The 72,089-nt window shown below is 43.3% G+C and overlaps 1 protein-coding gene across 3 annotated transcripts; it reads left to right on the forward strand.

Moving 5' to 3' along the window:
• Positions 1–19,083: 19,083 nt before the first annotated feature.
• Positions 19,084–60,616, forward strand: LOC147894076 (tRNA (guanine(26)-N(2))-dimethyltransferase 1-like). Of its 3 annotated transcripts, XM_087384459.1 has the most exons (13): positions 19,084–19,469; positions 33,066–33,359; positions 34,116–34,203; positions 34,343–34,464; positions 34,705–34,844; positions 34,947–35,019; positions 35,944–36,032; positions 36,303–36,408; positions 36,587–36,799; positions 42,612–42,806; positions 42,938–43,015; positions 60,147–60,329; positions 60,397–60,616. In XM_087384459.1, the coding sequence occupies exons 1-13, from the start codon at positions 19,140–19,142 to the stop codon at positions 60,412–60,414; spliced, it is 1,929 nt and encodes a 642-aa protein (XP_087240585.1). In that variant the 5' UTR covers positions 19,084–19,139; the 3' UTR covers positions 60,415–60,616. The 3 variants fall into 3 exon arrangements, with proteins under 3 accessions (XP_087240585.1, XP_087240586.1, XP_087240587.1); XM_087384460.1 differs by lacking the exon at positions 60,397–60,616 and having other exon boundaries at positions 60,147–60,387; XM_087384461.1 differs by lacking the exons at positions 19,084–19,469; positions 33,066–33,359 and adding an exon at positions 33,726–33,864.
• The last annotated feature ends 11,473 nt before the right edge of the window (positions 60,617–72,089 follow it).

A 72,089-nucleotide genomic window follows, 5' to 3' on the forward strand; every position in this document is an offset into this window, starting at 1 on the left:
AGAGAACATTACAGAATTAAGGAAGAGAGAGTTTGAGTATGTAGGTAAAGCACCTACAAAATTGCATAAAAAGTATATAAGAGCTTTGATAAGAAATGACAATAATGTTTTTGCAAAAAACATTGGAGCTTGGTGGTCTTGATAAGCATCTCTTTTATTAAATAGCAGAGTCTGCATACCTGCCACCATCCAACAAGAAAACATGGTAAGAACTAGGTTAACTTTAATTGGGAAGACAGGTGTCATAAACACACCTCCCTTATTATCAAGGTCACAATAAAATAGTGGCTTAAACATAGAATTAAACAGCTAGATGTAGACTCTAAATGTGTTAAAAAAGGGGCCTAAAAAGAATTCAAAAAAAAGAAAAAAGGATTTAAAAAGTTGGTTTTAAAAAATTAATAAAAACAATTGGGGGGAAATCAAGTTAAATTTGGGAAAATATGGGGAAGGAAGAGGAAAAAATAGAGAAGAAAATTGGAGAAAATTGGTTAAAGATGCGCGCGCATGCACGAGAGAGAGAGAGAGAGAGAGAGAGAGAGAGAGAGAGAGCTTTAAGAAAGAAATTGGAAAAATTTAGGAGGAATCAAGATAAATTAGGGAGTGTTTATGAGATAGAAGCAAAAGGAATTAGAAAAAATAAGAAAAGGGAAAACTAGGAAATTAAGTGGATGCAAAAGAAAAAGGAGAATAGTAAGTGTGTGTGGAAAGAGAGAGAGAGAGACCATTTAGGTCAGCTTGTGCACATCCACATCCACACAATTGTTGGTATCCTTCACCACATAGTAGGCACATAGTACATTGGTACAGTCCCATGTCACACAATTTAACGAGACCCATGTTTGATCATGTGTGTCTTCTCTATGCATGCTCACCTTGAGCGTCTAGGGAGTGTTCTACAATCCATGATTCTTTTAACAAGCTCTATATATCTATGTGTGTGTGTTTAGACCAATATAAAAATTAATAGAAAGAAGAAGAACCAAATTTTTCATATATAAATTTCATATTACAAATACAAATATGTAATTATCCTAGCATTAATCATATGATAGATTGTTTTGCTACCATTTTTGTATTGGGTTACACTTACCTACCACCATCCCAAACAAGCAAAATGCTAGCACATTAAGCCTTGAGAGGGGAAGATATGTAATGCCTATACAGTCCGGCTTGTTATTGTCTTAACCAAAAATTTAAGCTAGACAACCAAATCTAGAAGTACTGTACTTGACCAATTTATGACAAGGATCCAACTTATAAGGTAACATTTTTTCTATGCCATGCAAAACAAAAGTATTTTACTACTTGCTGTCTTTTGGCTCAAGTGTTAAAAAGTTACCAAGTAGTCAATTATTTTTGTCAGCCCAATTACATCCTATATCAACTGCATATTTTGTGCATTTATACTCGCTAAATAGTTAGATGTATCTTTATATTAATTATCCCATCATGCAAAGAGGGATATACTACTATCAATAAATATACCATCCCAAAGACCAGAGCTACCTAGACACATAAAAATCAATGTGTATTAGTAAATATACTTACTACAATATGTATCTGTAAATGCATCCCTATATCCAACATCTCATTATGCAAAGAAGGATAGACTACCACATTATATATTAGTCAATATTCTAACTAAGACTTGTCCAAAGTGATATAGAAGGAGGAGATACTACAACCTCAAATATACAAGCCAAAAAACTAGGACTACTTGGACAAATGCCAATCAATTTATATACCAGCCAAGAAACTAGGATTCCATATACACATAGGAATTGATGTGCATTAGTAAATATATTACTATTAAATACACCCTAATATCAATCATCACATCATATAAAGAAGGATATACTACTATATCATGTATTAGTAGATATACCAGCCCTAAAATCATGAAGGAGAACACTAAAACCTGTCAAAAGTAATGTAGGCTGCCACACCCCAAAAACCAGCAAGGTAATGGGGGCAACATTTAATCATATACTACGTCATCATGTATCAATAAATAATATTCCCTTATATTAATCATCCATTCATGCAAAGAAGGATTTCCTAAATTACATCATGTATCAATAATAATACGAACTCAAAGACCCATCAAGGCAAACACTAAAACTTATCCAAATTGATACAAAGAAGCAGAGATTCCTACATCATGCACCCACTAGCCCAAAAACTAGGGCATCTTAGACACATACAAACCATTGTGTAATAGTAAATATACTACTTCATCTAGTATTGGTAAATACTCTCTTACATCAACCATACCATCATGCAAAGAAGGATATTCTACTTTTTCATGTATTAGTAAATATACAAGCCCATAAATTCATGAAGGCAAACATTGAATTCTATCTAAAGTGATACAAACTTGAAGGATATACTGTTGCCTAATGTATCAAAAAATATACTAGCCCAAAAACTTGTGCTACCTAGTTGCATACCAATCACTATGTATCAGTGAATATACCACTACATCATACATTAGTGACTAGACTTTTATATCAATGATCCCATCATGCAAAGAAGGACATTACATCATGTATTAGTGACTATACCAGCCCAAAAACCAAAGAGAAGTATATATTACTCCATCATGCAGTAATTATTCTAGCAAAGCAACCATCAAGGCACACACTAAAACATGTCCAAGGTGATACAGGCTGCCACCTGAAGGACAAATTGATGTATGGGTGTGTGCCTATGGGCTAGGAGTCCTATGCTAGGAGTGTGTGAGTAGAAGGTTCTAGTGTGATTGAGAGATTCATGGGCTTGATTGAGAAATTAGTGGAGTGATTTGTGGATCTAGATTTGTGCATATTCAGGATGCAAGCACGACGAAGGAGGCATGGGATACTTTGACAAAAATGTATAGCACAAATACACAAGCCAGGAAAATGCAGCTCAAGCAGGAGTTGCATAATGTGCAGAGAGAAAATATGAGCATCAATGACTACCACATGAAGGTGAAGAAGATTGCAGATGCACTTGGTTCTATTGGGTCGCTAGTGGAAGATGATGATTTAGTTTCTGTGACCTTGAATGGTCTAGGAAAGGATTATGCACAATTTCAGACATCCATTGCCGTCCGTGAGGATTTTCCTGATTTTGAGGAGTTGAATGCTCTTCTAATTTTTGAAGAGCAAAGAAATGGTGGTGCATCTTCTTTAGGAGGAAATTCAAAAGAAACTATCTTCTACTCAAATGCTGGAAGAGGTAGAGGCAGAGGTAGAGCAGGCTGATGTGGAGGTCGTGGCAAAAATTAGAATATGCAACAAATTCAAGAAAACTAGTCCTATGGAGGAGGATGTGGTAACTTTAGAGGCAGGGGGAGCCAAAGAGGTCGTGGTGGATGGCAAAGAGGCCAAAATGCAAACAGCAATGTTGAATGCTACTACTGTGGTAAATGGGTCATATGGCTAAAGACTGCTACAAAAAGCAGAATGACATCATGAATGGAAAATTGCAGCAAGGATATCATGCATCCTCTAATAGACAAGGTGATGATAGAAATGAGCATTTATTTATGGTGCAATACATGACCAATTCTGTGACAAGTGCAGAAGAAAGCAATGATGTGTGGTATGTTGACTCAGGTGCATCAAACCACATGACAGGTCATGTAGAATGGATGCGAGATGCAAATAAAATGGAAAGACCAGGATTTGTGGAGAGTGGTGATGATACTGCACATCGTATTGTGCAGATTGGTAAAATTCCCTTGTCTATGTAGGATGGGAAAAAGAAATACCTGTCTGATGTATTTCATGTCCCGAATGTCACCAAGAACCTGGTTTCTATTGGTCAAATGGTTGAGCAGGGCTTGCAGGTAACATTTAATCCTCATGCATGCTTTGTTGAGGATATGACAAATAAAGGTTGCTTAATAGCAAAAGGGAAGAAGAAGAGAAAGATGTTTACGTTGGATGCGGACATGCCTGAATTGAGTGCAGCAATGTTTGCACATGGGACCAGTGTAGTTGTAGATATTGATATCTGGCATAAATGCATTGGTCATGTTAATGTACAGCGACTCAAATTAATGCAGGCCCAAAATATTATTGTAGGATTGCCTAAATTCAAGGTTGCAGAAATGCATAAGGTATGTGAAGCCTATCAATTTGGAAAACAGGCAAGGAAACCTTTTCCTAGACATGTTCAAGAGAGTAAGAGGTTATTGGCATTAATCCACTCTAATGTGTGGACTACTAAAGCTACATCTATTGGAGGCTGTCATTATTTTGTCACTTTTATTGATGACTTCAACAGAAAAATTTGGGTGTATTTTATGAAAAAGAAAAGTGAAGTGTTTGGGCATTTTAAAGCTTTTAAAGCTATGGTTGAGAAAGAAACAGGCCTGTAAATAAAATGCCCAAGGTCAAATCGAGGGGGAGAGTACCTCTCAAATGAGTTTCCAAGGATCCTGTAGGAGCATGGCATAAAGTAGCAATATTCATGCAGTCATACCCCACAACAAAATGGACTTGCAGAATGAAAAAACAGGCATACTAGAGAGGTATCTCATGCCATGCTCAACGAAAAAGACCTGCCAAATTATTATTGGGCTGAAGCAGTTGCTACAATAGTCACGACTCCCACTACAACAATACATGGCATGATGCTAGAGGAGAGGTATACTGGTAGGAAACAAGATATTTCTTATTTGAAAGTTTTTGGTTGCATTGCCTATGTTCATGCGCCAGATGAGTTGAGATCCAAGTTGGATCCAAAAGCTGAGAAGTGCATCTTTATTGGTTATTCTCTGCAGTGGAAAGGGTATAGATGCTATAACCCTTCTTCTCGTAAGTTTACAGTGAGTAGAGATGTTGTTTTTTATGAGATGAGCAGCTTGTATAAACCAGTATATATGATTGATGATGTAGATGCACAAAATGGTAATGCTACATAGAATTCACAGCAGTAATCACAAAATATTAGTGGACCTGTAGTGTCCTCTAGCAGTGGTTCACATACTTCGCCGTGGATAGGCAGATTGAGATCACGAGAATCTACTCAAAGCAATGCAGATAGTGGTATGCAAGTATCACAAAAGGGAAAAGAGAAAGTAGATCAGCCCAAGGTTGATGTGAATGCAGGTCACTCTTATGTGGATGGTGAATCCAGTGGCTCAAAACAGAGCCTTGATGATGAGTTGGGTATTCCTTCTGTTGTTACACCTGGAGTAAGGAAGAGACGGGATGTTTTGAGAGCACCTGGTAGTGAGCCTATTTTGCGCAGGTCTACCAGAGTTAAGTATCCTGTGGATAGGCTAAAATATGATGGATTTACAGCCATTCACTATGCCTATATGGTCAAAGTGATACATAACCAAAACCCACTTCTTTTGAGAGCCATGCGAAAAGAAAAAAGGAAGAAAGCCGTGAATGAAGAAATGGATGCCTTGGAAGCAAATGCTACATGGGAATTGGTGCCTTTGCCTAAAGACAAGAATGCAATTGAATGCAAGTGGGTCTATAAGGTGAAGCACAGTGCAGATGGTTGTGTGAGCACATACAAGGCAAGATTAGTTGTCAAGGGGTATGCACAGACATATGGCATTGATTATGAAGAAACATTCAATCCGGTTGCAAGGATGGCAACCGTAAGAGTAGTCATTGCTATGGCTACATCAAAGGGATGGTCTTTACATCAAATGGATGTAAAGAATGCCTTCTTGCATGGTGATTTGCAAGAAGAGGTGTATATGGAGCAGCCACAAGGTTATGTGCATGCTATTCATCCTGAGTTTGCTTGCAGGTTGAAGAAAGCCTTGTATGGCTTGAAGCAGCACCCAGAGCATGGTCTAATAAGATAGGATAGTATCTTGTCACTATTGGCTTTCAGATTTCCATGGCAGATTTCTCACTTTATGTGAGAAAAGCAGAGAAAGGCATTATGCTGCTTGTCATTTATGTTGATGATTTGATCATCACAGGTGATAGTGATGAAGATATCCTTCATGTGAAAATGCTACTGAAGCAAAAGTTTGAGATGAAGGATTTGGGAGAGCTACGTTACTTCTTGGGCATTGAGGTGATTAGATCCACAAGTGGGATATGGCTCTTGCAGAGGTAGTATGGATTGGACATGCTGTCCAAATATGGGATGGCAGGCTAAAAGCCTATTTCAATTCCTTTGGAGCAGAATGTGAAGCTGAGCACAGATGCAGGTGAGCTTCTGGAAGACCCTACTATGTATAAACACGTAATAGGAAGTTTGATTTATATGACTATTACCAGGCCAGATTTGAGCTATGTTGTTGGGTTGGTAAGTCAATTTATGCAGGCTCCAAGGAAACCACATTTGGATGCGGCTAGACGCATACTGAGGTATGTGAAGTCCACACTGCAATATGGACTATTTTATGAGACTGGGGTTCAGATACAGTTGCATGGATACACTGATGTTGATTGGGCTAGTAGTATTTCTGATAGATGATCTACTAGTGGATATGTGTTCTCTTTTGGAAGTGTTGCAGTCACTTGGAGTAGCAAGAAACAACCTACGGCTGCCTTGTCGAGCACAGAGGCTGAGTACAAGGGTGTAGCAATGGTTGCATGTGAGGTAGTTGGTTGCGTAAGCTACTTTATGATATGCATCAGTCTACAGATGGGCCAGTTGTCATTTATTGTGACAACATGAGCAGTATACACTTGGCAAATAACCCAGTCTATCATGCTGGAACAAAGCACATTGAGGTGCATTATCACTATGTGCGAGAGAAGGTTCTAGTAGGTTTTATTGATCTGGTTTATGTCAGCACAGAGGATTAGGTAGCTAACATATTCATGAAGGCATTAGGTGCAGAGAAGCTGCGCAAGTTCAAAGACCTACTTAGTATGCAAGAATTGGGATTGAGCTTGAGGGGGAGTCTTGAGATATCGAGCTCCACTCATGATATGCCAGGGTAACCATTGTGCATTTATAGTCACCGACTTGTTAGCTGCAGATGCGGTTGGTACACTGCCCATGAATAATAGCTGGATGACAGCTATCTTTACGTACTCTAGTTAGTGGCTCAGTTAGTATGCCACCTAAGTTAGCTGAGTTTGGTTTGAGACCCACATATAGGGTTCATCTATTCCTTTTGTACTAAGAGAGAGAGTTCTTTTGGCTTTCACAACTAAGAAGAGGAAAATTGTTTTTAGCCTCCACCTTTGTGTGTATTCCCCCATTGTGTATGTGAGAAAGCTGCAAGTGAGTCTCCTTACTTCTCTCCCACTCTCTTCACAGGACTCATCTTGAGCTTGTCTTTGGAGCATAGGGAGGTGTTCCAAGTTTAGCTTCCTCATCAAATTCTTTGATCTAAAATTTGATAGAGGAGAACCCATCTCTTCACATTTAAACTCCATGAAAAGCATATTGACTCAGTTATGTGGCATCAAGTTATATCTTGATGAAGACATTGTAATTGTTATCTTACTCAGAAGCTTAACTGAGGAATATGGCACTATTGTCACTACTCTCACCAATATACCAAAGATTAGTTTGGTGGAAATTGAGGCATCCCTCTTGGAAGAGGAAAGGAAAATCAAATAGAGGAATGATTACAAAGAACATGGGGCATATTTGGCCAAAAGCAACTTCAAGGGCAAGAGCAAGATGAAATGCAACTTTTGTGGAAAACCTGGACATTTTGAGAAAGAGTGCTATGCAAATACGAGATGTTCAGCAAACCTTATAGAAGAAGCAGAGATAGAAGAAGAAGAAGAACTAGAGGATGCAGTAAGGAAAATTAGAAATTGAGGAACCAGAGGAACCAGAAGAAAATAGGAAATTAGGGAAAATTTAGAATTGAGAAAGGATAGGAAAATAAGGAAGAAAGGAAAAATTAAGGAAAAATAAGGGGGGGGGTGGTTTAGGGAAAATTTAGGGGAACATAGGAAAAAAGAATTTAGGAAATTTAGGAAAGTAGAAAAAATAGGAAAAATAAGGGGGGTTTGGGGGAAAATAGGGGAATATAAGGGGGGAATTGAAAGATAGAAAAGGTAGGAAAATAGGGAAAGGGGTTAGGAAAATTAGGGGAAAATTTTGGGGAAATAGGGGAAATAGGGAATGTAATGAGAGAGAGAGGACAGAGAGTGTAAATGTAAGGAAGGAGGAGGGGGGGGGGTTTGGGGAAGGGGGGGAAATGTAAAGTAAATGTTAAGGAAGAAATGAATAGGAAGTGTGTGTGTGTGTGTGTGTGTGTGTACCCGCCTTTGCCCCAGTAGAGTACATCACACTTGCAAATGTCAATAAGTAAAGATAAATGAAAAAAGGCATCAAATTCGTCAGAACATGAGTAAAGGATAGGGAGAATAAAGGTTAGGTAGACTTTGTAAGATGATGAAAAAGGTCGGTTGCTATGGCAACAAATAAAGGAGATGGTGGGAAAATTAGGGAGTTTTTTCTTCCAGACAAATGTGGAAGAGAAATCTCCAAGAAAAGGGGGGGAAAGGGAGATGTGAGTGTTTAAAAAGGTGCAAGAGAGTCCAATGAGATTTTGGTTGGTGTTGATAAAGGAGGTTAAGCTACAATTGAGGGAGATGATGTGAAGGGGGTAGATGGTAAGGGGGTCATTGTCATTAAGAGGTCTAGAGGCATCGAGGAAATTGGTGATGAGGGGATTATTGATGAAGAGGATGTTGTCGACATACCTAAAGATAAGGAGAAAGAGAGAGAGAAAGTCAAAAAGGCCAAGACGTGCTAACTTCTTTATGAACTTGAACTTAAAAGAAGTGAGATACAGGTGGCAGCAAAGAGGTGAACAAGAGAAGCCCATAGGGATGCCTTTAGATTGGGTCCAACAGAAAGAGCCAGCTTGGATAACACATGAATCAAGAAGAAGGTGGTTGTAGCTTAGAAATGTGTCAAATCTAAAAAGAGTTTTTACATTAGCCCTTTTTGTGAGGTGGAAACTACTAAACTTGAGATAGAAGCCTTTGTAGCCTACTTTTGAAGTAAGTTTGCAAAAATAGATGAGGGATTCCATAAGGCTAAAAGGGCCAAAGTGGGGAATGGCTTCGTAGCAGTTTGCTATGTCAGCAGAATATAAGGAGAGAATCTCTAGGGGTAAATTAACAAGGAATTGTAGGTTAGAATCAATGCCCCAAAGCATGTTTTTGGAAACATTGAGAAAGTTTTTATAAGTGGAATGTCGATTTTCTCCCTCTCGAGAGATGACGTTTTTTAGCTCTTTGAGCCCTAAGGCTAAGAGATCAATAAGTGAGGAGAAGATGCAATTATGGGCATTGATAAAGCAACAAAAGCTATGTTTATGTGCCTTGTAGGTGCACATGAGATAGGGTAAAGAGTTGAAAGAAAAGGGAAGATTGAGGGAATCAAGAGTAGTAGCAAGGGATGAAAGAGTAGTAGAAGGGGGGTTGGATGAGGGTAGGAATTCAGGGGAGTTTAATCTTTCAAGGGTTAGGTGTGTTCTAAAAATTTGCAAAGAATGATGGGGGTTTGGGAGGCCTTATCTAGACCGATGATGAAAACATGGCCAAGAAGCTAGTTAACTTCGTCAAGAAGAGTTTTATCTTCGAGAGGTGACTTTTGGATTTTAAGGAGGGGAAAGAAGGTACGGAAATCTTTCCAAAAAAGAAAGGAGAGGCTTTCTAAAAGGGGGTTAGGGTCCAAATTTAGGGAGAAATAGACATCGTGAAAGGTTTGGATGATTGCTTGAAGAGTGAGATATGGATCTAAGGGTGTGATAGGAATGTGATTGAGGCCATAACGAATGTGGGGGCGGAGAAAGGGATGACGAAAGAAGATAGGGTCAGAGGTACAAATATGAAGTTTGTTATCAAAGGATTTGAGAAAGGGTTTAAACCTTTTGAGAGAAGTGCAAAGACAAGATGAGGTGAAGTTTTCTGCTAAGAAAGTTAGTGTAGGCTTATAGAGAAGGAATCTAAGGGGAGGCGTATATTTCCAACTACAAGCAAAAGTGTCAAAGGATTGAATAGTGTTTGAAAGGGAATTACATGTGAAGAGAGTGGAAGAGAATGAAGGAGTCTCACTTGCAGCTTTCTCACATACACAATGGGGGAATATACACAAAGGTGGAGGCTGAAAACAGTTTTCCTCTTCTTAGTTATGAAAGCCAACCGCATCTATAGCTAACAAGTCAGTGACATAAATGCACAACGGTCACCCTGGCATATTACGAGTGGAGCTCGATATCTCAACACTCCCCTCGAGCTCAATCCCAATTCCTGCACACCAAGTAGGTCTTTGAACTTGCGCAGCTTCTCTGTACCCAATGCCTTCGTGAATATGTCAGCTACCTGATCCTATGTGCTAACATAAACTAGATCAATAAAACCTACTAGAACCTTCTCCTGCACATAGTGATAATGCACCTCAATGTGCTTTGTTCTAGCATGATAGACTGGGTTATTTGCCAAGTGTATACTGCTCATGTTGTCACAATAAATGATAACTAGCTCATTTGTAGACTAATGCATATCATAAAGTAGCTTACTAACCAAGCTACCTCACATGCAGCCTTTGCTGGACCCCTGTACTTAGCCTCTATCCTCGACAAGGCAACTATAGGCTATTTCTTGTTGCTCCAAGTGACTACAGCACTCCCAAAAGAGAACACATATCCACTAGTAGATCGTCTATTAGAAATACTACCAGCCTAATCAGCATCAGTGTATCCATGTAATTGTATCTGAAACCCAGTCTCATAAAATAGTCCATACTACAATGTGGACTTCACATACCTCAGTATGTGTCTAGCCGCATCCAAATGCGGTTTCCTTGGAGCCTGCATAAACTGACTTACCAACCCAATAGCATAGCTCAAATCTGGCCTGGTAATAGTCATATAAATCAAACTTCCTACTATGCATTTGTACATAGTAGGGTCTTCCAGAAGCTCACCTACATCTGTGCTCAACTTCACATTCTGCTCCAAAGGAACTAAAATAGGCTTACGACCTGCCATCCCATATTTGGACAATATGTCCAATCATACTGCCTCTGCAAGAGCCATATCCCACTTGTGGATCTAATCACCTCAATGCCCAAGAAGTAATGCAGCTCTCCCAAATCCTTCATCTCAAACTTCTGCTTCAATAGCATTTTCACATGAAGGATATCTTCATCACTATCACCTGTGATGATCAAATCATCAACATAAATGACAAGCAGCATAATGCCTCTCTCTGTTTTTCTCACATAAAGTGAGAAATCTACCTTGGAAATCTGAAAGCCAATAGTGACAAGATACTGTCCTATCTTGTCAGACCATGCTCTGGGTGCTTGCTTCAAGCCATACAAGGCTTTCTTCAACCTGCAAATAAACTCAGGATGAATAGCATGAACATAACCTGGTGGCTAATCCATATAGACCTCTTCTTGCAAATCACCACACTTTTCTTTTTCATAAAATACACCCAAACTTTTCTACTGTAGTCATCAATAAAAGTGACAAAATAATGACAGCCTCCAATAGATGCAACTTTAGTAGTCCACACATCAAAGTGGATTAATTCCAATGGCCTCTTACTCTCTTGAACATGTCTAGGAGATGGTTTCCTTGTCTATTTTCCAAATTGACAGGCTTCACATACCTTATGCATTTTTGCAACCTTGAACTTAGGCAATCCTGCAACAATATTTTGGTCCTGCATTAATTTAAGTCGCTATATGTTAACATGACCAATGCGTTTATGCCAGATATCAATATCTGCAACTACACCGATCCCATGTGCAAACATTGCTGCACTCAATTCAGGCATGTCCACATCCAACGTAAACATCCTGCCCTTCTTCTTCCCTTTTGCTATCAAGCGACCTTTATTTTTCATATCCTCAACAAAGCATCCATGAGGATTAAATCTAACCTGCAAGCCCTACTCAACCATTTGACCAATAGAAACTAGGTTCTTGGTGATATTCGGGACATGAAATACATCAGACATGTATTTCTTCTTCCCATCCTGCATAGACAAAGGAATTTTACCAATCTGCACAATAGGATGTGCAATATCATCACCAGTCTCCACAAATCCTAGTCTTTCCATTTTCCTTGCATCCTGCATCCATTCTGCATGACCTGTCAAGTGTTTTGACATACCTAAGTCAACATACCACACACCATTGCTTTCTCTGCACTTGTCATAGAATTGGTCATGTGCTGCACCATAAACAGATGCTCATTTTTGTCATCACCCTGTCTCCTAGAGGATGCATAATTGCCTTGCTGTAATTTTCCAGTCATGATGTCATTCTGCTTTTTATAGCAGTCTTTAACCATATGACCCATTTTACCACAGTAGTAGCATTCAACATTGCTGTTTGCATTTTGGCCTCTCTGCCATCCACCATGAACTCTTTGGCTCCCCCTACCTCTAAAGTTACCACGTCCTCCTCCATGGGACTGGTTTTCTTGAATTTGTTGCATATTATGATTTCTACCACGGCCTCCAAATCGGCCTACTCTACCTCTTCTAGCATTTGAGTAGAAGACAGCTTTTTTTGAAGTTCCTCCTGAAAAAGATGCACCACCATTTCTTTGCTCTTCAGAAATTAGAAGAGCAATTAACTCCTCAAAATCTAGAAAATTCTCACGGACGGCAATGGATGTTCAGAATTGTGCATAATCCTTTCCTAGACCATTCAAGGTCACAGAAACTAATTCGTTATCTTCCACTGGTGATCCAATGGAAGCAAGTGCATCTACAATCTTCTTCACCTTCATGTGGTAGTCATTGATGCTCATATTTTCTCTCTGCACATTATGCAACTCCTGCTTGAGCTGCATTTTCCTAGCTTGCATATTTGTGCTATACATTTTTGTCAAAGTATCCCACGCCTCCTTCGACCATCCTTTAAATGCCTGCAACTCCTGTTGATTGGGAACATTAGGAATAATTGGTTCTTGTTCAGTGCCAGTAATGAACTCCCAATAGCCTTTTCCCTTAAGGAAATTCATCATTCTAAACTTCCATGCTTGGAAGTTGTTCTTGTCAAGCTTTTCAGTGACTATCTATGAAAGAGCATCAGACGCCATTACAGAACACTGCAAATATATTATGTCACTATAAAAAACACAACTTCTCCCTCACAAGGGCAAATTTGCAAAACTAACGAAAGTGGTATTTGACCACATAGTCACTTCCTAGTGACGATTTTGCATCAATAGGCAATAAGAATGATTTTGTCACTCCCAATATCAATGTGCATAGGCATACGATGCAATTTCTGTGGTAACTTTTCACTGACCTGTAGAACAGTGGTCTCACAGCAAAAACAAGACGCTTTTGTGAGTGCCTGTGGAAAACTTCTACCACCAAAATGGGCCCCAAAATGGCCTCGAGCCGCACCGCGAAGGACGTCCCAATCTGAGACAATGCACTCTTGCAGTTTTCGGCTGTGCTACCTATAGAGATTTGCTCCCAAACTCAAAAAAGGAAAGCAATACTAGTCCTCTTACCAAGACACCACGAGCTTGGCTTGCTTTCTTGAGCTCCTTACCACAAACTGAGCTCTGATACCATGTGAAGAGAGTGGGAGAGAAGGAAGGAGTCTCACTTGTAGCTTTCTCACATACACAATGGGGGAATATACACAAAGGTGGAGGCTGAAAACAGTTTTCCTCTTCTTAGTTGTGAAAGCCAAAAGAACTCTCTCTTAGTACAAAAGAATAGGTGAACCCTATATGTGGGTCTCAAACCAAACTCAGCTAACTAAGGTGGCATACTAACCGAGCCACTAACTAGAGTACATAAAGATAGATGTCATCCAGCTATTATTCATGGGCGGTGTATCAACCGCATCTACAGCTAACAAGTTGGTGACATAAATGCACAACGGTCACCCTGGCATATCACGAGTGGAGCTCGATATCTCAACATTAAAATGTAAAAGTAGAGTATTTTTATAAAGGGACTTGGGAGGGATTTTAGTTAGAATTTTGTTAGCATACAGAACATGAAAATATTTCAGTTTGTTTTAAACAGGAGACAATTGTAAATGCAATTAACCATTGTTGAGAAGAGTAGCAGTGCGTACCTCGGGTGAACCAGAAGGGGCAATCTGCAAAATCGAAGAGCCAAAGTAGGTGCTTATCCGAATCGATGGAGTAGTGTAGATCATCATCATCAAGAGCTTTAACTTTGGGAACTGAAGTAGTGGAGGTCGGCAGGGAGTTTTTAACCAGGGAAGCTTGCGAAAGATTAATCTCAGGAGTAAGAAGGGAAGTCTTCTGAAGTTTGAGTGTATACTTGGGAGGGGAATTGTGTTTGCGTTTGAGTGAGGGGTTAGTTTTTGAAGACGAGGGAAGGGAGCGAATGCCAAGAGCAAGAGAAGGTCCAGGAAGGTTTTGGAAGGAGGAGGAGAAGGTAAAGTCAATGGAGGGTGCAAGGGATTTGTTAGTTTCAATAAGTATGACTCGGAAATGATAAAAGGTGATAAGGGAAAAAATGACTTCTTTTGGTAACTAAGAGGTCCAATTGAGAAAGGCAAAGAACTTAGCTGGAAGAGAGCCGAGAGGAAAGAAGATGTCCAAGTGATTAAGCATGTACCATAAAACATGGTCAAGCCACAAGATGGAGGACTTACAGGAGAGATTGGTCTTCTTGATAAGGCAGGTACATTTAATGTAAGGACGAAACACATTCTAGCAGTTTTTGACATAGTAATTGTCATCTTTGTTTGAGAAGCCAGAGTCCTGTTGGTTGGAGCCTTTGGAGCGGAAAAAGATCTCCTTAGTGAGACCACACTTGGAGTGATCAACCGGTTTTAAGATAGAAGGGGATGTGAGGAAGTAATTAGAATTCAAATGTTGCCGACCATGGTAGGCATCATTTTTGCATTGTTCGACCTTTTTGGAAGAGAGGTTGCAAAGGAAGGCTAAAGACTGGATGGTGAAAGGGGTAAGGAAGATAAGATTGTCAAGGCACCATATTTTGTGGTCGAGTAAAGGGGCTTTCATTTCGATGTGTCTGGAGGGGAGTAAAGGAACACATGAGGCGAAATTCGTTAGCTCTTTTCCTTCAAGGGGTTGAGGAGGCTAGGAGTGAGACTGGGATAGGGTTGCAAAAGAAGCTTTGTCCTCAAGGGAGAGGAGGTCAAGGTTGATGAAGGAATGAAAGGTACTATTGGGAGGGGCAAGGCCGACAAGGATGTGGAGTGGGAAAGCACCATTGAGAATGAGCATGTCATTGGCGAGGCCGGGGATAATGGAGTGATACTCATTAAAAGTAGTGGTATCACCGAGATTGATTGTGGAAAGATTATCAGCAACTTTTTGAATTCTTGCTAGAGCGCCATGAGTTTCAGAATGGGAGAATTTTAGAAGTTTAACCCAATCATTGAAGGAGAGGGTTTTGATGAGTAGAGGGGAGATTTTTGCCAAATCATTAAGATCACAAGTCCTGATAAACGAAAAGAACTCAAACACACTTGAAAGCATGAGACTATTGCCTGTGAAGCAGGAAAAGGAGCAGGCAGTGGGTTGTTGAGAGTCTTTGCCTAGAGCAAGACATCCCAAGAATGTTTCTGTAAAGGAGGGAATAAGAGAAAAAACCAAGTTAGAAAAGGAGTCAAAAAGCCAAAAAGCGGCCTTGATGACTTAAAGGAACTATGTGCAACCAACCAGACTTTACACTCTAGCCCTCTACACTCATTACTCTCCCCGCTACCTCTACGTTGCCACCACCTCCTCAGACTCTACTGCCTACAAAACCCCCCCTGCCCTTTCGTACTCTTGCCCCCTTACTCCCTCACCTGCTCCTTGTATTCCGCCCCCCCTACACCTCTCTGCTAATCTCCTCTACCTGCAACCTCTACGCGTTGCCTCACCTCTACTTGCATAGCCCCCTACTTCTCTTTACCGCAGCCTCTACTGTTGCATCTACTGACTCGCTGGTCAGAACCTCTTTTACTTTCCTTTGCCCATGCCCACTCTGCATTGTCCCTCTGTCTTCATACCTCTGTTGGCTCCCTACGCTGCCCTCTTGCTCGGACTCCCCTCTTGGCTGCAGACTTCTACTGCACCTCCTTGCTGATTCGTGCCCGCCAGCCCTTCCTTGCCTTATATCTCTATTGCTCCTCCTTGTTGTTCGCGCCCGCCATTCCCTATAAAGAAGCTTCCTCTCTAGCATCTCTACGTGTGGGTCCCGAGTCCCACACACATCTCTACTGCTCTCTAATCGGAATCTTTTCACACGCCCGCACTCATTGGTGATTGGATAGTGAACACTGTGCACGCACGACCTACGAGCTCTCTCCACCACCTCAAGCCCTCAATGGACTCACAGGTCCCCTCCTTGCTTTAATACTCTCACACTTTCTCTTCTCACATGCTATTCTTTAAACTCCTTTGAGTTCACATACCTTGTAAAGGTCCCCTCTTTACCTAAAATTTCCTTTAGCTTTTTAAGTTTTTATTTAACCTTTTTTAATTTCTTTTCCCCCCTTGTTATGCCCTTTTCCCCTCTTCTTTGCATTTTTTCATACTTATTTTTAAACCCTTTAAATCCTTTTATGTTTAAAGCATTCGCATAAATTTCTTTTATCTTTTTTGCTTCTAAATACTTTACACTAATAGTAAGTTTTATTAAAGTTTAATTTTTTATTACTTTTAAAATCTTATCACTTCTCTTCCTTTCCCTTCTTTTTCATCATTTCCTAAATTTTGTGATGCTTTTAAATTAGTGATAACCCTTATTAACCTTCTTTATCTATATAGCCTAAAGTTTCTTTTAAACAACCCCCCCTCCTCTTCCCCTCTCTCTCCCCCTTATCTCTCTCCCCTCTTTCTTTCCCTCCTCTCTTATTTTATTCATTCTCCTCTCTCATTCTAGCCCTTTGTTAGTCCTTCTTCTTTAGTTCCATTACTAAATTCCCACTACAAATTTTAGCGTTGTGTTTTTCTTTTTTCGCTCCACATAGCCTTTTTTCCATAGTTCCTCTTCATACTTCTAATCTGTTACACAAAATGTACTTTTTTAAGTTTGCAAAGGTTACTTCTTAAAACTTATCACCTTTTTTCTCCCTTCCCTTTCCTCCACTCAATAATGAAAAACTTTTTTCTCTTCTAGCCTAATCTCTTCTAAATCATTTCTCCAAAAAACTTCCTTCCTCCCCCTAGTTTATATATATTCATAACTCTCACTTTTTCTAACTTAATTTCTCTTTCATTCTGCTTACGTCTATTTTTTCATTGTACCCTCACTTTATCAACCCCTCGCATAATTTCTAGTAATCACACCATTACTCCATACAATTTTGCTTTCATAGTGTTTTCACTAGCTTTGTAAGTCAATGATTAGTGTTTATTTTTATTGTGACTCCGATAACAAGGAAGGGGTGTTTATGACACCTGTCTTCCCAACCAAGGTTTAACTGGTTCTCACCATGTTTTTCTTGTTGGATGGTGGCAGGTAGGCAGATTCCCCTCTTCAATAAAAGTGATGCTACCAATGACTACTCAAAGCATTACTACTCACTTTATCTCTTTTGGAAAAAATTGTTCTTCCTTTAATGATGTCTATTCCTTTTTTGTGGATATTTATTGCAAATTACTTCTATTAAAACTTTTCTCTTTTTTCACTCCAAATTTATCTACTTTTCACTATGAAAGGGGTGTTGTTAATGTCTACTAAACACACACACACATGTGCATGCTCAAGCACGCATGCATGTGCACACATAGACACACGTGTGCATGTGCACATACACACATGCATGCGCATGCCCAGGCGTGCACACATAGACACACACACACACACACACACACACACACACACACTCATAGGTACCCAATTGGAGGAACTCTTAGAAAGAATTAAAAATCTAACCAAAACGTTTTACATAAAAAGTTAAATGTAAGGGTACCATTTACATATACGTGCATTAGTCCAACTCTACATGTGACTTCATTGACCTTCATAGATATCACCTGCAAATTCTCCCTTGCCATCTCTATAGCTTGCTTTTGCATGTGCACGTATAATAATTTATGAGAGCATCTCCAAAACAAGGATCGGCCATTAGTTGTATAGTTTTAAAATGATAAACGGTGGTAGATGACTTGACTCTGTGACAGATAATATCCCAAATGATATAAAAGAAAGAGGAAGCTGCTTTGGTGAATGGCCGTAGACTTGCATACTCTTCTAACAACCAGGGCAACAAATTCATTGTGATAGCGCTTCCTTGTTGAGTAGCCAACGGACTGATCAATTACCTTCTCAAGCAATGACAACATGGCCCAAGTACACTCCTTGTGTACTTAGCACATTTCGGTGGAATAAGGGATGATAAGATAAGGTCGTTGAGTGAGTACTCTTTATGAGTGCATTATTGAATTTGTTGATTCTCCTCTACTATTATTTCGATCCCATAGCCCAATATTAGGGGTGAGAATTCTTGTGGCTTTCGAGCACTAGATTTTGACCAAACCGCAATAGTTGGTGGGGGGCAGGACATCTAAATTCCGTGGCTAGTGGACATAAAATTGTACACCCTTTTTCGGGCGAAAAAGTGATGCCAAGAAAGGAGTGTTGCCTCTAGGTTTCAACTTGACCTAAGGCGAAGTTCACACCACCTGGTGGCACAGGCTAAGTATTGAGGAGAGCCAATGAGACACAACAGTGGGCAGTTCACACCACCCGGCAGACATCTCCAACCTAGGCTGAGGTGTCTCTCCACCTCACGAGAAAGTCTCCGACATTTCCGTTTGGATTGGCAGCCCCACCCATGCCCTCTGGACTCTCTGACGAGCCAATCACGAGAAAAGAAGTGCATTTGTTGTCATCGCCAGAAATTCGGAGCCGTGGACATAGTCCGGCAAGGGCACGGTTACAAAGGGTTGGGCGAGGGCAAGGGCAGGTTGGAGACTTTATCGTGAGGTGGAGAGACACCTCAGCCTAGGTTGGATTGGCAGCCCCACCCATGCCCTCTGGGCTCTGTGACGAGCCAATCACGAGAAAAGAAGTGCATTTGTTGTCATCGCCAGAAATTCGGAGCCGTGGACATAGTCCGGTAAGGGCACGGTTACAAAGGGTTGGGCGAGGGCAAGGACCGGTGCGAACCGAGCCTAAAGGGATGAAGGCAGTCAATCCGATGAGAGAATAAACTTGACCAAAATTTGAAGATTCAAACTTTTCACAGTTGAGCATCGCTTGTTCATGTGGAGGTTGGGCAGAAATCGCGTTGTGGCTTCTCGTTCATGCCGAGCTTTTCTGAGTTTCCTCTGTCGTCGCCCTTCCCTCCCCTCTCAGTCTTCTCACCCGCCCCTTTCATGTTTTGCATCCACTTTTTTTAGCTCAAAAACTACCATGCAGGACAATGCCCAGCATTCAGCTTTGCCTGTTACCTTAACAACCCATCAGAAGTTTGGTGCGTCTGACTCTGCCTCCAGGCCAAAACCTGTCGATCCAGCTGAGTACAGCATCCTCAAAGAAGGGGACGCTGACATTTTGTTGCATGGCAATGATGTTTTCTATAACAAAGCTCAGGTATATCCCGACTTTCTGGCTTGTTGCAACTGTGAAACTGCGAGAAGTTTGAACCACGTGCGGGTATATGTAAGATATGATAATATATACATCCGTAAAGACTCTACGGTTTTCTGCTGGACAAGTACCATTTTGCCCGCTTCCCCTTGCCCAGGCTAACTTACCCCTTGACAAAGTCCCCAGAGATTGGTCTTCTGTCTAAATCTTCTAGTGTCGGAACCAACCAATATGTCATAAGAAGGACCTTATTTCACGAGTGTTGTCATTATGTTAAGACTATGGTGCAACTTCTGGGTTTGACGAAAACCTCATCCAAACACATAGTGCCTAAAATTTTCGAGGCTGAGAAAGAATAGATTGCAATCCAACACGTCAAAGCTGCGACTACTACACGTTGCGTTATTGTTTATTGTTTGGTTGCAAAGCTTCAGATGGCAAGAGGGCAGAGCGGGGGTGTATTTCTTGTCTGGTTTCAAAGCTCCTAATGTCGTGGAGGTCAATGTTTGGTCCCTGTTTGGTTTTCTAATGCGACTCCATGATGATGGAAGGAGGTTAGACGTCTTTGCTATATTAAAATATTAGGCTTCATTAAGAGCTCTTTAGTTATTCATGGAGCATTCCATGTGGCTGAAGGAGAGGCCAGATTTTCATTTGATTCCACAATGCTACCTGCCTAACGAGGTTCTTGAAACTCCGATTAAGAAGACATACATTTGTCTCTGTGAATCTGACTCTTGGGATCCCTAAAAATGATTGTGCCTGTTTAGTTGAAAGCTAGGCTGTGCTTGTATCATGCTTTCTTCAATATAATGAAGATACACAATTTTGTCTATCTCATATTTATTGAACTGCCAAATGATTGCATGGTTCTTACTTAAGTTTATGGGCATCCCTCAGCCTGTGGACATGTGGCTAACTCTAGGACAGCTACAGGGTTACCAGACCACCAGGAGGAAGCCATGTGACAAAAGCATGAGGTGGAGCCATGTGGATGGCGGCGGTGGGCTGCAACATCATCAACAGCAGATCATTCAAGCCCATGTGGCAGCCACGTGGGCTCCCACATTTGCAAAGGCCTGCAAACCATCCGGGCGCTGATGGATTCCGACCAAACTCCCATCCCATTGTTCAAAATATTTTTTGATGTTTGTCAATCATTGACGCTTGTAGTGACTTTCTTCATAGCTATGCCTGTGCCAGCACGTAGAGTACGCATTTGACTCGATGACTGCAAGGTGGATCTTTCAAATGAGATGGTCCTGAGTCTGCTCACCTGCAAATGGATACTGAAGAAAGTACAAGTAGCCACAGTATGGGCCCAAAGTCAACTAGCTGACTAGGACTAGGAGCAAAATGTCCTAACTAGCCTACAAGTCTTCCAGATGTTTACAAAGCAAGCGTAGACATTCTGGCAAGAATAGCCTAGCCAGCAGCTCTGAGACAGATCAGCAAACAGGTGCTGGCGTGTCATATGGCAGCCAGCTAAGCAGGAGCACAGATGAGGACAGATCAGCATGCCAACTACCACATCAGCAATTGGGCAACTCAGAAAGCAGGTGGGCCATTCCAAAGGTTCGCCACATCAACAGTTGCCCCTCTGACAGATCCATTGGCCCTGCCCCTAGTTGGATCAGTTCTAGAGGTGTTGACCCTATAAAAGGCCTTCCCACCCCTCATTCCTCTTGATCAGCGGCAGTTGCAGCCTCAGCCCTTTGGCCTCTAGCAGCCAGCTATCCACGGCAGCTCCCCTCTCAGCCCTTAGCCCTCAGCCTCTCCCCTCACCTCTCCAGCCTCAGCCCATCATGTGGGATCCCCTCCAGCTCCTCCAGCCAGTCATACAAATCACTAATCTGTGTGGCGCTGATCATGGGAGAATCAAAGGGAGAGAAACTCGCTGTCAACCAGCTTGTTTTCAGAGAACCAGCTTGTTTTCAGAGAAACTCGATGTCAACCATCTTGTTTTCAGAGAACCCAGCTCACTACCTAGGGATTCTTTGAAATAGGGCCAACAACCAGGGTGGGGGACTATACATCCAGCAAATACCTCGCTTTGTGAATACATAAAAGACACCTGCAGGCCAAGCCTTACAGAAACGCTCCTGCCTCTCAGATCTTGGTGTATCTTGATGTCCCACGCTCCCATATGGCGCACAACTTGTAGATGATGCCCTGCCAAATGGTGATGAGGGTAGCCGTGAGGTAGACCAGGTCATCACCAAGCTGCAGCGGATGATCTAGATCTTCCAAGCAGTGATGCCAGAGAGCGACTCCTAAACATTGCCCTCTAGTGAAGACATAGGACCTTGCCGAGAAGGGGGAGTTGCATCCCGTATCTTCATCGAGAAGACCCTTTGTCCCTAGATCTTGTAAGGTGTGGTGACCGTGTCAATGGAGAAGCCCCCCTTTGTCAGCTAGGCTGCCATACCCTTGGTAAAGTCCCGTTGCATCCTCTGCTTCCGTGGAACGAAGAACACTAGGTGCGGGCCGAGGAAAATGGGACTTTGCTCCACCAAGGCCTAGTGGTGAGATGGGGGAGCTCAATTGGAGAAGAAAGACTCCTCTCTCGTAGATGGTGACCTCTTGGATGTGTTCACCCCCTAGGGCCATCTAGTCATGAACCTGGCTCCTCGTAGGCATGAGGCCAACAATATGGCCCACTACTGATGTCATGTGCACGGATTGATATCTGACGTGTACTGGGTACACAAGACTAGCTTAGGTAGCCTGGGGAGGCTTAGGGCTAGGAAGGTTTGATTCTTGGTTTGAGTGGCAAGGGTACGAACCAATTAGAGGTCTTCGCTATTTTTGGCGCTTGGGGCTCGAGTCTATATAAGGGGCCTAGAGGTTCAGGTCTCAGTGAGCCGATGGGAGCAAGTCTCGTTCCCAGGTGCTAGGTCTGATCCTGGATTGAGTCGCGGATGCGCCTTGCATCATAGTGTAGCCCAAGGCCTAGCAGCAGATCCGAGGCTTCACAGCACCACCTGGTGGTATGGGATACCAGGCTGGTTAGGATCTGGTTGGGAGTTCGTGCTAGTAGCTCAGCTCGTGGCTCGAGGGGGACATCTCCTGATTCGGGATTGCATCCCGTAGATGTCATGGTTGGGTGGTGAATAGCCTCCTCAGTCTCTTCACGTTTGGTGTGTTCTTGTGTTTGCTTGCAGGTCAGAGGTTTCAGGAGTGCTGGGGTTGTGTTAGTTGGTATTAGAGCCAACTCCTGAGGTTGGAACTTCTGTTGCGATAATTTTGGACGATTTTTTCTCTAGGTATGCCCTAATTTCGAAATTCATGTTCATTACTCTGTCAGTGCTTGATTGGTTCATCGGTTAAGGAAAGTGGTTAAGATTAGGGAAAGAAGGTAGGAGCATGCAGAGCATGAGTGAATTCGAAGTTGAACTGAGGCGTTAGGTGAGAGAGAGAGCAAGGTGTAGCTTGGAGGGACAGAGAACAATTGCAAGGGAGAGAGATTGCAGGAGAGATGCGCTCGCAGGAGTGAAGTGATGGGCTGATCATTGGTAAGCAATGGGCTGAGGCGGAGCTTCAGTTGAACCCAGGTACGGTAGGCTGAGGAGTGACCACGAGGGTGCCAAGGGCTGTTCGCAGCCAAGGAGGGAGTCGAGGGGTGCGCCATAGCTTGGAGCAGGCCGTAGGCAAGGCTGTGTCAATTCGGGGGGGGCCTGGATGCTAAAAAAAGCACTACCCCTCCAAGTTAGGAGGGGGGCGCTTTCTTAGAGGCTGAGCCCTCTAAAAGCATCGCTCCCCACTCTAGACCTTCTCGCAGCAGCTGCTCCTCCCCTATGGGCAGATTTGTGCGCAAGCCTCTACCCCACCAAATCCCCTTCCCGATTTGACGCTCTGGTTCCGCCTGCTGCAGACCTCTATACGGGCCAGCAAGGAGCTCGGCTCCTGGATTGACAGCCTCCGCCAGCCCCTTCTCCTTTTGTCCAGCCAGCCTCTTTCTCTCATCCCCCTCTGTTTTGTCAGGTTTTCTCTCTGTTCCAGCCTCCCAGTTTCGAGACCACCTGTTTCTTCTCTTCTCTCAGCCTATTTTCTTCATCAGATTTGAATCAGTTATGGCTGATTCTGTAGACCCCGAGCTTGCGATGGGAGACCAGGATGTGAACTATCATGCGGAGGATGACCAGGGTCTCTACGATGATCTGATTACAAAGACAGCCTTTAGTGAATTCACCACTGCTCTTGATGAAAAGTTTGAGGAGGTTAACACGAATCAAATGGGGTTGACACAACAACTCCAAGGGATTCATACTACACTCACACTTTTGACTAGCATTGTTCAGGCGCTCACGCATGTGGATGCCATGGCTTCAGTGTTAGGTCTGAACATCACTCCAGATCCTTTTCCCGAAGATCAGAAGTCTTGTACCAAGGAGGTTGTTGACACTTGGTTGCACAAGTGGCAAGTACACTTCTAGTTTCACTCTTACCCGGATGACAAGAAAATACAGCTTGCAGCAGGGTTTATGTCAGGAAAGGCTTTATTGTGGTGGAAGGAACTTCGACCCAAGCCTGCAACATGGATAGACATGGATAGAATTCGAAGGGGTCTTCAGGATAGAGTTTCTGAAGGAGGATGAAGATTATGATATCGTAGGCAAGCTCAAAGCCCTCGATATGTCCAAGCTGAATCTGACTTTTGAGGTTTATCTTCAGAGTTTTCGAGATTTGCATACCAGAGCTACAAAGATGGATCTAGTGACCTTGTTAGGTTTCTTTGTGGATGGTTTGCCTGACTCGTACAAGTTACAGATCAAGAACAACAAGTGTACCACTTTGCAAGAGGTCATGAATTATGCGCGCATCTATGATGATACCATGGCTAGCGCAAAGGGAACCACAGTTGCCGACACGGGTGGGAAGAACAAGAGGAAGTTCTTCTTGTCTACCACTGGTATCGGGGAGTCGAAGTCTTTAGACAACGCCTCCAAGAAACATTCGACTCAGGTGAAGAATGGTCGTGCTCATTTCCTTCGTACCTTGAAGCTAAGAAAGAAGGATGTTGCTTCATATGCGAGGAGCAGGGCCACACTAGGAATGATTGTCCTAAGTGCAAGAACGAGAAGTAAGCGTCGGGACCGAAGCTCCATGTGGGTCTAGGTACCAAAGCTAAGGGGGCTAATCAAGTTTCGATGACAGGTATTTGTGTAAATGTCATTACCTGCCCACTTTCTTGTAATGGCACTCTTAATAATTCATTATTTGGTTCTTATGATCTTTTCTGAGTTTATGAAGAAGTTAGGGACCAAAGAGTTCACATTCTCTTTGACCCGGGCAGCTCTCACAATTTTGTTAATTACAAACTTGTGCAGAGGATGGGGTTGTCCACGATACCAAGCGATCACACCTACGAGGTGCAACTTTCAGTTGGGAAGCAGTTTTGGGATTGCAAGATTGAAGCGCTTTCTACCCGGATTCAAGACTGCACAGCTGCTCTTACGTGCTATGTCATGCACTTGGAGCATGTGGACTTGTTAATTGAAATAGAGTGGTTTAAAACCCACGATATTCGGATTGGATGGAAGGAACATACCCTTTCTTTTTTGGATAAGAACACCCAATTTTGTATTTAGTGTGATAATATTTCCTCTTCTCAGGGACCTATTGTATCTGCGATGCAGCTTTGGAATATATTAAACACTTCTCATTATGATGTGTATCAGTGTGTTTTGATTCTGCTTTCTTCATTTGTTGGCTCTGTTAATAACAAGAATGATTTAAGTGTGTTTGAACACCGTGAATTCAGAACGTTGTTGGATGCTTTCATGGATGTATTCCTTGCTCAATTGTCGGAAGGTTTACCTCCAGAACGGGCAGTAGACCATCGCATAGATTTAGTATCTGGTGCTCAACCTATTAGTGTTCCACCTTATAGGATGAGCCAGCTTGAGTAGGATGAGTTAGCTTCACAGCTCCAAGATTATCTGAATATGGGCTATATTCGCCTAAGTAAATCACCTTGGGGAGCACCTGTTCTCTTAAGAAAGAAGAAAGATAATTCGTGGAGAATGTGTATAGATTATAAACGATTGAATAAAGTGACAATTAAGAATCGATACCCTCTTCCTCGTTCTAATGATTTGATAGACCGTTTGGCCGAAGCGAAGTATTTCACTAAGATTGATTTGCGTACGGGTTATCACCAAATCCGTATTTATGCTAAACACATAGATAGAACCGCATTCCGAACTAGGTATGGCCACTATGAGTTTCTCGTATTACCTTTTGGTTTGACCAATGCTCTTGCCACCTTGCAGCAAATGATGAACGATTTGTTCCGAGATTTTCTAGGCAAATTCGTTGTTGTGTTCTTAGATGACATCTTGGACACCTCCGGATTGTCTTAGTTATTCTACGACAACATAAGCTCTATGCCAAGATGAGTAAATGTGACTTCGTCATGAAGGACATCATTTACTTAGGACAACAGATTTTTTCAGAAGGTATTAGCATTGATCTGAATCGTATCCAGAAGGTTTTGGAATAGCCTATTTCTCAGACTGTGAAACAACGTCGTTCTTTCCTAGGATTCACGGTATTTCTACGGAAGTCTGTGCGTGATTATTCACACATTACGGCACCCCTGACAAACATATTAAAAGGTCGTGGATGCAGGTCTACCCAGCCGATCTCTCGGAATGATGCATTGAACAAGGCTTTTGAAACCTTGAAGTTAACTATCAAGGAAGCACTCGTTCTTGCATTACCCGATCCTACCCGGTCTTATGTTTTAGAGGCCGATGCGAGTGATTTTGCGATTGGGGCAGCTTTATTCCAAGAGGGCAGACATGTAGCTTTTGAGAGTAAGAAGCTAGATGACACCCAATATCGTTGGCCCACACTAGAAAAAGAACTCTATGCAGTTGTGTATGCTCTAAAAGTTTGGAGACACTACTTGTATGGTTCGAAGTTTCTTGTATTGACCGATCACCAGTCAATCCAGTATGTGTGTGATGGGGGGTGGAAGGCTAGATGGGTAGAGTTAATGCAAGATTTTGATTTTGAAATACATTATCGAAAGGGTTCGCTGAATAGTGTGGCGGATGCCTTAAGTTGAGTCAAGTTTGTTAATGCTATGTCATTTACGAAAATATTCTCAGACCTATTTCAATCCTTGAGAGGGCTTTGCGCAATTGATAGTCATTTCAGTTCTTATTGGCAGAAAGGCCAGGATGGGAGCTCCATCGTTGACCAGGACTCAGGGATTGTGCCACCTACGGTACAGGCGGCGGGAGGTCAGTGGATGATTAGGAACGGCTTGCTGTTCCGGAATAGAAAGATATGTGTGCTAGATGTTTTGGATCTTCGATCCAAGATTCTCTGGGAGTGTCATGATGCTACTAGTGCTGGACATCCAGGTATACATCGGACTCTGTCTCTTGTGAAGCATACCTTTTATTGGCCTAAGATGCGTGCATTTATAGAAAACTATGTGGTAGGTTGCCGGGTATGTCAGGTTACTAAGGCATAATGCTTTAGAAGCGTGGGTTTATTACAGCCATTGCAAATCCCAGGTAATAAGTGGGAAAGTATTTCCATGGATTTTATTATGTGGTTGCCTAGAAGGCACAAGGGTCATGACTCCATTTGGGTCATAGTGGATCGTCTGAGAAAAATGGCTAGATCTTACCTACTAGAACAACCATCTCAGTTGTTCAGCTGGCTCATGAGTTTGTGGACCACTTGTTTAAGCTGTATGGTTTGCCCTCTGACATAGTTAGCGACAGGGACTCGAAGTTTACAAGTAACTTTTGGGACACTTGTTTTTGAGAAGTTAGAAACTACTCTAAGTATGAGTTCCTCAAATCATGCACAATCTGATGGCAGTATAGAGAAGGTTAACCAATTGGTTGAAGATATGCTTCAGGCATATGTTTCTAAGAGACAGTGTTCATGGGAAGATTATCTACCTATGATAGAATTTGCTTATAACTGTGCAAAGCATTCGAGTACTGGTTACAGCACTTTTATGCTTATGTACGGGTTTCAACCTAAGTCACCAATTATGGTTGGATTAAAGGGAATCCAAAATGATGCTGCAAAGACATTCTTGCAAGACATGCAAGAAATGTTGCAGTTTGCCAAGGAGTCTATTAGAAGTACCTAAGATCGGGACAGATTTTATGCTAATAGACATCGTTCACCTAGAGAGTTCTCTGAAGGAACGATGGTATATTTGCATATTCCCAAGGAATCCAAGAGCCTAAGTATTGGTTTGGTTCCGAAGTTATTCCCCAGATACTGTGGTCCGTTCAAGGTTATTAAAAGAATTGGACTAGTTGCATATAGACTAGAATTGCCTCCTGATGTTAAAGTACATCCAGTGTTTCATGTCAGCAGACTGAAAGAGTTATTGGGTGTGGATGATCAACTTGTTTCTCCTCAAGAAATAATAGAAGTAACAGATTTGACTTTTATTTCACACGAACTTGAGAGTATTCTTGAATTTCGTGAAAGATAGATTCGTAATAGAACTATCACGGAATACAAGATCAAGTGGAAGGATCGTGTTGAGGAGGATGCAACATGGGAGACATTACAGAACCTCCAGAAGACATTCTCGGGTTTTTTAGCGAACTCAAGAGTGAGTTCTTAGAGGAGGGGAAGTATGTCATGTGCACAGATTGGTATCTGACGTGTATTGGGTACACAAGACTAGCTCAGGTAGCCTGGGGAGGCTTAGGACTAGGCATGCTTGATTCTGGGGTTGAGTGGCAAGGATACGAATCGGTTAGAGGTCTTCGCTATTTTTGGCGCTTGGGGCCCGAGTCTATATAAGGGGCCCAGAAGTTAAGTTCTCAGTGAACCGATGGGAGCAAGTCTCGTTCCCAGGTGCTAGGTCTGATCTTGGATTGAGTCACGGACGCGCACCTGCATCATAGCGTAGCCCAAGGCCTAGCAGCGGATCCCAAGCTTCACAGCGCCACCTGGTGGTATGGGACACCAGGTTGGTTAGGATCTGGTTGGGAGTTTGTGCCAGTAGCTTAGCTCGTGGCTCGGGGGGGGCATCTCGTGATTCGAGATCGCATCCCGTAGATGTCATGGTTGGATGGTGAGCAGCTTGCTCAGTTTCTTCACGTTTGGTGTGTTCTTGTGTTTGCTTGCTGGTCAGAGGTTTCAGGAATGCTGGGGTTGTGTCAATTACTCTGTCTAGGAGGGACTGAATGGCATTCTTCACTTGTTTGCTAGATCAAAGATGAGGTCACCACCAAACAAATAGGATTTACTCTCTGAAGGACTAATCCGACCTAGCTCTTTCCTTTTTTCTTGTGTTGTTGGTTCAGAAGAAAGATGGATCCTATAGGATGTGTGTGAACTATAGAACCCTCAACAAGAGATTGTCAAGAACAGGTTTCCGATTCCACGCATTGATGATGTGTTGTATCTATGAAAAGGAGCCACCATTTTCAGCAGATTGACTTGAATAGTGGCTATCATTAGATCAGTTTTGGAGCTTCTCTTCATCAAAATGGACATGTTGTGGCTTATTAAAGTAGGAGATTGTGAGATGCTGAGAGACATATTGGGACTTATGAGAAACAGATGTTGGCAGTAATTCATGCTCTTACAATCTAGAAACACTATTTTCTAGGGGCTGATTTCACGGTCAAGACAGATCACTAAAGCCCTCGGAAAAGCATTTGAGATGGGCAAACTTTCTGGCCATATTCCATCTTTAGATTATGCATACCCTAGGAGCACAGAATAGAGTGGCGGATGCCCTTTCCGGAAGGGCCCAGGCAAATAATGTCACCATTGCACATCATAGAGATCTTGAAGAGATGAAAGAGCACTATTTATAGGACCTAGACTTTGGAAAGATCATGGAGAATATTCAGCAAGCTCAATCCACCAACTAGTATGCTCTCAAAGATAAATATGTCATGAAGGACGATCAGCGTTGGGTGGCTCATGACATGCGGATGAAAGTAATGGAGGAATCTCATGCACCACCTTATGCAGGTCATCGATTTATCTCCACCACAACTCAAGCTATTGAAAGGTACTTCTTTTAGCCAAGTATGCGGAAGGACATCTTAGGGCTCTTGATGCCACTTCTAGTGCCCCAAGCCCCATGGGAAAGCATAGCTATGGACTTCATCTTCGACATACCGAGATTAAATAATGGAAATGATGGAATTTGGACTATTATTGATACTGTTTAGAAGCTGAGGGGTTGTCACGCATTTGTACTCCCAAGAAATAAAGAGCAATCTTTTATATTGACTATGGTAAAAGACAATTGACTTCAGTTAACTAGAGCTAGAATCATTTTCCTTTGCGTTGCATTGGTTAAAGAACACTGTGGGGACGCCCAAAAGGGACTAGGAATTGTCCAAGAACTAGAATGCATGCATTTGGCTAACCTTCAATAGGTTAAAGTGTTGGACATTGTTTGTGCAAGGCACATGACTTCAGAGAGTGCTTCATTCCCCACTTTTTAAGGGGAAAAGAACAAGACAAGTGGCGTCCCATTTAATGAAGGGCCCACTTGAGCAAAAGGCATTAAAGGCGCCCCACTTCATGGAGAAAGTGCCTACTTTTGAGAAAGCTCAGCTTTCTAGAAAAATCACCTATTTTAGGCAAGAAAGCAAGCCCAAGCTTTTGGAAAGCACATGCTTTCTAGCTGGTTGGCCTCGCCTATAAATTACGGACGCTAAAGCTCTCTGTGTGATGGTGAGATTTTGTACTCAGACTCCCTTGTGAGCCACCTTGTACAACAGATTTCTATTGCAATAAAGGCCTACTGGGGGGCCCAGCTTCTCGCCCCTAGTGTTGTGTTTTCTCTCTCTCTCACTCCTCCACCCACGTTCTCTCTCTATTGCGATTTGATTCCTAGCCTCATTGTTGAGTTCTGTGATTGCTGTTGGAGTATCCAGCTTCCAAACAAGTACGATTTACTTGAGGGTGCTTCATTTTCCTTTGTGTTGCTTTGGTTAAAGAACACTTTGGGGATGCCCCCAAGGGACTAGGAATAGTCCAAGAACTAGAATGCATGCATTTGGCTAAACTCTAATGGGTTAAAGTGTTGGTTATTGTTTGTGCAAGGTGCAGGACTTTGGAGAGTGCTTAATTCCCCACTTTTTAAGGGGAAAAGCACAAGACAAGTGGTGCTCCTTTTAATGAAGGGCCCATTTGAGCAAAAGGCATTAAAGGCACCCCACTTCATGGAGAAAGCACCTGCTCTTGAGAAAGCTAAGCTTTCTAGAAAAATTGCCTATTCTAGGCAAGAAAGGGGGCCCTAGCTTTTGGAAAGCACATGCTTTCTAGCTGGCTGGCCTAGTCTATAAATTAAGGACCTCCGAGCTCTTAGTGATGTTGAGATTTTGTACTTAGACTCTTGCTCCTGTGTGAGCAACCTTGTACGACAGATTTCTACTGCAAAAAAGACCTAGGGGGGCCAGCCACTAGTGCTGTATTTTCTGTCTCACTCCTTCTCCCACCTTCTCTCTCTACTGTGATTTTGATTCCTCTCCTCATCGTTGAGTTCCCTGCTTGCTGCTCTAGAGTATTCAGCTTCCAAACGAGTCCCTTCTACAAGTGTGATTCACTCCAGGGTGCTGCAAAGTGGTTTTTCCTTTTTGCATTTTGGTTTCCAGCCAATTCCGGCCTTGTATTTCATGGTGCGAATTTAACTAGAGCGCTGCGTTTTCTTGGTGGGAGCTGTGTTGAGGTTTCATTTAACGTTTCGCCTGCCCATGGTCCAACACATACCCTTTTGTTTGTGCTTTCACAGGGGATGCATGGGACAGCTCAGGCGCTTGGTGCATAACTTCTTATGGGTAGGATTGAACGACACTCGGAACACTAGAGCCAGGACTGCTTGGCAGAAGGTATTTTGGATGAGGAGGAGGGAGGAACTGGCATCATCGATCCAAAGATGCAAAGCGGGGCCTCGTTGGGCAATCTTATAGTGTGCCCTCACCCTAGATTTGGAGCCTTGGAAGCTCTTGCTTTGGTGAGGGCTTCTCACGAGCACCACTCGTATGGGAGGACATTGGATTGGTCTCATTGTTGGATCTTCTTAGAGGCTTCCCTCACAGGGAAGGGGTCACTGTTGATGAAGAGCTTACATAGGGTGTGCCAGCGTTTGGTTGCTGGACTCATTCGAGCCAACCAACAGTGTGGAGATAAGTTTGAGGGCTAGCGCCTTTGCTGGCATCCAGCGGTCTGTGATCAGGAAGGATGTATGCTATGGCAGCATATGCATATTGGGTGGACACAGTGGGGCAACGCCCGGTTTGATCCTTTGGAGCATGGAGCCGGCTTCCTCGGAGATGGTGGCAAGAGCAAGAGTCCTTTTGCACTTGAGAGAGGCAGATACGACGATGTTGGAGATAGACGCTGCTATCCTCGAGTCCTAGGGGGATGGTTTGCACAGAGCCTTAGATCCCCCGAGTTGGTATTAATAGTTCTATAGGATAGGGGTGCCTTTGAGGATCCTTTTCATGCATCAAGCCTTCAGTGCTTTTTGTCCTATTCACTACAGAGTGGGGCCAGGGGGTTGGGTCCTGCCTGTGGACTAGCCTCTGTCTACTGCGGAAGATTACGCATTTTCTAGATAGTGGCCCATGGGGAGTGCCCATTGGCCTGTGGTTGGAACATATGTGAGTGGATGGGAGGTGCACTGTTGTTCAAAGAGAGACCTCAAGACAAGATACCACATGTTTGCTAGCAGGGGACCTCCGTATTGTGGCTCGGACTCAGAGGATGCCATGGGACTCCACTTGGGGCATGATAGCCTGGTTGACAGAGGGGGGTCATGCCTATTTGATCGAGATGGTTTCGCCAGCCTTCAAAATTGTTGAACAGATTCAGATATGCATGATTTGTTTCCTGCATCCTGTCAGTGGCCTGTACCTACCCGAGGATAGTTTTTGTCCAGCATTACTGCTTGGAACATTGGGGTCACTCGTTGCAGTTCTGTGATGGGAGGCTAGCGAGTTCTTCCAGCAGCCTCCTTACCTTCTGCGCCATATGGGAGGGAGGGATGATGTGTTCTTGGATGACCGCCAAAAGGTGTGCGGGCTTCTCCTTCAGGTATATTCTACACATTCACGGATCAAGACATCCGTTGGTTGTATAGCCCCACCCTGGTTGTTCGCCCCTGTTTTCCTTAGGTAGTGAGCTGGATTCTCCAGAAGCAGGCTGGACAGCAACCAGCACTTTCCTTTTACTTTCTTTCACAATCAGTGCCACACTGGTTTGTATGGCTGGTTTTCTTTTAAGCATTAATGGAAAGTTCTTTCTTTAAAGATTGTTGCATTCTGAATCTCTGTATTGAGATTTACTGAAAATGAAGAGTTATGCATTAGCTATAGAGGCACCGGAATTAAGCAGTAGCTCTACAGGCAGCTCTTGAATATAATAATTATCAGAATATTGCTTCAGAATAGTCTGCTTTACAGGCATAGCATACATGCAGAGAAAATACTAAATGTTCTGAATGTGAATGCTTCGAGGAACACGATCTGCATGATGGTTTTATTGAGATTTATAGTAAATGACAATACTGAAGCAATAGCTTTACAGGTAGCATCTTGAATGTAAGGTCTTACCGAAATTGTTGTGATTTTGCAGATTGTGAATAGAGACTTGTCAATTGCTGTTCTTCGGGCATTTGTGGACAAACGGAAAGAGGAGCACCTCAGCAAAGAGGATAAAGCAAAAAGCAAGAGCACAAGCTTTCAAAACTGTGGAGATGACTTTTGTGAAGCAAAGGAGGAAAACCTTTTATCTAGGAAGATTCTGAATGATTCCCAAGCATTTTCCACCAAAGAAAATGCTACATTGAAACCTGAACCAGCGGAAACTGAATCATGTGGTACAAACAAGCTCAGAAGAGCTACAATGAAATCAGTTCGTGTTCTTGAGGCAGGCATCTACTCTGAGAACCAACAACATTGATTGAATTGTTTCAAATTTATTATCATGGTCTATGGACCTCTCTGTCTTCACACTTGCTGCTATTTGTAAAGTAAATGAAAGCTTGTGAATGAAGTGATCCACTTTGCTTTTCTCAGAGTGTCTTCCTTGGCAGTTAGTTGTTTCCAATATGTCTCTTCGTGTTTGCTTATGACTTTGTCTGCTTTTATTCTTAATGTTGTCAAACCTGCTTTTGTGTTCTCCATTCTCTGTCACTCTTGTAGAGTCTAGAGTTTGTAAGGTTAAAAGACATTTGTCTTCTAGATTCACACATGCACATGCTTATGCAGGCCTAGATGTTGAAAAAGGGTTGTAGGTTACGACAGTCAACATATACAATTATTTGGCTTTGAGTGTGGAATCTTTGTACACAATCGTTTGGAGGGCCTGATGTTGGAGCAGGGCTGCGGGCAGCTTGTGTCTCATGAGGAGAGGCATCTTAACTCTATCAGACGTATGACTTGCTTTAATTGCACCCAGTATCAACTCTACATGTTTGTAGATCTTATTCTTAAGACTTCTTGCCAAGTCATACTGCATTTTCCATTTTGTTTCTTCTCTCTTGATCATATCAGTCTAATGACAGGGATCTTTTTGTCTGTTCAGTATTGATCACATCAGTCTAGTGACAAGGTATCTTTTTATCGTGTCAGAAAATCTCATCTTAGTTTCTGTGGCTTTTTCTTTTTGGGCTGGTTGCTGAAGGCTCTAGCAGCTTCAGGTTTACGCGCTATTCGCTATGCCCGAGAAGTGGATGGCGTTGGTTCGGTTGTGGCATTGGATAACGATGAAGGTTTTCTTTGTTTTGTACCTTTCATCTTGTTTTTTATCTCAGAAGTTGATTGATGCATTCATAAGAACACAACTAGCATTTCCTCATTCTTTAAAAACAGGGGTCTCATGACAATTTCATCTGGTTTAATCTGTTGCAGTGGCTGTAGAGGCTTGTAATCGCAATATCAAATTGAATGGCACAGTTGCTCTCTCAAAAGTCCAAGCACAACTTAGTGATGCTCGGATTTACATGTTGACTAATGAAAAACAGTTTGATGTGGTTAGATTCAATGCCTCGTAGGTGAACATAATTAGTCCAGCCAGATATGTATTCTTTGATATAGTGCTCCTGCATACCATCTTCAAGTTCATGCCTATTTGTTCTGTTTGTGGAATCATTGACAATGACTTAATTGAATGCAATGCCTTCAACCTATTCAACCTATTTCTGTACTTGCTGTTTAAAAGTGTGTTTTGAACTCACGGTTGCGATGTTGATGCTTTTAATGGTCAAGCACAGGTAGATGTTGATCCATATGGTTCACCGTCTATATTCCTAGACTCAGCAGTACAATGTGTTGCTGATGGTGGACTTCTTATGTGTACGGCAACTGACATGGCTGTATTATGTGGAAACCATGGAGAAGTTTGCTATACAAAGTATGCATCAGAATCAAATGGTCAATGCTGCACTGCTTTGCTTGAATCAAATTTTACTCAAATTGGGTATGTTGTGTTGACTCTTAGGCATACTTGTTTCAGGTATGGATCATATCCTGTTCGAGGGAAATATTGCCATGAAATGGCTTTACGAATTCTGCTATCTTGCATTGAGGTACACGATGGAAAGATGCCTATTTATTTAATCTGGAAGTTCTTGCAACCTGTATCAAAATAAAGGACCCACAAGCAGACATGCGGTCATTAATATCAAGCTTTTTGTGTAAGGAAGCACTGGTGCTCGTTGTACCTTTAGTATGATGAATTTCTAATCCTTCTGAAAGTTTTCCCTCATAAAACAATGTAAGGAGTGATAAAGATTGCTGGTAAGCTACAGAAGGTCATTGTCTTCCCAGCGTATCTTAGTTTCAAGTAAAGGAAATGGGCTCTATATCACGGAATACAGGCAAAGTGCAAATAAAACAGATTGAAAACTGTAAAAATCAGCAGAGCATTATTTGTATAAAAACCTATCCCGTCACAAGTTTTGTGATGCTGTGTATAATGCCCCATCTGAAACTGTATCAAAGAAGCAGATTTCAAATCTCTTTTCCTTCTTAACATTATTACCACCAATCTATCTCTGTGCCGACCCTGAAGCTAGTGGTGACAGCTCCATGTCATAGTATCAATTTCAGCGTTTAGTCTTTTTCTCTACGTACTTTGTTTAGCAGTGTTGGTGCTGCATTTGAGAGATTTTTTATTCAGCTTACATGGCACTGAATGTAGCATCAAGAAGAGTTTGTCTCTGAGATGCCCTCCCCATGATCAAATTTCAACCCTCCTTTTTAATTTCAATTCACTCTTATGTTGCCCGAGCACTAAGAGCATTATCTATCACTATGCAAACCACAATCAGAACGATCTTGCTAAATTACCAGAATATATGTTTTCTGTTTTGGATTTCCTTTCTCATGCCTATATCCATGATCTGGTGCTTCCTATCAGAAATACGTAGTTTGCAGAGGATGTGGATTGCGATGATTTGATATTGCTGAACAGGTTCAACTGACAGAATGCTTTGCCTATTCCTGTGCAGAGTCATGCAAATAGGTATAAGCGACATATTGTACCTCTTTTGTCTATTTCGGTTGATTTTTACTTGCGAGTTTTTGTTCGGATTTTCACGTGAGTGCTTCAAAAGGCCTTTTAAGCCGTATGTTTCTCTTACAGTGTTTCTTTTCTAATGTGCAACCTGTTGGACACTCATCCAGTAATTCAGTATGCATGATCTGCTATTTGGATGTCTTACATGTTTTATCCATCCTCAAGCATGTTTTTAAATGTCTTACATGTTTTATCGATCCTGAAGCATCTGACTGTGGTGCCAGGTCTGTTTCTTCTTTTTGAATGTCTCACATGTTTTATCCATCCTCAAGCATTTGAATGTGGTGCCAGATCTGCTTCTGCTATTAAAGCTACGCCAAGCAAGCTCTCATATGTATATCAATGTGTTGGTTGTGATTCCTTTCATCTACAGCCCGTTGGATGCATCTCTCAAAAGGTAATAACATCATAAATCTTGCTTTTCTGTTGGGAGCATCTCTATCTATGATAATTACAGCTTGCGAACTTCATTGATTGCATTGTTTCATCATCACATTTGTGTAGGAACGTCATAGATGCTATACTTATCTTTATGTGTATTGTTATCTTTGGATATTGTTCTGGTAAAACTAAAGAACGACGCTGTACATTACATCCCTGGAAGTGGACCTGTGATCCCCCCTGATTGCAAGCAGTGTGGCAAGCATTTTGAAATGGGAGGTCCTATATGGTCAGATCCTATCCATGACCGAGAGTGGATCTCTTCTATATACAAGAGTGTCACTTCATCCAAAAGTCAATATCCAGCTTTTGATAAAGTGCACAGCCTTCTGACTGCAGTATCTGAGGTAATAACAGCCTGGCAAGCCTTTCTTTTTTGTGTAATGAGAGCAGAAACATGGTTGCATAAGTTCTGTGGCAATATTTCTGACTGCAGTATCTGAGGTGATAACAGCCTGGCAAGCCTTTCTGTTTTGTGTAATGCGAGCAGAAACATGGTTCGCATAAGTTGTGTGGCAATAATTCTATGCTAGCATCTTGTAAGATGGACATGTGCTTTTGAGCCTATGCTCTATCCTCTTTTGTTCCAATAAGATATTATAACTTGTACCACTGCATCTAAGGAGAACTGTTTAAAGTTGAAGTTGAAAGGCAATAATACTTGCTTCTTATGTTATTAAGTGGGATCAGGACGGGAATATAGTTTTCAGTCTTTACTGCAAAAATTGTCAGTTTTGAAATCTGATGGTTTGAAGAGATTAAAAGTGGATAAAGTAGACTATGTTGGAAGCAGAATCTTTATATATGTGGTGAGGTGTTGAGGTTTATATCATGCCATGGGTGTCGCCTTAATCACCAGCTTTTTTGACAAAAATTGTTTCTTAACGACCCTTATTTGAGGAGCTATGTTGGCTTCAAAATCATGCTTTGCAAACTTGAAGACCTTAGCTGCATTGAAGCTCCACCTGCAAAACGCCCCACAGGCTGGTCAGCCAGTCTGTAGCAGGTTGGCCTTGTGGTAGGGGCCAATAGGCCAGTCAGAAAGGGCCTCCAAGCCCTATAAAAGAAGTTCTAGCAGCCCCAGCATCCCGTTCTGCAGCCCTCGTCCCTCACTAGAGCTCCCCAGGCCTCTCCTTATCCCATCCTCTCATGTAGACAGTTCCCTCAGTTCCCCACAGTTAGCCACAGTCTAGAGCAGCCAGAATAGCCTGAGTCTTACAGGTCTACACCAAGGTGACACAGATCAACCTTCTTCATTGAGGACCAGTTGTATGCTGTGGGTATCTAGTGATTGACAGGCCCAACCATATGAACAAAGACAGTAGTTAGCATAACTCTCAGTAAAACAGTGATGTGTTGCGGCTCACCTCCTCGGACATGCCCCCTCTCCCCACCCTCTTCGGTCTTTACATTGATGAGCATGCCTCATGTGTGGACACATGAGGAGGCAAAAGATCGGCTCTGGCACAGTTGATCATACTTATCTTGCAATATGCTGATGATGTAGTGCCGGTATCAGATACAATAGTGGGACGATGGATTCATTTGACAGGCCTTTTGTGAGAGCTGAGACATGAAGGTCAGCTTGGGTAAAACCATCAATACTAATGATGCTCAGCTTCAGCAAGAGACTTTTACACCTGCGGAGGACCCGATCTTGATAGTCAGATCCTATGTATATCATGGGTGTATTTTCATAGATTCTAAGTTTACCATGATACCGGCAGCATGGGTGTTGTCACAAATTTTGTGCCACGTGTAGTGGAGAGATTCGAATAGAAACCGAGCATGAAAAGCTTGTAGAACACTGGAAAGAGACAAAGGCAACACCAAAACGTGCTCCAAAGAAGACTTCAATGCATGCATGAAGGCAGCTGTTTAAGGTGAGAATCAACTCCAACAGCTTCACAGTCTGGAATCACGAAGGCTTTCCAGGGCCGGGATCTGGGGTTTAGGTCATCTCGAGGACCCAGACCAACAAATCATCCATAGACTTGGGTCTGATGGGTGCTCTTGGCCTAGATCCATAGGTCAATCCTCCCGGTCCAACTCTAGATGCCATATTTCTTTTACAAGCTCGGGAGCTTGCAAATGTGTCATCTGACTTGAGATCCTGTGCCAAGTTATTTGATCCGCAAGCATGCCACATCATGAGATAGGGATTTGGCGTCATTCGACCCACGATCTGGTGCCACATAAGCTCTAATTGGGCAGACCCCACGTCAGCAAAAATTAGTGGTCAAGCTAGATCCACCATGAGATTGGGCATAGATTCATCAGTCATGTGTTAGAAAGATAGTTTCGTGGACGCAAATAGTAGAGCCGGATCCATGTGCCAATTGCATTAAATGAAGAGATCTACCCGTGCCACACAATATCAAGATCCCTATCTACTTTCATCAGTACATGATTCATGGTCTTGTTGTCAAGATTAAGATCGGGGGTTGGGGTTTAGTCGATGCAAAGGACAAGAAGACCGTTTGGTTCCACGGAATCCTTCAAACAATGCATCCGTCATTTAAGGCCATAATTTGCTAGTCAAAGGATTGTTGACCTTTTCTCCACCGTATTCAAGGATGGAGATGTGTGAATTTAATCTTTTATAGCTAGACTCCAGTCTTACACACTCTAGGGCAAGGCACCCTAGACTATTTTGTCGTATCTGCCAAAACTCTTGATGACAAAAGGGAGGTTGTGGCAATCACAAATAATGCCATGACTAATTTGACGAGCCCGTTGTTGAGCTATTGGAGAGATGTGAGCTTAGAGTTGCGGTGCTCACGAGGTCTCAACATCCTTGCCACAACCCCATCCATCAAGAAGACAGAGTTCATTGGGTTCTTTGCAGGAGGAGGCACTCCCAGTGATGGGACGAAGGCTACAATGCTGTAGGTTGCTCACGTTATACCTTTGACTCTCTCCTAGATTGCTCGAGGATTTCTCCTTCACCTTGATGGAAGGTCAAATGAACTTCATACCTGTCATTCTTTGACATAACTCCAGGGGAACTCTTGCTTATCCAAACTTGTAGCAACAGGCAGCAACAAGTCCGTAAGTTGACCGCCCTTCCATTGTCGAGGCTTTCTACATGCTCATGAGGCATCTTCATCAATCAACATATTCGAATAACAAACTCAGAATTGGCCAAATCCTCATACATCATTCCTCATACACCATGGAGTAGCCAATCTTCAAGACATATTTGCGTCTTGAACTAGGAGGAGGCATTTTTCTCGAAATGGCTCGTAAAGCCCCTCGATGGCTACATCATCGAAGGTTCGATGCTTGCTTAGATCCGGCTTGATGCCCTCTTGTGACCATTGCATCAGGTGAATTGCCATGTCATCAGCTCAATTGCTACCTCTTAGGTTACACCCGCCCAACTCGAGCTCGACAAACATTTCAGTGGTCATGTCATTGACTTTCTTGCCACATGGGTGCCATGCTGGAATTCAGCTCAACCATCATTTTTGCAGCCATGTCATTGGCTTTGTTGCAACGTCATTGAATTTGTTGATGCTCGGCTCAGATGCAGCTTGACTAGCATTTTGGTGGCCACATCATCAATTCCAACAATCTTCCAACTTGTGTCCACCAGTTTAGGCTCTCAAAAAATACATGAGGCCTTGTCAAAGAAAGCTAGATCATTGAGCCCCAAGTCATGGAGAAGGTGGAGGAACAAAACCTGTCCATAAGTCCTAGATGTGGCTTGACCAGCTTTTCGATAGCCACCTCAGCGCTTTGCTATTGCATGATCAATTTTGTCAATGCCAGGCTCAAATTTGGCTCGATTAGCATTTCGATCAGCACGTCATCAGTTTGACTACCATGTCATTGACTCGATGCCCTGGCTTAGATCTGGCTCCACCAATTTTTCAGTTAAAGGCCATGTCGTCAAATGGGCCATGTCATCGATTGATTTTGTAAATGCGTAGCTGAGATCGGAGTCGACCCGCATTTTTGTAGCTAAGTTATCGACTCTTTGCCATGCCGTTGATTTGTCGATGCTTGGCTTAGGAAGAAGAAAGAAAGTTGATTAATGTCTATGAAAGATGGAAGGGTCTATGAGACTGAAAAAACATGATGAAAGCTGCTAAACATTTGTGGTCTACGTAAGAGAGGAGGCTGAAGAGGGGTCCAAACCCATCTTGAAAAAGACAATGGTAATGATCTTGGATCTCATAGTACTCGGGGCATTTGAATGCAAAGTGCTCCTCTGACTCAATCTCCTACCGGTCATAGAGTGTAGATGTGACCCTCTCTAAGTATGCCGTCAGCGTGCCCCTCTCTCAATGTGTAATCAATGTGATGAGACATGTAACTGCCTGATCGATATTCTTGAAGAATGGGGGAGGGGGATCCTTGTATAGCCGGGCAGGACGATGAAGCCCTCCTTTGCTATCCATAAGCAATGGTAACTAGGTCTTCAATGTGTGTAGCTATAAGAGATCTTACCATGTAACCTAGTTAACCTCATGGTAGGTGAGCGGAACAAAAGGGGCATCAAGGCTATACTGAAAGGGGCATAATCTATCTATATGGAGCCCCACACTCTCAAACCATTTGCGTGTTCGTGTGTACCAACACCTCTGATCGTCCGCTCAAGTGCTAAAATAATGGATGAAGATAAGGCCAGCCATGGTAATCTGCATTGGCCTGAGGTCAAGAACCACAATTCTTGACTTGGTAGAGGTATGCGATCACTTGGAATGCTATTAGTCGAGATGCCCCAAATTGTGCCAGAATTATCTGTTGTGGGACCGATTGCTTATTGCAGATCATCTGTACAGAAAGAGAATCTCGAGCCTCTCCACTCGGGCCCAATCTGCCCCTCTAATAGGTTAGGACACCAGCAAGGACTACCATACATGCCGGTTGGCAGACCGAGGTGTCAAAGAGAAGAGAATTGGCGAGAGAGCAGCCTGCCTCCCCAATCATCTCGACGAAAGTCTCAAGCTCATTGATATATATGCCAAACAGGGTTGGTGATAACGGACACGTTTGACCCCGATGGTGCTTATGATCTCCTCTGTCCACCCTGCTTGAGACCCTCTCATAAAGTGCCATGATTGCCCAAATGATCTCCTAACCATACCCGATATCATGCAAGCATCTGATGAAGCAAGCTCTTGACATTGTGTTAAAAGCTTTGCGGGAATTCACAAGCAGCAATAGACCTGCTCCTTTGACTCAATCTCTTGTAGATCATATAAGGTGCATGTGCGGCCCTCCATATCTATACCCTCATCCCGTCCAATCTCGATGCGAATTGGAGTGAGGAAACACGGAACGGCCCAATCGAAATCGTCAAAGAGTGGGGGAGGTGGATCTGTGTGTTGCCTGGCGGGTCAATCAAGCCCTGCTTTCATATCCGTCAGCAATGATCTTTGTAGAAGCTGAGCTTCATAGGAATCTTGCTAGTGGCTAAACAGATCTGGTACTTGTGTAGCTGTATGAGATTTTTCTGAATGACCTGGTTAGCCTCGTGATAGGTGAGTGAATAGAGGGGGCCTCAAGGCTATACTGAAAGGGAGGCGATCTGTCCATGTGGAGTCCTAGACTTGCAAATCATCTGCGTGTACGGGTATACAACCTGTCTGATATCCCTCAGTTGCTAATGTCATGGATGCGAATAGGCCCAGCCATGATAACCTGCATTCGCTTGAGATTGTCGATGAATCAAAATCCTTTAGTGGATGTATGTGATCACCTGGAATGCTGTGTCAAGCTGGAGTGGGGTGGCCCCGAACTCCAGCCAAAATGATCCGAGTGAGCAAGACATAGGGCGAGGTAACTGTGGAAGATCTTGTGTAGGCTGGTTGGGGATGCTATATAGGAGAGAGAGAGGTCATTGGTTGATTATTTGCCAAAGTATGAGAATACAAATTCTGCCCATGAATTTTTTTAAGGATATGCTTATGTGCACGAGAATGTGAATGCATATGCTCATGAAATGGATCAATGAGAAGTCTGGTTGGGTGTCCTTGTTTCAATGATGTGTGAATCATTAGCTACCGCTATTCCAACGTTTTGCAGTCAAAAGATATTAGCTCTGTTATGAAACCAGTCGGTGTCGGAAGAAAATTCTTTTCCAAAGAAAAGTGTTGACTTATCTTGTTATGGTGTGGATCAGAGTATTGACTCAGACGAACTGTGCAGGAACTCCTTGATGTACCTCTCTTCTTAAGTCTGCACTCTCTAAGTGCTACATTGAAGTCCGTATCTCCATCAACAAGTCTGTTTTGCTCTGCTCTTTTGAATGCTGGCTATCGGACATCTTGTTCCCATGCAAGTCCATTAGCCGTGAAGACAGATGCACCTATGGATGTTATTTGGGACATCATGCGATGCTGGGTATTCGTCTCTGTTTAACAATGCCATTTATTTTGTGATATTGTATTCTGAACTGCTCAAAAGGTGTGACCAAGGGTTGTCCCATTATTTGAGTATGTGGTGATCTAGTTCATTTGTTGACTAAAACCCAGGTCAAATTACATCCAGTGAAAGCACAACCAGCTGGAACGCCAGCAAGTGTCATCCTGGGCAAGGAACCGGTATTACAGGTGCTCTGCACCTGTCATCAATCTTCCTACCAAGCAGTTAATAAGTAAACATGTGAATTTGAATTTTATGAAGCTTTTTAAATGTACAGCTCATGTTTTCAGATATGCATTTAAACTCTTACTGGATGAATTCACACAGTCCCATTTGCTGAATCTTTGAAGTGCCTTTGAGATATTGATTGATACATGGATGAATACTTGCAGTCATCTAAGATAGAAGGGCAGCATTATATGTGGTGAGGCTGATGGTGGTTTTGAATTCTGCCAGGTTATTGGCATTTTCTACGCTTTCCCCTTGGAAAGACCTCAGTGGTGCTACTACTCTTTTGATGCAGTTTCGAATCTTTGGCCTTTCTACACCTAAGTGCTAAGGGCCATGCCTTTTTATCCTTTGGCAAAAGGCCTATCCTTTTTTGGGCATTGATGTTCATTGGATGGAGATCTAAATATGTGAAAGTGAGAATCGACTTTTTCTTCAGGGAGAAAGGAGGTATCGCAATCACATCTCTTTAGACTTGAAGGGGCTCATTGTCCCCTCTTCAGCCAAGAACCCTACTGCAATTTACTGCGAACTTGAGTGCGAGGTCGAGCTATAGAGATTCTCAACCCTTCTCTCCTTACCCCCACCCTTCTTTTCTCCTTTTTGCTCTATGGTGGAGGCACTAATGCAGGTTTCTCTTCGGCTGAGCCTGAAAGGTGTTTCACGCAGGATGTTTCTCAGCCTAACCTCCTTCCACAGCTACCTTACTCGTGCATGTTTATGTGGTCTCCATCAACATTAACAGTTGCCAGTGGGTCTCACCTTGGTCAAGTAGAGTAAGCTTCACTGCTGGCTCTTCGCGAGAAGATGCATTGACCTTTTGTAAAACCTTATCTTATATGAATTCATCATATCTTCACTGTGGAATTGTGAGGCTTCTTCACTGTATTGTTGGAGAATTGAGCTATACAGAGCTATAATGTGAAGCTCAAATGTTTAATCCTCTAATTGTATGAGACTACATAGTCCTCCAATTGTATTTCCAATGTGGAAGTCCTCTGCCTGTATGAGTCTTTGATGCAAGTATCTTCTTGTCCTTGAGATTCAAAATAGTTGGACATCAAGATAAATTTTGGACCATTGACTCTCCTCGGAGCTTGTTGATAGGGTCCATTCGCTCCCCATGGGACTCATTGGGAGTTATGGTTATTTCATGGTCACCAACTGTCTGGGATCAGATCAGACCTCACAGGATGGAGCTGGTAGGCTCCTTCGATAAATATGTGCAATTCTTTCAGCACTCTAGGATAGGGTACACAGTTGTATCGAGAGCATGGTAGCACAAGCCAAGCAATCCAATCCAGTAGATTGATTGAAGGCTCTCATAGAAATACATTGATGCTTAGAAGTTAGTGCTGGGACTGCTGTTGGCCTTCTGGAGAATAGAGTAGGAGAGGCCTAATGGGGAATGAGGATGAGAGTGCCATGTGGCATAGGAGTTATCCCACATATGATGGGTTGTGGAGAGGCCTTGGGGAAGAGTTCATACTTGTATTTGAAGGGGACCTTTACTTCGGGGAGTAGGATATTTAGTTGAGTCTTTACACACACACACACACACGCACGCACACACGTGTATATGTGTGTGTGTGTGTGTGTATGTATGTATGCTTTGTAGATTGCATGCCCTCCCAGGTAAAGCTCTGCTTGATTCTTTCATATGTTTAGTGATACTTGAATGTCTAGCCATGGGAGAGGAGTGCATTTCTTGCAAAACCAGCTGGCGGTATTTTGAGTCTGGCACTAAATAAATCCTGTCTTGGCACCACAACAGCCCATTATGCAATTTGAAATCCGGATGACCTTGACTAGAAGGCTTCTGCAAATCTGAAAATATGAGAGTTGCTTTAGAATTCTGCATGTACTCTTCCTGAATGCCATGAATCCAATCCTGATATATGGTAGAGATAGTAGACAAATTGCAAGCCCACATCTTGGATGAGGCATCTGCAACCATTTTCCTTCCCTTTTCTGTACTCAATGTCAAAATCATAGGGTTGGACTGCAGCCAACCACCTCTTCTGCTTATATGATAAATTTGGCTGAGTGAGGAATCTGAGTGTCCTATGATCTGTTTTCACCTTAATTTTACTTTCGACTTAACCCATGGATGAAACACAGCAGCTTTCCCTTTTCAGATACATCTTGCACAAATAGGGAAAGCCTCTAAAAGCGCTGCAAGTACTCTTGGACCGTACCTGTCTATGACAAGGCATAAAATTCAGCCAAGTATTGATCCAAGACAAGTGGGGATACAAATGTAGTGACCATCAATTTTTTGAAACCCCTCCGAGTGGTTGGTCTTTGAGGCGAATCCCTCATGTATCGCCACCATGTGTGGGCATAGTCCTGCATATGCATACCTGCAAAAATGATGCGCTCCTCCTCAGACTTGGGGTAGAAGTGGAAATAGTCTTCCAGTTTCCTGAGCCACTCCTCCAACTCATTGGGAGTGTGAGTGTCCCCTTTAAACTTATGCACTGTGAGTTTGTCCTTGATATCCTTAGCTGCATAATTCTTGTGTGTGTAACCTCCAGAAGTGCGGGCATCATCACGCTTGAGGTTCACATAATCGGAGAAGGGCGTCTCAAGTTTGATGGCCTTAGGTATGGCCTTATATGAACGCAAAGAACTTGCCAACATGTCATCAAAAGTGGCTTGCTGCCCACCACCAACCCCACTGTTGCGTAGAAGCTGCTGCCATCTGATGCACTGGTTGCGTCTAGTTATATGTGCTCACTGGCGAAGCGATAGGTGCATGAACCTCGGGCTGGGTCTCTTTGCCAAATGCATCTCTCCGAAATGATGGCATACCAAAGGGCTAAGAAGTGGACTGACCTCTCTCCTAGGGGTGTGGGCTGCCATATAAACCCAAGCTAGCTGCAGGCATACTCGTTGGTGCAGTGAAAGGAGCACTAGCCAGATGCACACCAATGGGTCGGCCCAAACGAGACAGCTCAGCTTGCATAGATGCAAAAAGCTCAGAGCCAAAAGATGGCCTGACATCTTGCAAGAAGGTGCTCTGTGGCACATAAAATGCATAATCCAAGTCCAAATAATTCCCATGTTGGGGTACATGCAATGGTCCAGAAGACTGATGCTCATGGGCACGACGGACATATGCCATAGTGGAGCACACAAAACATCCTGACTGTCTGAATGGTCCCCTTGCTGGGGTGCGGGCTGCTTATCCTTATCCTGCATGGCAATGGCAGATGTGATCTGTTGACCAATCTGTTGTCTCATCTGTGGTAAGCTGCTGGCTGAACTCCTGTCCTATCTGGCAGAAAGCACCTTGGAGCATAGAGGAAAGGGCATCCAAAAATTGCGTCTGCGCTGCCTGCGCTTCCCGGGATGCAGGAGAGAGAGACTGAGTGGAAGGAACCTCCGTACCACTAGTGGATGCAACCACTGTGGCAGGCACTTGCTCATACTGAGCAGTCTCATCACTGTCATGCAATATATCAGGAGGGGCACGCTTTGGTGGCATGGTGACTGGCCCTGGAGAGAGAAGGTCGAATGTAGACAAAGAGAAATGGATAGCAAATCTCTGCTGTAATGAGCACCTGAGATAGTGTGTGGAAACACGAAAAAGTTGAAGGAGAGGCTAGGAAGAGAGGTCGCCGAAGAAGCTTCGAAATGGAGCAAAAATGGCTCCAAACAGGCTTTGAAAGGCCCCTAAAAAGAGGCTGAAAAGTGAACTTTTTACCCCCCCTTTTTTGTTTTGTGGGGGGGTCCCTAAGTCACCTAGGACAGTTAGGACTCCTAACCTAAGACTAGTAAGACAGTTAGGACAGTAAGACAGTTAGGACACTGACTTAGTCTAACCCAACCTAACCCTATAATGGAACCCCAATTAGGCTAACCTAACTGTCCTAACCCGACCAATCTAACTAAACCTAACCAAACTAACCCAACCCACTAACAAGTTAGACCTAACTAGACCTAAACTAACCTAACCAACTAAGTCACCCTTTGATAGTCTACCCTAGGTAGCAAACCTTGTAGGCTAAGGTTTGCAGGAACAGAAAACGGGAAGCGCAACGAGCGAGCAGAGGCTCGGTTCAGTGCACGGTTTGTGCAGGGGCTCAATTCACGGTGGCTCAAGGGCTGCGCAGGACTCGCTCATGGGTTGCGCATGGGCTCAATTCACGGCGGCTCATGGCTACATAGGACTCGCTCATGGTGGCAGATAGGACTCGGCTCAGGGTGGCTCACGGTGAAAGCATAAATGGCGATGGCGAGCAGAATGATGGCTGGTGATGGCTTCTTCCCCACGCTCGTTCGTGTTGCCTTTTCTGCCACGCTCTAATTGCTTCTTTGAGTGCCTATGAGCTAGTGTCGGCAGAGGTGTTGAATGTGCGTTGGCGTTGAGTGTGCTTTGCGTTTTCTGCAAGGGAAAGAAACCCGAGTTGAGGAGGTCTCCAAACTGTGCGTTGACGTTGTGGAGCTGCCTGATTGCGTCTGATTCCTATTCAATCTTTCGTTGATAGATGTGTTATCACTAGTGAACGTCACCAAAGGTAGAAGAGAAAGGTACTAAGCCCAAGGAAAGGGCTTTGATACCAATGTAGAAAAGGAGTAGGGACAGATTCGAAGAAAGAGAGAGAGGGAGGAAGAGGGAGAAGGAAAGAAAGAAAGACAGAAAGATATATTAACATCCGCAAGAGACCTCGCGGGCCTATGGGACAAAGTGCACAGAAAAGCGAACTCATACAAGCCTCAGTGGGCTGAAGCAAAGGGTACGCTAGGACCCTTGTTGAGTACTAATCTATGCTAACAGAATCATAATCATAAACATATCAATCAATCTATCTAGGCGCTAGGACGAAACCGAAGCTTGGTACAATGATGGCTCTTTGGTGGGCTGCGAAAATATCTGGTATCTACGTCTGTCGAGCTGTCTCGAGCTGTGGCGGGGGGCATAGTCTTCTCGCTCTCTGGACTCTCTGGGCTATGTCTAGAGTGATCCCTCGTCTCTGTCGGTCTCCTTTGAGGAGAGCTATGATAGGTCGGACCTCAATAGAGTGTACTCTGGGGGCTCTTTGTCGCACATGTGGCCTCTGCGTCCCTCTCTCGACGGTACTGTGCCGGCTGCTCATCCAGACTGCTCTCATATCGGCTAGCTCCTCTTCCTCCACTCCATTGTGTCGGGGGGCTGACTCAAATGTACAGAAGTCTGTGATGTGCCATTGTGCCCGGTCACCCTCTATGTCCTGTAGTGGTATGACTAACCCGTGTTGCTCTTTGATCTGTCGTAGAAGTGCCTCCTTGTGTCGCCGCATCTCCATTAGATAGAGTCCGATACAGACCTGGTCATGGAAATGGATCAGTCGTGACAAAGGACCGAAGCCATTCCCCTCTAGGTAGAGACAGTGGTAGCGTCCTCAAATCTCATAGTAGGCTAGGCAAACACAAAGGAAATGCTCCTCTGTCTCAACCGCCCCCAGCGTACATAGCGTGTAGATCCGCTGCTCTGTAGGTATACTCGCTGCTTTCCCTGCCTCAATCCTCAGCTGATGGGATGAAACCCGCATCTGACCAATGGCACATGCCTCTTTCTCCTTTTCCCATTCATCCTTCTTCCCTTCCTCCTTTTGCCATTCTTCTTGCATACGCCCCCCTTGCTTCTTGATTTCATTCAGGGTCTTGTTAATATGCGTCCTTTCTGCCATCAATGCCACATTAGTGGTCTCGAGGCTATCGACCTTTTCGATCAAGGCCAAGCAAATTTTGCTGAGGTGGGTCAATACCTCGGAGGTATTCTTTGGGGGTGTTCCTGCCATGTACACTGGCATTGCACTTTCGAGTGCCTTAACATAGCTCCGTGTCGTCATGCTGGTCTTTTCTTTTTAAAACCTGATTTCTGAGTTTCTTTTTCTGCAGTTTGCTGGTGGAGTGGAGGAAAGGGGTAGAAGGAGGAAGAAAGAAAGAAAGTTTATTAGAGTCTTCGGAAGACCGATGGGTCTATGAGATTGTGAAAAACCTGATACAATGAGCTGTGGTAGTGGAGCTCCTAAATGAGCATCCACACCAATGCAGAATGCAAAAAAAAGCAAAATGGCAGTACTAAGTCCTTAGTACAACATAGTCATATCCCGACTATATATATATCCATCTCAGCATCATTGTTGGCATCATCATAACCATCATCATCATCATCATCATCGTCAGCAACAGGGCATCATGATGGAATGAGGCTGTGGAAGTGGAGACATGAGGTCAGCAATAGAACGCTGTCGCCCCCTCAAGGGTGCGGTCTTGGTACATCTCCTGGTTGTAGCTCTGTGTCTAACCAAGGCCACTGTGACCCCTGTCGGTTGGGCTCCGACCCTAAACAATGAGGGCATATCCCCAAGTGTGATATGTGAGTCAACCCTCTGTCTGAGCTGTTGGGTCACAGGCTCTGGGTCGCGGTCATGTCGAGGTCTCACCTTGAGGGAGTCTATGTGATCTGGCTGAAAGAACTCCGTGATAGAGCTTTGAGAGGTATTAGTCGAGGGAGAAGGCATGTGAATCTGAGTGTATCTTGGTGGATCAATGAAACCCTCTGCTGTGATGTAGGAAGTGATCTCTGTAGAAGCTCTCAGCTTCACTGGAAGATCACTCGGGCCCAACCAAGTCCGGAAAGTGTGTAGCTGTAGTAGATCCTCACGGATAACCTGGTTGATCTCGTGTGATAGGAGGGGAGAGAAAGGAGCATCCATGCTGTACTGGAAAGGAGGTAGTCTGTCCATGTGGAGCCCTAGTCTTGCAAACCATCTCTCTGTGCCGACAAATCTGGCCCCTAGCATGGGCATTACGTCCCTGCAGGGCGGACCAAGGAGTAAAAAAGCAAGAAAGAAAGAAGAAAGAAAGTTTATTAAAGTCTTCGGAAGACTGATGGGTCTATGAGACTATGAAAAACCTGGTACAAACAAGCTGTGGTGGTGGAGCTACTAAACGAGCATCCATACCAATGCAAATGCAAAATATGCAAAATGTCAGTACTAAATCATAGATACAACATAAGTTGTGTCATGATGGTAGTCGACTATCTCATCATCATAGTCATCATCATCATCACCATCACCATCAAGACATCAGGGTGGGTGTAGCAATGCGGGCATGAAGTCGGCGATCAAAGGTGCAGCCTTGGCATGTCTCTTGGTCATAGCTCTGCGTCTAACTAGGGCTATTGTGACCCTCGTCGGGCGAGACCCGACTCTAAACATGGAGGGGATGTCCCCAAGTGTGATCTGTGTGTCAACCCTCTGTTTGAGTTGTCGGGTCACAGGCTCTGGGTCACGGTCATGTGGAGGCCTCGTCCCGTGGATGTCCATGTGATATGGCTAGAAAAACTTCGTGATAGAACTCTGAGAGGGATCAGCCAAGGAAGAAGTCTTCTCTTGTCTCTGTGCTCGAAGTACCCTATCGCGAAGTCTGAGTGCCTCATGAACGAAACTTGCCAAACATCGCTAGTCTGGGTAGGAGATGAATCGGGCCAAAACCCTGTAACTGTCTTTGAAGAGGTAGTAGAAACGTCAGCGGATCTCATAGTAAACAGGACAACTGAAGATGAAGTGCTCCTTTGTCTCAACCTCTTGCATGTCACACAAAGTGCATATGCACCTCTCCCTGGGTAGTTGCTCTGCTTTGCCGCTCTTGACACGAAGTCTATGTGAAGAGACCCGGAACTGCCCAAGAGAGATCCTTAGTGAGTGGGGTAAATAAATTTGAGTGTACCCTGGTGGGTCAATGAAACCCTCTGTTGTGATATGTAAAAGAAGTGATCTCTGTAGAAGCCCAGCTTCACTAGAAGATCACTCGGGCCCAGCCAGGTCCGGAATGTGTGTAGCTGTAATAGTTCCTCTCGGATAACTTGGTTGGTCTCGTGTGATAGGAGGGGAGAAAACGGAGCATCCATGCTATACTGGAATGGGGATAGTCTGTCCATGTGGAGCCCCAGCTCCTCGAACCATCTCTTTGTGCGTGCATACCAGCACCTCTGGTCTCCTGCTGCTAGTGCAATAGAAGAGGACAGTGCTAGCCAGGGTAGCCTGCTACGTCCAGAGGTGTAATCCCCATACTCCTTGACTCAGTATAGGTACGTGATGACCTGAAATGCAGCATCTAGCTATAATGGGGGTGACCCAAACTCCACCCGAATGATTTGGTGAGGAACGGATGGCTTACCACGGATCATCCATGATAACATGAGAACCTGTAGCCACTCCACCCTGGCCAATTCTGTATCCGACAAGTTTGGCTCCCAGCATGGACTGTCATGCATCCCCGCTGGACGGACCAAGGAGTCAAAAAGCAACTCTTTGGTTCGTGGATCCTGAAAGTGAGAGCGAAAGCACTGCCTCTCTAGTCTAGCCATTGAAGCATATCCTCTGCTCAAGCGTGCCTGCATCGCGGGTCTCATAGTGAAGGTGGGTCCGGAAAAGACGACCCTAAGATAAGTGTATGATGAAACTACCTCAACAGGTGACCCATCAAATGTGAATTGCTCTTGGCGCATGACGGCTCGAGATGTATTGAAGATCATAACCTTGGTTTGCTCAGGTTGACCTTCAAATCGTGAGACTCACAAAAGGACTATAGTGCGTCAAGGTGTCTCTAGAGCCCATCTGTTGAGGAAGACAAGACAGCCATGTCATCTGCGTAAAGCAATATCCGGATCAGCGTGCCCGCAAGGGAGCAACCTACCCCCCCCCCCCCTTGTGTCTGCATCATTGTCTCAAGCTCGTGAATGTATAGGCGAAACAAGGTAGGTGATAATGGATACCCTTGTTTGACCCCGATAGTGCTCATGATCTCGTCTGTCCACCCAGATCTTGCCCAGGCTCTACCTGAAACTCTCTCATAAAGTCCCATGACAGCCCAAATGATCTCCTGGTCGTAACCCAAATCCTGTAGGCGTCGCAACTATGTCAAATGCCTTGTGGGAATCCACAAAGCAACAGTAAACCCTCTGCTTCCGTGCCCTCGCCTCCTCGATGATACATCTGAGCGTGAGAATGTGGTCCATGGTCCCATGATCACGTCGAAATGTGACCTGTCCTGCTGCTCTAAGTCCTTGACTCTCCGCAAATTCGCTGACCTCGGAATCAAGTACTGATGCATAAATCTTGGACATGACATGTCCAATCATAATGGTCCTGTAGCTCTCCGGACTCATGGGATCCCCTCCAAACAAACAGCTTCATTAAATAGCTTTGCCAAGATCGGGGCTAGGAGGTTAATCCCATATGCAATGAACTTAGTGCATAGTCTCTCATGATCCTTCGCTCGGACATTATGAAGTTTCATTGCGGCATTCTTTACCCCCCTTCATTGAAGAGGGTGCAAGATGTGGGTTGTGGCATGTGTAAGAGGTTAGGGGCTGGCTGATTGGGGATATCATAGAGTGTGCGTGCATAATCAAACCACACCTAGGTGTCAGTGATTGGTGAGGGGGACCGTCCCTGTAGAAATCTCCGCCAAAAGTCCTTAGATTTGTAATTGAACAGAATGTTCAGTAGCTCCTCCTCGTTCCAGCGAACAAAGTCTAGTTTCTTTCTGCGTACAAGTCGACGGTACTCGCGTAGTGTCTCTGGTTCACTCGGAAGACACTTTCTGGTTCGAATCTGAGTTGACGACGTAAAGCCTTACACTTATCATCGTACCAGCTATTACAAGGTACGGTTCCAGGGGTGGTGGGCGGGTGGAGTGTGTGGTGTGGGGGAAAGCGTGAAGAGCAGCCTTGTGTAGTGAGCGGGCGACCTTGGTAGCACGATCCTCTAATAGGGGTATGAAGTCAATGTAGGCGAGAAGTATATATAGACGGAAAGAGTAGCTAGGTGAGTGATCACAATCAAAGCGTATATCATGGTATGTGGAGTAAGAACTCAGTGGGGTGGAAAGTGCTACGCGACGGGGAGTGAAGATGCTAAAGAAAAGATAGGTATGATCAGCCTCTGGAGGGAGAGGTGCTACGGTCAAGTGAGTGATGCGAGATGTGAAGGTAGGGGATCCCATGATGTAGTCACCACACTAGAGCCTCCCCCATGTGGAAAGCACGTGAAACCACTTGAGGCAAGCCATCTGTCAAGACCATTATAAATGATGAGATCATGCATCTTGCCGAGGTCTAATAGGGCCTGCCCATAAGATGTGAACAGTCCTCGTCTGTCAGCTGAATTCCGTAGCATACCTGCCTCCTCAAGGTCAATGTGGCAGTAGAGTGGAATCATCCCTGAAGTCGAGGAGTGGTGCTTGACGAGCGCCTGTCCTCGTGTTGAAGTCCCCAACTAGGAGGACTTCTCTACGGCTGGAGAAGTTAACAATGGATTGATACAGAGCAGCAAATGGAGATTTCTCGTCCTCCCTTGAATATCTTTGGCAAAGCGGGAGGTCTCGGGGTGGAGGGGGGGGAGTAGCAAACTGCAATAAACAGATCCTGGCTGTCCATGTGCCAAATCCGGATCCAGAGAAACCTGGAGTGTGTATCTCTATGCTCCTCTGAGATGACCCCCAAAAGTGTGGATCTGTAAAGGACTGCGACTCCTTCTGACCCTCGAACCCCTCCTGTATCCCTCGTCTCATCTCTGCAGGCAGACTTCCATGTATACCCGTTGACTACTGGTAGTGGGCGCTCTGGACTTTGATGTGTCTCTGTATAAAAGATTGTCGTGACCTGTATAGGATTCCAAGAAATTTCTTGGTTCTGACCATAAGGTACCATTACAGTTCCAGATGGTGTAGGATAGGGTCTTGGATTTGTGAGTCTCATAGACCGCGCCCCCCTATGTGGGAGGGGAGGTGGGTGCCCGACGGGGGCCTGTAAGGAGTCGTCCATCTCGTACTATTGCCCACTTCTCCTTGCGGGCTTGATCCCGCTGCTGCAACAGGAAGTGCCTCTCCTCAACTTGTAGTGGAGTGAGGTCCTCATCCATGGAGATCGCTGGCTGGTCTCATAAGGTTGATCTACGACGTAAAGCCGAAAGTCATGCCTAAGCGTCATGGAACGGTATGATAAGGGGTTGCTCTCGGTTGGGGTCCCTCCCTACCCGCCATGCTATTTCAATCCTGTGCTCAGTCGTCCCTAGAGTAGTGACCACGAAGGCCGTTGCATTAGCCATCGGTGTAGCCTCTGTGGGTGGGATCTCACGTACTCTGATGTTGGGAGCCTTACTGTCTCTCTGCTGCTGCTCCAGGAGGGTAGTCGAAACGGTTACCCTTTCACGTTCCCGTTTGGCTACGTTGACCCATCTGGACGTCTCCTCGATGACAAGTGTAGCCACACAATCTGGCCTTGCTTCATCTCCATTGACATAATCCCAAAGATGTCTGCTAACCAAGATGTTGCGTACCATAAAACTCTGCAAGGAGTAGTTGGTACTATCCAACTTGTCCTCTTGTGAGAGGACACCAATGACAGTCATTCTGATTGTTTCGGGCCATGTCTGCCAAAAAATTGCAGCAAATGCACAAAACAGAATTTCCTTTCTGGGAATTAAGGTGCACACTAAAATCCCTGCTGGGATATTAATGCATGCTGTTAACTCCCAAAAAGCACAGCCAATCAATGGCTCTGAATGCAACAAGATAGAAGCATAAACCCACTGGTATCTTAGCCAAGTGTGCCTGCAAAATACTCGCAAAGTGTCCAAAAGCCCCAAATATAGGAGATTGGGTGTCGAAAACCAAAAGACAGCTTGCTGTCTTGGCCTAGCAAAGGCTCTGAATGCACCCAAAAATCCTGCAAATGCTCAAAACTGTCAAAATATAACACTGCAAAACTTGCCAATGTCTGCAATGTCACTCAAAATGAGTCCAAAACTGCCTCAAATGGCTTGTTCACTGCCGAATTGCACTCCAAACACAAAAGCCCCAAATTTGTGCAAGAAATTGCAACCAAAAGGGGGTAAATTGCATGAAAACCCCAAATGTTGCCAAAATTACAATTCTCCTGCAAAAGCCCCAATTTCTTGGCCAATCTCTGCAAGCCCCAAATCTCTGCTCCAAAATTGCAATGAGCCTGTAAAGAACCGTGTACGAAAATGTTCGTACAGTATTCCGTACAGTGTATGGCTGGTGGCTTGTAGGTACGGTGTACGGCTCTGAACCGCGATACGGCGAGCTGATTGCAGGCTTGTACGGGGGGCAAGTTGTACGGCGCTGGATTGTAGTACGGTGCAGGGCAGTTGGCCTGGTACGGACGTACGGAACAGCCAACAATGGCTGTACGGACTTGTTCACGGGCAGCTGTACGGAATGGCACACCGATGGAGGATGATGGGCTGAAGCTTGCGGGTGAGAAAACAAGTCTGGGAGCTGATACCAAATGAGAGCACAATGGAGAGCAAGAGTGATGAGTAAGAGAGAGAGTGAGCAAAACGCAAGTGTACTCAATAGTGGACTGAAATGAAGTAGATAAAAAAGAGAAGTGAGGGGTTTTGTGTAAGTGACAAAACCCTATCTTATCCACTAACTGTAGTTAAGGATTAGATTGTGGTTAGGGGGAAAAACCTCATACAAAGAAAGAAAGAAAGAAAGAAAGTTTATTAAAGTCTTCGGAAGACTAATGGGTCTATGAGACTATGAAAAACCTGGTACAAATGAGCTGTGGTGGTGGAGCTACTAAAACGAGCATCCACACCAATGCAAATGCAAATAATGCAGACTGTCAGTACTAAATCCTAAGTACAACATAGTCATGTCGGTAGTCCACTATCTCATCATCATCATCATCATCATCAACATCAACATCAGGGCATCAGGGTGGACGAGGCAATGGGGGCATGAAATCGGCGATAGAGTGTTGTCGGCCACTCAAAGGTGTAGCCCTGGCATGTCTCTTGGTCATAGCTCTGCCTCTAACCAGGGCTACTGTGATCCCTGTCGGGCGACACCCATGGGACGAGGCCTTTACGTGACTGTGACCCGGAGCCTGTGACACGACAGCTCAAACAGAGGGTTGACACACAGATCACACTTGGGGACATCGGGTCTCGCTCGACAAAAACTCTGTGATAGAGCTTTGAGAGGGATCAACCAAGGAAAAAGTCTGCTCCTGTCTCCGTGCTTCAAGTATCCTCTCGCGGTGTCTGAGCGCCCCATGAACGAACCTGCCAAACATTGTTGGTCTGGGTAGGAGATGAATCGGGCCAAAATCCGATAGCTTTCTCTGAAGAGACAGTGAAAACGTCTGCGGATCTCATAGTAAACAGGACACTTGAAGATGAAGTGCTCCTCTGTCTCAACCTCCTGCATGTCACACAAAGTGCATATGCACCTCTCCGTGGGTAGTCGCTTTGCTCTGTCGTTGTCGATACGAAGTCTATGTGAAGAGACTCAGAACTGCCCAAGAGAGATCCTCGGTGAGTGGGGTAAGTAAATCTGCATTTACCCTGGTGGGTCAATGAAACCCTCTGCTGTGATATGTAAGAAGTGATATGTGTAGAAGCCCAGCTTCACTGGAAGATCACTCGGGCCCACAGCCAGGTCCAGAATGTGTGTAGCTGTAATAGATCCTTGCGGATAACTTGGTTGACCTCGTGTGATAGGAGGGGAGAAAACGGAGCATCCATGCTGTACTGGAATGGAGGTAGTCTGTCCATTTGGAGCCCCCGTCCCTCAAATCATCTCTCTGTGCGTGCATACCAGCACCTCTGGTCCCCTCTTGTTGCAAGTGCCATAGAAGAGGACAATGCTAGCCATGGTAGCCTGCTACGCCCAGAGGTGTAATCCCCATACTCCTTGACTCGGTACATATACGTGATGACCTGAAATGTAGCATCTAGCCGTAATGGGGGTGACCCAAACTCCGCCCGAATGATCTGGTGAGGAACGGATGGCTTGCTACGGATCATCCGTGATAACATGAGAACTTGTAGCCGCTCTACTAGTGAACACTATCCCCAAATATATGTAGGACTGCACTATCTCCACAGGCTCGCCACGATATGTGAAACTATGGTGACGGGATGCTGGTCGTGAGGTGTTGAAGACCATAACCTTGGTCTTCCCAATGTTAACTGTCAAGTCTCTCTCCCTGCAGAACATCTCCAGAGCCTCTAGATGTTTCTGCAGCCCTCTGCTGAGGATGATATGAGGACTATGTCATTGGCATACAACAATATCTGCACCATCTTGTAAGCTAGGAGCGAACCCTCTCCGCCTAGTCGATCGACAAAAGAAGTGATCTCCTCAATATAGAGCCCAAAGAGAGTTGGTGATAGGGGACAGCTTTGCTTAACTCCGATGGTGCTCTCAATCCAGTCTGATAAGCCTCCTGGGGCACGTATCCTCCCTCTAACAGACTCATATAGACTCATGACCCCCGAAATCATGATATTTGGGAGCTGTAACTCCTGTAACCTCTTGATCAGGCAAGAGCGTGGGACAATGTCAAATGCCTTACGAAAATCTACGAAGCAAGTGTAGACATGCTGACGCCTCGACTTCGCCTCGTCAATAATAGCCCTCAGTGTGAAAGCTACAGTGAAATCAGTGATGCGAGATGTGAAGGCAAGGGATCCCATGATGTAATCAACAACGCTAGAACCTTCCCCATGTGGGCACCTGAGGAGGGCCATTTGTCAAGACCATTATAAATAATGAGATCATGCATCTTGCCGAGGTCTAATAGGGCCTGTCCATAAGATGTGACCGAACCTCGTCTGTCAGCCGAAACCCGTAGCATACGTGCATCCTCAAGGTCAATATCTGGCAGGAGAATGAAATGACGGGCGCCTGTCCTCGCGTTGAAGTCCCCAACCAAGAGGACTTATCCGTGGCTAGAGAAGTCAACAATGGGCTGATAAAGGGCTGCAAATGGAGATGTCTCATCCTCATCTTGAGTATCTTTAGCAAAGTGGGAGGTCTCAGGAGGGAAGTAACATACTGCAACAAATAGATCCCGGCTGTCCATGTGTCGGATCCGGATCCAAAGAAACCTAGAATGTGCATCTCTCAGCTCTACTGAAATGGTCTCCAAAAGGGTGGATCTGTAAAGGACTTCTACACCTCCTGACCCTCGTACTCCCCCGGTATTCCTCGTCTCGTCTCTGTAAGCAGACTCCCATGTGTACCAGTTGACTATTGGTAGTGACTATTGGTAGTGGGCGCTCTGGACTATGATGTGTCTCTGTGTAAAAGACTATGTCGTGACTTGTATAGGATTCTGAGAAGTTACTTAGTTCTAACCATAAGGCATCATTACAGTTCCAAATGGTGTAGGATAAGGTCTCGGAGATCTTAGTCTCATAGACCCGTCTTCCTATGTAGGGGATTGGGCTGGTGCTCGATGGGGGCTTGGAAGAAGTCGTCTATCTCGTACCATTGTCCACTTCCCATCCTTGCGGGCCTGATCCCGCTACTGCAATAGGGAGCGTCTCTCCTTAACCCATAGGCTGGCTGAGAGGGAGAGGGGAGAGAAAGGTCGAGGCATAAGGCGGAGGAGTGTATGACACCCTCGAAGGTGTCATAAGTGGTGCGAGAGCTGTAATGGGAGAGGAGGGGACAGATGAGGACTGTGACGACCTCCCTATTTCAGAGGAAAGGGAAGAGGCTAATGTCATGGGTATGTCACTAGCTTTCATGGGTATGACACTGATAGTAACCGTGGCTGGGGATATAGAGGCTGTAGCTGAATCTGAGGCTGAAGCTGAAGATGAGGATGTAGGGGGGGCTGAAACTGAAACTGAAGCTGAAGCAGGGCTGAAGTAGAAACTTCCAACTGACATTAAAACAAGGTTTCAAACTCATACAATCAGCAGCAGAGACTGAGGCTAAGGTGGGTCCCACCTTTGCCATCTTGTCAACCCCAAGCTCACTCCGGTTGTAGCGTGTGTTCACATCCGTTTTAGTTGGAGAAAGAGAGAAGAAGAAGAAGAAGAATATATTATCGTCCTCTGAAGACCAAAACCGGCCTATGGGACCTGGGCAATACAATATCACAAGTACATGAAAGCTCCTCCCGAAGATGGGAGGGTGGAAAGAGAAAACACCTTCTAGGATTCAGGTGGATTCCTATGCTTGAAGAGCTTATACACAAATGTTCCGAAAGCTGAAGGTGACCCTTTATGCAGCAAATCAGCCAGTTTGTTATGTCCCTCAAGGAGGTGATTGAACTCTTCCCTAATGTGTGCATAGTGAGGGCATATCATTACCATGTGTTCTTCTGTTTCAACCATACCTTGATCACATAGTTGGCATATTCTACTCTCCCTTGGCATCTTTTTCCATCCCCCTGTTTCTATTTGCAGCTGGTGTGATCGGGTGCGAAGTGAGGCTAAAGCCCTCCGTTTATGCACTGCTATATGTACTTCTGCGTTGTTGTCTCCCTTCCTGTATAAATTGACCAATATTCGGGGTTGATATATGTGTGATAGTACTCAAATTTATCTTTGTTTTCTGCTGTTTGCCATTTCCTGTGTAGTGCATTCAGCAGGTCATAATGAAAAGCCTCTTCATCAATCTCCTCTGAAGAGTAGTTTAAATACTCTTCTACTTCCCACTTCTTGAACCATTTTTTTAGGTCCTGTGCCCATCCGGATGTCAAAATCTTGCCCTTGTTTGTCTTTTGAAGCTTCTGACTTTCATTTTAGAGAGAGAGAGAGAGAGAGAGAGAGAGAGAGACAGAGAGAGAGAGAGAGAGAGGTAGAAGTAGAATTTATTATCGTCCTCGGGGGGCCAAAAATGACCCATGGGACCTAATCCTCGTACAAAAATTCTCCTCCGATGTGGAGGGGTCAAGAGTTTTCAAGTTCTTGATGGTACGAAAAAAGACGAGTGTTATGGTTCTTTTGAAGTTTCATACTTGCTGTCCATGCTTTTATGGTTCTTTTGAACTTTCATACTTGCTGAGAGAGAGAGAGAGAGAGAGAGAGAGAGAGAGAGAGAGTTTGGGTGGGGCTTGACTGTGAAGGTGGGAGGGGAGGTTGGGCCTTAGAGAGAGCTGAACATGTAATGTGTACTTACTTTATGCATTAACTACAGAATGCTTGCAAAAAGTGCTGCCAACGTCTTTCTTGTCTATTCCTTTGTTCAGTTGTCTGACAGCAGGAACTTGCCTTTGGTAGTTTTCGTTTCTAATTTTTGTTCCTTCTGCATCCGTAGGCCAATTTCTCAAAGGCCTCCACTCAAAGCAAGGCACAAAAGAAAGGCATACCCCGCTTTCTTCCCAATCCAGAGGAGTGTTGGGGACCCAAGCCGCGGGCAGGTCGAAAGATCAAAGGACAGAACAATGCCTTTGGTCAGGACTCTCGAACTGTCTCAAACTCAAAGCGACAAAAGAGAGAGGGGTTAGTCTGAGTGTGGTGGATCGCATCTATATTGCAGAATATAGTAGGACATATTGTGCCAAGTTGGGATCAATTGGTGCTAAAAATCTCCAACAAGAGTAAATGTGAAAGTCTGCAGTGAAGCTTTTTTAACATCTGGTTGAGTGTATAGTCTTGGAGGCCATATGTTTCTTTGCCGTGATTTATGCTGCAGCAGGGTTCAATTTTGGTAATTCGAAGTATGCTACCCTGTGGTAAATAGTTCAAAACTTTTGGAAAATGACAGAAATGTTTGTTGACCCTTGCTTTGAATTAATGCTCATCACAATTTCTTTAACTTGATTCAAGTAAAAATACTAACTGATTAATAATTTGTTCTAGTATGCATCGTTTTGGATCAAATGGTGGGTCTGGTTTTTTAGTCTCTTTGTCAATTATACTCAGTCCAAGGTCTAAAAACATCTTATTTGTGTACGCACTGTTTCACCAAGGAAATGTACTGGCATTGTTAGATTGCTTCCCTTCGTATGTGTGGAACCTCTTTATGGGCGTGTGTTGGGGTGGGGGGTTGCGGAAGTAACTGTTTTGTCAAAGAGTACAGAGAAACCGAAATAAGTACACCAGCAGGGCATTACATCTGTGTGAAGAGCTCAGTGGGAGGGTACATACATGTAATAACACTAATTTGAAAATCAAGAAAGCTGTTTGTAGAATCACTCTGAATTTTGTATGGGTCTTCTATAAGACACATCAACAGGCTTGGAAAGGCATATTTTCAAGCTGCTTCTTCCTTTTAGACCTTGGCTCAGGGCATCCTTTTGAATCCCACATTATGTGCATGCTAGTCAAAAATTCTGCTAGTGTGTTCTGGATATTAGATGATTGCTCAAGCACACACATGCATCTTTCTTGCCAAATGTTCCCACACAATGTTTGCGCAAGGGTAATTGGCTGATGCTGGATTTTCATGGGTGATGCGTGATCTCTCTACAATAGTCTCTTCTAAGAAGTACAAAATTCAGGCACACCATCCAATTACATGTCTGATGACCCTATGACAAGCTTGGAACTGAGAATGGGATGATTGCAGCGGATTATTCTTCTAAAATCCATGAGCTATTATGCTACTGTTGCATTGAAAACTTTCCTTTTAACCTTGCAATTGCCTGCTTGGGGTAAGTTTCCAAGAGATCATTTGTTGCTTTCCAAGAGATCTACTATCTTGAAGCCCTTCTGAATATGTAGGAGGATTGATGGTGGCCAACGTTACCATTGTGTACCATTGTGTACATAAACAGTGTGATTCTGATTCTTCTAGATACCTAATGCAACTTCAAAAGATATGCAGAGAAACAATGTAAAATCTGCTACAGGTTTCCTCAGATTTGAGTGTAGTTGTTGAGAGGGTGTCCATGGGGGAGAGCTGCACCAACAAAGGGAGCAGGACTGCATAGGGGAAGCACTGCTGCAGGACTGGTGGAGGAATTGCATCAGCAGGACTGCATGATGGAGGAGCTGAATCAGCAGAACTGCATGAAGAAGAAGCTGCTGCAAGAGGAGATACTGCAGGAGGGCCTGCTGCATGAAGAACTGCTGGAGGGGCTGCTGCATTAAGAGCTGTTGCAGGAGGGGTTGCTGCATGAAGAACGGCTGCAGGATGAGAGGTTGTTGCAGGATGGCGGGCTGCTGCATTTGCAGCTTCGGGATGGGTCATGGGATTTGGGCCCAAGTAGGGATGAAGGGGATGAAAGGGCCTCAGATAGAATGTGACCCTTTCCTCCCCTTTAGAGTGTGGTGGTGGCTTCCCCTGAAATATGGTGTGACAAATGGTGACATGGGTCATGTGTCGCTGTCTCACAGGCTGTCCTATGCCATCTCACAGGCTGCCACGTGTCCCGTGTTACCTCACAGGCAACCTTGTGTGCTATGCCACCTCATCATGCCTATGTGTTAAGATTGCTAGGTGTCATGGATGACACATTAGCAGGCCACGTGTCATGGCTGCCACATCAACATGCCAGGTCATCAGCATGCCATGTGTCACATGCTATACTTATGGAATAAAGTGGTTTCACCACCCTCTTATTTGCCTGACTATCTAATTCAGTTTGGATGGTCAATGTGATGCTGGTTTTACGTCTTTTTTGTTCCTTAGGTTTTTGGCAATCAGCTCCATTTAAAGCACTAATCTAGGACTAATTAAGTTTGGCTGGCCTTCTCAAATAACCTATTAGGCCTACTTAGTTTGTCGTCATGTCTTGTATCTCTTTGACTTTTTCATGTTTCACATGTCCACATCTAAGGCTACTGTGAACATTCTCCTTGGTAGTTGTGTCAGAATACATTTTATGCATCTGAATGGTTGTGTTTGGGTACTTGGGGAGGGTGTGGCCTTTACGTTTCTCTTGGAGAGATACGTCTCAACTTGTGGGAACTAATGCCCACAATCCCTCCACCCTTAAATGCTACTCTCGCCAACTAGTACCCAATGATTGGAAAATATATGCATCCTTTGGGAAATATCCTAATTTAAAGAACTTAAAATTGGAGGAAATGATATGCAATAATTAAATCACCAAGCAAAATGGATACGCTTTATGAAGAGAAGTGACATTCCTTCCACCTCTTATTTTGTTGACATGAACTGAAGTGCTTTCTCATATGCAGCAAGAATGTCATAAAACTCTTGAACATTAATCGTTCCATCCATTAGGTTTAAATCCTTTGAACTTAAAGAGATACTTTTTTGTAACTTTTCGTTGTCTTCTTGTGATATAGTTGTGGAAAACTATTGTTATGGAACCAAGAGTATATCATTACCTAGTGGATCTTCATAGATTGGGTTTAATCAAACTAACATGAAAGACTATGTATCTTCTAATGTGGTGGGAGATCCAATCCAATTCAAACTTGGTTAATATCCTCCAATACTTTGAAAGGGTCATAATACATGAAAAAGAGTTTAGGTAGATATTCTTTTGTCCCATCGTGATTCTCAATCTAGGTTTTTCAAACTTGAGTAAAACCCATGAGTCTTTTTTAATCTTAAAGACTATTTGTCTTTTATTTGTAGGTGCTTGCTTTTTCGTCGTTTAAATGATGATACAGACTTTGGCATAGGTAGAATCGCAATCCTGTATGAATTGATCAGTTGCAAAGACCTTATCCCTAATTCGCTTTAAGGGATTTGGTAGAGATCGAGGCAGTCGATCAAGCGAGCGATGTCGATCGAGCGGGACCAAATAAGTGAGTGAGAAAAAGTGAGCAAAGCAAAAATGGTTGGGTTACCAACACATAATCTCATTGTATATATGTGCTCATCATTAATAAAGATTTATAGTGCTTCCTCAACATTGAACATGATTATTACATAATATTGAAAGTGCACATTAGTAATAGTGCTCTATATTCAATGATGAGCTTAAATAGAAACAATAAGTACTATATAGTTGATTTAGTGCATTACTCGAGAAAAACATAACCTCACTATATGCATGTATTGATCTTTAATAAGCTTTATAGTATCACCATAATTTTGAAGATGATTATAACATATGCTTGTAAGTCTACATTAGTGATAGTGTTATTTATTCTCATCATGAGATGAGCTTGCATGGAAATGCTTTGGCTACCAACAAGTAGTATATAGTTTAAGTGCATCATTCAATAAAAACTTCAACATCGAACATGTTATTATGAGCGGCCTTGATCTAACTCTAGTGCAAGAAATATGCAAAAGTTTCATTAAATTCACGTTTTGATGCATGAAGTTTTACTAAATGGTGTAGAAGGTCATGATAATCATCTAAATCATGCCTTGCCATTCGTTTTGATATGTAACATGACCCCATTTGGATTCGTAAATCAAAAGATACACGACGTCGAAATTATCACCTTTTGGACCAAAAGAGGGAGCGTGTCAACGCGTTGCCTGTGCTACCAAAATAGGTAGTGCGTTGATGCACTGTCTCTTTTGGTCCAAAAGGTGATAATTTCGACGTCGTGTATCTTTTGATTTACGAATCCAAATGGGGTCATGTTACATATCAAAACGAATGGCAAGGCATGATTTATATGATTCTCATGACCTTTTGCACCATTTAGTAAAACTTCATGCATCAAAATATGAATTTAATAAACAATTAGCCGATTTCTTGCATCAAATCTAGAGGAAAGTTTACCTAATAGGGACCATGTCAATATGTTGTCTATTTTGGCTTCTACCATTGATTTTTATAAGCAAAGATTGATTTGTTTTGGAATTTAATTCATTTTAAAGAAAGGGATGTACTTACTCTTTAGATTTTGTTGGATTGGTGGGATGTAAGAGTGATTCATTAGGGAGGGTTTTTTTGCAAATAAAAAAACATGGGTTTTGTTCCAAGAGTGAATAGAGTTTCCAAAACCAAGCATTTGCACATGCATGTAATGTGGACTATTCCATTCAAGAAGTCCTATGAAACTTTTGACTTGTGTGGAAGATTCCATTGGTGATCTCACTTATGTTGGTGGAGAGAGAGAACTTGATTATGCCTATGTCATTGCCAAGGCATCATTAGTAAAGACGCACACTATCTTCGCTCACTTTTACTCATTCAATTTTTTGTAATCCTCCAACTCTCTCATGGAAATTTTAAGAACTTAGACAGTTGCTAAAATAAGGATTTGTCAATCTATTATTGTTTTGTTTTGATTGTTTTTTTTGGCTCACTCACTTTTTCTTGCTCGCTTTTTTTGGTTCGCTCACTTTTCCTCGCTCGCTTTTTGGTAATCCTCGTAGAGATCTACCGTACATGATTTTAAAACGTCTTTTTTTGTAGAAGAGTGTATCTTATTATTGTAGGCAAACTTAACTATGGGGAGATACTTTTCCCACATTGTTTGCTCGTCGCGAACTAGATTTTGAGTAGATCAAGTAAGGTGCTATTAGTAATTTCAAAATTTCCATTAGTTGAAGGATGCAATGATGAAGCAAAAACTTCGATTAGTCCCAAGGTTTTCAAACAATGCTTGTGAAAAATTAATGGTAGTAAATTTAGTATCTCTATAACAAATTATAGACTTGGTTATTCCATGATGTTTGAAGATATAATAGGTGTGAAGCTTCAGTGTTCATTGGGAAAAAAAAAGGTGTGCAACTTTAGGAGCTTTTACATGCTTTGACATGGAATAAAATGAAACCTATACACTATAGTCTAAATCATGTCATGTCCTTGATGAGTCATGGAAATTTTAGTAATGAAGTCCATGGTGATATGTTCCGATGGTCTTTTTTGGAATAGATAAAGATTATAATAGTCCTTTTGGTTTTCCTCTATTGTACTTTGATTTTTGACATGGCATACATGCTAAAATGTAAGCAATAGTCGTTGCTAGCTAACATAAGAATTTATCTAGAGCTTCCACATCTTTCAACCTTCTACTTTTATAGGCTACTACATGAGGAGCAACTCCAATGTTGTCACAACAACTGGCATCAATTGCTACCAAGAACTGTTTTCATAGATCAAGAATGAAGAGAACGAGGCCTAAAAAGAGGATACACCTTTTCTTCATGACACTTTGAAGCAACAATTACCTCTTGTGCTTCACCTTTGTATTCAGTAGCTATGCCCAAACTTTGTGCTAGCACATAAGATGTAAAGTTACATCTTGCACCATCATCAAGCAAGAAATGTGTTAAATGGTCTTTTGCTTGACCCCAAGCTTTAAGCAAACTATGGCATGATAGATCCTCATCTGTTGGTGGAGGAGTGTCCATGTTATGGGCCAATGATGCCTTTTTCAAAGCTGCCTTGTTGTTGTTTGCTTTGGTACCTTTCTTTTAGGGACAATCACGAAATTGTGACCATGCTCTTCACATTTGAAGCATCAACCTTTGGAGTAATACGTTTTCTTTTTTCGCTATGAGACAAGGTATTTGAAGACTTCTCTTGATGGACATGCTTCTTGATGCTTCTTGAATTCGTTTTGACAATGGGTTGCACTTTTAGAGAAGAGTTGCTTCTTTCAATATTTAGTGCCACGTCATTGGTGTCCCCTAGACTTACAAGGCTGACGATGTCAACTTCATTTTTAATGGAGTATTTCAATTCTACATAGAGCTTCCTTTGTTGTTCCATCGAATCTCTCTTATTGAAAGCTTTAACTTTAAGTAAAGTATCCCAAAAGTGAGTAACATACATACTTTTTCATCTTGTTGTTGTAAAAGAATATACCATTGCACCATCATATCTCTTTTGAATTCCTTTGGCAAGAAGTGATCTTGCAATTGCTTCTTGAACTTCCTCCAAATGTGAGCTTGTTGTCTCGTACTAACCATAGTAGCCTAGCATAAAGAAGCACGGTCATGTAGATGGTAGGTCCCAAATCAGAGGTAAATCGGAGCTTGGCTTTTTCTTCCTATTTGTCTCCATCAAAGTACTCAGATCTTGTATCCATGCCAAAAAAACTTTGGGTTGTTCATTGCCTTTTTATTTTTTGAACTTGAATATCTTGTCTCCAAGCTTGATCTTTGACTCAACTAGTCTTCTCTTCCTCTTACCCCCCAAAGGAGACCAGCTATGGTTTCGTTTTGTTTCTCTTGAAGGAGAGGCAGTGACTTACTCTTTCCTTACAGAATCTTGAACATCTTGACAGCATCTTTCTTAGGATGGAGACCTTGGATCATGGGAATCAACATGGTTAACTTCATGAATATGAAACTATTGGTTGTACTAGCCAAGATGGTAACTCATTGAGACTTGGAGGCAGATGGGCACCATGACTGGCCATGTTGGCTGGTTGACTCAATAAGAAAAAAGAAGACTAAATTCAATAAGGGAGCACATAGATTTGAGGATAACTCTCCCAAGCTCTGAGTCCTAAAGTACAAGAATGGTCTCCATTCTGTATTTCCATGTGCTGTAATTGGAGTTGTCTAGCTTAGCAGATGCCTCCAAATTGAGGTTGCTAGAATCTTGTGCTCTTATAAAGGAAAGGAGAGCGAGGGATTAAAGATAAACCAGCATACATGTAAGAAAAAAATTGAAACACCAACGTAAACACAAGGAAATAATTATTATCATTACTTACTAACAATAATTTTAAAAAAAGCTAAGCTAAACTAAACTAAATAGGTATCTAAGTAGATGACCTCCAAAAGGTATAACAAAAATAAAATCTAGAAAAAAAAAGGGTGTTTAAGCTCTATTTTGATTCTATGTTCATGGAGCCTAAACACACCCAAAGCCAAATTTCAAAAATATAACATTACAACTATAACGTAGGACAGAGTGTTAGCATTCTAGCAAGACCACAAAGGAAGAGCACAAGGGAATCTAGGATGGCGCTTGAGAGCATGAGAGGAAGTGTGAGCAAGAGAAGCTAAATCTACGTGCATGGAAGAGAAAGGAGAGATGACAAGGTGAAGACTTGGACTATACAAAGGATTAGGTTCCTTGTATTTCAGCCTTACAAAAGACCCTCTTGAGCCTCTTCAAGTAGAGGCCAAGACTTCCAGCCTTGAGGCTTACAAGATACACACTTGTGTGCATCCTAACTCCACATACTTGGTTACATCCAACACCACAAAGTACAATAGGCATGTTCCATGTGGCACCATTAATGAGACCCATGTTTGATGCATGTGCCTCTTCATGAGAACCATGTGTACACTCACCCTTAACCTCTAGGGAGTGTTCTACAAATCATAATTCTTTTAACACCCTCCCTCAATGTAACACTTGAGAGAGTTACATTGGCTACATGGATACATGGTTTCCTAGATTATGAGGTTGATACCTTCGTATCTTAGGCATGTACAAGGTGAGATTTTTACAAGTATGGTTTTAGAAGATGTACTTACTCACTGTGTGATTTCATTCTTTGAGCTTGCTTCTTTTCTTATGTATGACATGCTTTAGATAGTCATGCCATTTACTCCATATGCCTTCTACCTTGGCCATCCTCACACCATGGCCAACACAATGTTGCCGCCCTTACACCATGGCCAACACAAGGTTGTCGCCCTTACATAAGTAGTTTGCACATAGTTTCTATTAAGCTTTAACAAACATGCTTTTTGCTTGTCTCATATCACAACTTCTTTGATTCGTGAAGATAGCAACACCTCCGCCTTTAAATAGTGCATGTGGTTACCTCTTTGTACATATGCTATGAGAAATACATATATTTTGGAGGGGTGAAAAGTGAAGGGATTACCCATGCCACATGTTAGCATCTCCTTCAATCTAGATCAATGGTCTAGATTTTCTCTCTTTCCCTTAGCAAAAACCTTGGTTCTTCTCAAATTGCTCTACACACAGGTTTTCTATGAAAGAGAGAGGGTTGAGGTTGAATCATATGATTTTAGACCCTTCTATTTCCAATGGGATAGAAAAAATTTGGAATAGTGGCCTCTATCTACAGATTCTAGCAAATGACTTGTCGATTTTGTCTCTTTACTCATTGCTGGCACTCCACTGCTTAGCTTTTTCGTCATTATTCTTCTTGAGATGTTGGCTTTGAGCTGCTGATGAGCTAGCCTTGTTCTTTGCATCTACTACTCTTTCTCATGCTTGTGTTGCCCTCATTCGTCATCGATAGACGAAGAAAATTTGCTTTGTTGCTACCACTCAATTGATGGCATTGCAATCACTTGCTTCATTGCTCGATGGCCTTGATGCTTCCACATAATCTTTTCTTTTGGAATGATTATTGTCGTGGTTGCTAATTCCTTCTTGTGAGCTAGTCGCCCTTTGTTGTTGTAAACTTTTGACCCTACTATCTGTTCCAAAATTGTCTCTGTCAATGGTATGGGGTAGTGATATTTAATCATGGCTGCATTAAAGTTTCTGAGACTCATGTATATTCTTAGCTTCTTGTTTTTCTTTGGGACAATCACAATTGGTGACACCTAGTCGGTGTACTCGATCTCATAAATGAAACCGGCATCCAATAATTTTTCTAGTTCTTCATAGACATGGGTTTGTCTTGTAGGGTCTACATACCTTAGGCTTGGATCCTCCCTAATTGGTATGGTGTGTACTATCATCAGGGGAGATTCCTTTCATGTCCTTATAGGACCAAGCCATGCAATCCTTGTATTCCATCAACTGCACTTTTAGTTCTTTTTCTTCCTCTTTAGTGAGTTGCTCACCGCCTGCCCTCCATCCACTATTGTAGGGTATTGGCCAAAGGCTTTAGAGTGATGGTTGCATTTTTTTATGTCATCCCTAGCACCAAATTTCACTGATATAGCCTTTTCTTCCTCTTCAAGAGATGGAAAAAATTGTGCCGATTCTATCTAACCCATGGAATTCTCCCACATGGTAGGACACTTTCTCAATAAATTTCCAATTGGCATCGTGACGAGGAAGCTGAGTAAGCTGGCCAGGGAGGCTCCATCCAATTGGGGATGAGTTGCATGTAGATTCGTTACTCTTGGGTTAGGGGTGGATTCAATCACTTTGTCGATGCTATGCGGTGTTGGTTCTCTATCCTTGGCTGTTGCTCTTTGGTATGCCTCAAAATTTTTCATGTTCATGTCTTACCCATTCCTTCAAGGCTTGATATTGACCGTTCTCCTCTTTGGCGTTGGGGAAGACTTCTTTTACTTCTTGAAGAGCATTGAGGGTAGATGTACTTGGCATTGCGGCACTTTGTTCTTGGACTAGTAAAGCTTGTGTGGCCTTTGGGTTTTTTGCTTTCTAAGCAAAAATTAGTTTTTGTCATGCTACTTCCTTTTGCTTCCTTGTTATCACTAGTATCGGTTGGAATGCAACACTTTGTGTTGCCACAATGTGACTCTCAATGCCAATGATTCTAAGGGGTACATCTAGCTTTGCTTCATGGGTCGATTGAGGCTTTGCTCTGAGAGGGAAATCCATGCATGCATGACCAACTCAAGAATCTTTGTACACTAGTTGGAAAGTACATGTGAGGGCACTTAGCAATTCGATGGCTTTCTTAACATCCAAAACACTTGATGGGTGCTTAGTATGTTGTTGATCTTACTTGATTGGCATACATCAGAATGAGTCCTTCAGCACCATCCATGTAGAAGTACATGGGGTATTTTGTTTCATACTCATATTGTGGTCCGAGTCCTTTAGGTTGGAGTTGTTGCATTGGAACTATTGGAGCAAGATTGGGGGCTCGAGGATACTATGAAGGATTGGGATTTCTCAATAGTTGAGGCACTTGTGTCCTCACTAGGATGGGATTGAGCCATGGCACTATGCATTGGGTGCTAGTACTGCTGCCTATATACTTAAATTGGCGCCTGTTGGTACTCTTGGGGTTAGGGTTGTGTAACCCTCATAATGTAGAAGTAGATGTTTACATCATGGCTTGCAACATTGCAAATGACACACCATAAACTTGGGGGTTGAGCCACTTCTAGTGGGTTGAGTCTGCTCCTCAGAATTGGGCACTCATTTGCCGTGTGGTTGTACAATGAGGGCACCATACATTGTCTCCTCTTGGGTATTGTGGTGGCTAAGAGATGCACAAATTTTGCTCTATGGCTTGCATCATTTTGTCCTTCACCTTTAAGGCCATGGCTTCCACTCGGTCTTCAGTGGTGTGATCCTTTATGTGGCAGTGCTTTCCTTCTTGGAATATTTCTTGTCATGATGACTTGATTTATAGTCATCACATTTGTTGTTAGAGTTTGTCATGCCGTCCTCCATGTCAATTGCATCTTAATGAGCATCGCTGAAATGCAGGTAGTTGCTGACTTTTTTTATGTCCTTGTTGCAAATGGACTTTTTCAATCTAGAGATGAATTATGCAATGAGTTGTCGTTTGCATGGGGAACACACTTTTCTATTAATCTTTTCATTCTTCCTAAGTATGTTCTGACCTTTTATTTCTTGTGCATTTTTATATTTCCCAGTTGGAGGGCGTCATCGCTGAAATGCAGATAGTTGCTGACTTTTTTTATGTCCTTGTTGCAAATGGACTTTTTCAATCTAGAGATGAATTATGCAATGAGTTGTCGTTTGCATGGGGAACACACTTTTCTATTAATCTTTTCATTCTTCCTAAGTATGTTCTGACCTTTTATTTCTTGTGCATTTTTATATTTCCCAGTTGGAGGGCGGGGTCATCTTGTAGCCTTTTGGCTTGGAACCTTGTTCTGAACTTCTCGCATAGTAGTTCCCATGTGGCTCTTTGTTCTACGAGAAGGTCTAGGTACCATTTCGAGGGCTCATTAGTTAAGGCCATGGGAAACCATGCGGCTTTAGTTTCATTTGATTGGTCACCTCCAGCACAACATGCTGCGTCGAAGAGTGAAGGAATTTGACAAGATCCCCTTGTCCATTGTGCTTTGGCATTTCCAATTTGCCAAAGTGTCTTCTTCCATTCTTGTTGTTGATGTTGCATCAAAGCCAATACATGGCTCCCATAATACATCCCCCTCTAAACATATCAAAGCCAATACATGGCTCCCACACTACATCCCCACCTAGCTCCAAGGGCTAATGAGAGACATGGAGCCACACACTAAAACAAAATAGGAAAATACATCTTTTTAGGAGGACTATCCAAGGCAGAGAACCTTTGACTCAACACACATGATTTATTTGAATTCATTTTGGGGGAGAACCTAGGGAAGAGTACCCTTGACTCAAACAAGAAAGTAGTAAAGATATATTTCATTCATTTAATGCATAGCAAGGGCAGAGAACCCATGTGCCTGAAGTAGCTGCCGCACAAAAGTGTGCACATCCTGCTCGTCGATGATGTGTCGAAGATACTCATGTCAAGGATGCCTCGGAAGATGTGTCGATGA

This window comes from Dipteris shenzhenensis, chromosome 14 (assembly GCF_047967505.1).
Source record: "Dipteris shenzhenensis isolate YYH24624 ecotype China chromosome 14, Dip_SZ_1.0, whole genome shotgun sequence".
NCBI classification, from domain to species: Eukaryota; Viridiplantae; Streptophyta; class Polypodiopsida; order Gleicheniales; family Dipteridaceae; genus Dipteris; species Dipteris shenzhenensis.

Coding starts and splice junctions, on each gene's coding strand:
- LOC147894076 (XM_087384459.1), top strand. CDS start 19,140: ATGTGGAGGTTGGGCAGAAATCGCGTTGTGGCTTCTCGTTCATGCCGA. Junction 34,465..34,704: donor ATGAAAAACAGTTTGATGTG/GTTAGATTCAAT, acceptor GGTCAAGCACAG/GTAGATGTTGATCCATATGG. Junction 36,800..42,611: donor TTCTGACTGCAGTATCTGAG/GTAATAACAGCC, acceptor CGAACTGTGCAG/GAACTCCTTGATGTACCTCT.